This window comes from Microcebus murinus, chromosome 9 (genome assembly GCF_040939455.1).
Source record: "Microcebus murinus isolate Inina chromosome 9, M.murinus_Inina_mat1.0, whole genome shotgun sequence".
Taxonomy (NCBI): Eukaryota; Metazoa; Chordata; class Mammalia; order Primates; family Cheirogaleidae; genus Microcebus; species Microcebus murinus.
The window spans coordinates 55,995,960-56,068,048 of record NC_134112.1 but is presented as its reverse complement, the minus strand read 5'-3'; positions in this window follow the sequence as shown (position 1 = coordinate 56,068,048).

Here is a 72,089-nt window from a genome sequence, read left to right as displayed (position 1 = left end):
TTAACCAAGGGATAAAGGTGAACATAACCACTACTTAGATATATAAACATCATATACCTCCAATATGAAGTCTGAAAAGGGACATTGCATCTGTAGTATTTTTTCCCCAAATCCATATCCTCTATCTAATCATGAGGGAACATCAAAAACCCACAAATTGAAAGACATTCTGCAAAGTATCTGACCATATGCTTGAAAAGCGTTAAGGTCAGGAAAAAGATAAGGCAAGACTGATGAACTGTTACCGATTTGATATCGAGGAGATAAAACAGGAAAACTAAATATGATGTGAGATACTGGATCGGATCCCAGAATAGCAAAAGAACATTAGTGAAAAAAACTGTGAAAAACCAGCCTGTAGTGGAACTAATAATGCTGTGCCAAAGTTAATTTCTTCATTTCAATAATTGTATAGTAGTTTTGCAAGACGTTAACATTATGGGAAGCTGGATGAAAGGCATACAGAAACTCTCCATATTGTCTTTGCAACTCTTCTGTAAGTCTAAAACCATTTCAAAATATACAGTTAAAAATGCTAAATGACAGCTTAAAGCTGACAGTGGGGCTACCTAAGACCTGCAGTCCAGAGCAGGCCTTCCACCTTTCCACCCTCCCCTATTCCACAGTTTCTCCCGGGCCTCTGCCAGCGGATCTCCCCTGGCTGTGATGCAGGCCAGGAGGGTCTCTGCCCAGGATCGCAGACTGAGCTGGGAGCACGGCCCTCCCATGGGAGAAGGGTTGCCCCTCAAGCATGCTGATCTGCCCCTAAAGGCACACATACCTCAGTAGGCTCATTCATAAATATCCCTTCTGTGCCCCTAGCAATGTGATCGATACCTGGGTGTACAGAATCTGGTCTGCAGTCCTGTCCTCTGGGCCGGGAAGATCAACCCCTGACCTTTCCAGGGAACAGGGTGCTGGTCTCCAGTCACCCACAGGCTACCCAATCTGGATCTCTCCACCTCAGGATTTGCCCCGCTGTCTTGGAGTCACCAGGCAAGCAGCAGCTGGAAAGGCCAGCGTGTAGGGAGCTTACAGTCTGGGTATCCCTCAGTCCCCTGTGGGGGCCCAAAAGGACAGGTCCCATTCCCTGCAGATGCCTCCAGGTGGTGGCTAAATTGTCTCTCTGGACAGCCACGGGTAGGGAGGGGAAGAGGAGAATGAAGCAATATGGCGCCTGCCCATTAGCTCTGGTCTGCAGGCCAGAGATGCCCTGAGGGAGCTGGGAGCCCAGTGCTCTGTCTGCAAGAGGCTCACTGCTCACTAGCAGCAGCAGTCTCTGGGCTGGTGTTAGCAGGTCTCTCCAACTGCTCGGGAGCCCACCAGCAGTCCGAGATGCAAGGGAGTGGAAATTTAAATGCTTCACCTACCCTTACCGCTGGTCTCCAAGTCTCTCAGGGGCCTTTCTCCTTCCAATTCTCTTCCGCAACTTCTTCCTGTGGAGTCTCCTGTAGTTTCAGGCATCCTTCCTTCTGCACCCTTCCTTCTGACCCTCATCTGATCTATTTTTGTCTACCTGCTTAATTTTTTTCACTTTCTTCTATAATCTATCTTTCTTACAGAGACACTCTGGCTGGTGATTTTTCTCATCCGCCATCTTGCCCCTCCCCCTGAAAGCATCCTTGATATTGATAACTCTGTTCATTTATGTTAATTCCTTTAAAATTTCCTATAGGATTTGATAAGTATAGGATTTCTTTTAACACATTGAATAGCATCATAAAAATTGCATGTATAGAAGAAAATATTTTTTAAATTTTTCACAAATAATAGTAGCATTTTTTCAACATAGTAATTAAAGTTTGATTAAAGTATATGGTAACTGTTACTCTGACCAAAATTCACATATCATATTGTGATATTATAGAAGAATAATAATTCTTGATTTTTATCTTCCAAATTCAATACTCCACTTAGGAATTCAAACATTTTTATAGGAATATACTCAAATATTTTTAAAAAATCATCAAAGTATAACAAGAGTAGATGGAACAGGAAGTTCTTTCTTTCTTTATGTCTACCCTAGGATGGAAGAAGTCAAGGGGAAGATAAACAAAGTCAAACAATACAATATACTCATAAAGAGGTTCTTATGTTAATGAATAAATAAACATATGCTTAAAGGAAGAGATTTTGACATGATTTCTTTTGGAGTATTTATTTGTAAAAATGAAAGATTTCAAAAATAATTGTCCAAAGTAAAGAAAACTAATTCCAAGAAAAATCAGAGTTATGTGCAGTTGCTAAATTCCAAACTCTCCAAGTTTCCACTTGAAGGAATTTTCTGTTATCCTTTACCCACTGTAAATCTGTTGCATTTGGTTGTGAGCCTATGCATTTTGATATTCATTATTCTGATCTCTTTTTCAGTTCATTCCTCCAATTCACCAACTCTCTTTCTCATTCTGTTCTGTCTTCTATTCTTTTCCTAGTAGTCATACATTTGTTAGAGTGTCATTACCATTGTGCTCAAAGTAGAATATACAGTCTATAAATCCATTAGGTTTTAGCCAAACAGCATGAGGAAATATAAACATTTTAGCTCAACAAAGTCTTCTAGACCTCAGAAAAGAATCACAATTTACTATAGAAAGAAAAAGGTGAATGCTAGCTAAATATTAGTTTTTATAATATTCTTAAGAGTTTACCATAAAAAGTAAGGGTGTTACAAGTGTATACATATATATGTGTGTGTATACAAGGGCATGTACACATGTGTGTGCTTTGTGGAGGTTTTCATTTATATGTATGCATGTATTTGTGCAGACGTATGTGTATGTGCGTATCATATTTTCATAATATGCACACATGTGTATGGTCCAGGGTGTAACCCATGTGTGTGCACATTTGTTTTCTTATGTAAGTACATGAATAGGTATACAAGAGTATATAGACATGCATATATAAAAATGATGTGCACACATGAACAGGAAAAACTGATTTTTATAGCAGTATTCAACATAAATGATCAGTTGCAGCTATTGAACACTTAAGGAGAACTATGAAAAAATATCAAGAACAGTATTTGCCATGTTTTATGAGTCAGGAGATAACTTTCCTTCATTGGTATTGTTCCCTTGAATCTTCAAATGATATTTGCATAAATTGTTATTGAAATAAAAAGTAGTTTACTTGGAGAGCTTTTTTGTTGTACCTTGAGATGATTGCAAAAAATAAGTTACAAATCATGAACTTATTTACCTGGTAGAAAAAACTTATGTGTAGTCTCCAATAAACATTTCTAAACAAAGGTTTCTCAAACTGTAGTATACTTAAAAATAATCTGGCATAGGTATAAATGTTGATTCTTGTAATCTAACCCTTGGGATTCAATAAGCAGAAAAGTAGATTCCAGAAATCTGAATTTTTATGACATACCCTGGGTGATTTTAACGCAGCTGGCCCATGGATCACACTTAGAGGAAAAGAGTAAAGTGCTATAGTTTGAATTTTATAATTTTTCTCCAGTATGAGGAACTAAATAGAGCACAAAAATATAAATTTCTATATAGTTTCTGCCAAGTATACAAAAATCCTACAAAGTTGCTTCTTGCATTACAAATGTTAATATTTGTGGGAATGCCTGCAACTACTTAATTTTGGCTAGTGAGGGGATGTGCACATATTACGTGTTTCAGTACTAAGCAAGGAGGTAGAATATATCAGGCTCAAGCAATACACTTCATATAGGCCTATGGAGATTGAGGAGTCTTGATAAATATTAATTAAACTGCTATAATCCCATAAGGTACTAGGACGAAAGGTAAGAGTCAGGTTTAACAACACATATTCAAAGTCATTTGGGATCCCAATTGTTAACCATTCATCTCTTGATGAATATTATGGTAGCAGTCAAGTGGAACAACCTGCTGTGCTGTGCTTGAGAAAAGTCCATCCTGCTGTTGCACTGACCCCAGTGGAATGTTGATGGCAACATCAGCTAAGCAGATGTGACAGGAGAGTGGCATTGGCTGTAGCAAAGGAATCTAGAGCCACAAACTACAAGTGAATATCAAATGACATAGTAGACCAAACGAGATGCTTTGGAGCATTCAGTCTTTGAAAGGCCACATATTTATTATTCCTCAAGAAGAATATGTGTTAGTAGGGATATGGTTGTCCTTTGCTGCCAGTTTCTTTGTATCATTTGCTGTAAACACTAATTCAGACAAGCTGTTATTCAATCAAGACGGGTTTCAGCAAGATCTCAAAACCGTATTGCTCTCTTTGCTTGCCTCTTGTGAAACAGAGTAAGGAGCAGAATGATGTGCACACATGAACAGGAAAAACTGATTTTTATAGCAGTATTCAACATAAATGATCAGTTGCAGCTATTGAACACTTAAGGAGAACTATGAAAAAATATCAAGAATAGTATTTGCCATGTTTTATGAGTCAGGAGATAACTTTCCTTCATTGGTATTGTTCCCTTGAATCTTGGTACTAGTGAAATATACTGGGCACCTTTGGTCCCATATTTATGATCTGTTGATACTCTGTATGTTGACTATGAGGAAGAAAGAAAGCCCATCAGCCTTAAGTCTACTAACAACACTAACAGACACAATTTGATAATGTCAACTCATATATGTAATAGCCCAATTCACCAGTAGTTTTATTGAAAGTAATTCAATGACTTCAGATAAGTGGAAGATCATAATATAGTATCTGCATAAATTATTTATTTTGCATCTCTGTAAAATAATTTTAATAAAATGTCTTTTAATTAGAGAAAATTAGGTATCAGTAAGCCAGATTTTCAAAATAAGGGCAAGAATACCATGAATCAATCTCAGATAGTGATACTCAGAATGTTTTTTAACATGGATTTGAAGAAAACTATGATGAATAAAACTATTTCTTGGACCTCAATATGATCTATGGATTATAGAAAATAGACACATTATATAGTGGAAGGAAGACAATAAATGGTAGAAACTGGTACACAGCTGTGGTGATGTTTCATGAAATAGTAAAATAAATAACACAAATGGTATTACAAAGTAAACATTATTAAAGGTATCAAAGTACATATCCACATGGAAGGATATAGGCTAAACTGCCCTGTAATTATTTGTTCAAAGTTTTACTAACTTGTTACTTAGTTTTATGAATGTTGCATTAGTCTTCTCCATAAAAAAGAAAACAACAGGAGATATATACATATGTGTATATTATATGGTATTATATAAACATTTATATATATTATAAGAAATTGGCTCATGCAACTATGGAGCCTGAGAAGTCCCAAGATCTGCGTTTTGAAAGCTGGAGTCTCAGGAGAGCTGAAGGTGTAGATTCATTCTGAGAGCTGACAGGCTTGTAACCCATGAATAGCCATTATGTTTCGGTTCAAGTCTAAAGGCAGAAAAAGACCGATGTCCCAACTGAGTAGTCAGACAAGAAAAGTTTCAAAGGCACACCTCTAGCCCTGGATTGGGAGAGAGAAAGTCATCATTTGTAACCAAAATGTTTGTACCCCCATAATATCTTGAAATAAAAAGTAAATAAATAAATAAAAAATAAAAAGTTTTCTCTTTCTCACTACAGGGACAGCCTTTTTGTTCTGTTCCAATCATCACTTGATTGGGTGAGGCCCACACACATAAGGGAGGACAGTCTGAATCTATGGGCTGAATAGAGCAAATTAATTTCATCCAAAAACACCCTCAGAGACACACCAGAATAATGTTTGAGAAAATATCTGTTACCTCATGATCTAGTCAAGCTAACGCATATAAGTAGCCATCACAAGTGTATTTGTTTGTTTTTAACTTATTCACTCAACAAGGACAATCATGCTATACACACTAAAGAACAAAAAGAGACTGAAGCTACTGCCCTTATTGAGCTTATGTTTTAAAGTTGGGGGGGGGAATAAACAACATAAACAAGCAAAATATCATAGGTCAGAGGTTTATAATTGTTACTGAAGAAAATAAATCAGAGATATTGCGTGTATTTCTTCAAGGTTAAGTCGTAATTTTGAACAGTGGGCCATGGCATACCTCATTGAGATGCTGAGATTTAAGTAGAGATTTGAAGTGCTTGAGGAGAAAATTATATGGACATCTGCAAAAATAGCATTTCAGTCAGAGAGAAGAGTAAGAGAAAAGGCCATCATAAAAGCAATGCCTAGGGTATTTCAGAAAGGCAAGGGGGCTGCTATGGAACAAGCAAAAAAAAAAAAAAAGAATACTAGGAAAATAATCAAAAACAGTAATAACAACAGCAGCAACAGGTTAGCAATGAATGGATCAGATCACGTAGGGCTTTGCAGGTTAATATAATTTAAGAATTTGGGCTTTTAGTTTTCCTAGTAAGAACTAGAACTCAATTTTGTGAGCTTTCATATAAATCTTGATTATTTAGAAAGGTATATCAATTCTTCCCATCACTAAAAAAATAGTAGTTCTGTGACATGTTCAAAATGTCTGTAATTGTGCTAGAAGCCAGAAACATAGAGTGGAAAAATGAGACACAGTTCTTTCCCTCACTGAGCTGACATTCTGGTTGAAAGACAACCATCTATAAGAAGCCACAATTATTTAAGTAAATTCTGTGAGATGAAACATTAAGGTGCTTTGTTAGCACATAAGAGAGGCTTCTAACTGATCACAGTTTTTTTCCCAAGGGAAGTGATGTACAGGTTGAGACACAAAAGATCTGTATAAGTTAGTCATGGAGAGAGAGAGAAGGAGAGGTGTGTGTGTGTGTGTGTGTGTGTGTAAGATGTCTGTGAAGGCAGAAGTGAGTGACAGAAAAAAGGTACATCATGTTGGAAAGCTTACATTTGAGAGCATGCATATTTAAGAAAATAAAAGAGAGTGTTAAAGAGACTGAAAGGTGGGTAGGAAGAGGTAGGTTGGAATTGGAAAGCTGTGCAGGATCTAGATGTGTCTTTATTTCTTTGTTTAAGCACTGGGTAACCTGAAGTGACTAGGAAACACAAAATGTTTTATAACTAAATAGTGATTGTTTCCATTTTAATTCAGAAAGATCAACGTGGCTACAGAATGAGTTAGATGGGAAAGTAGTAATCAAACTGTTGGAGTATTTCAGGCAAAATGTGATAGATGCCTCTGCTTGGCAGTGAACAAAAGTTAGGTGAGGGAGAAAGATCTTGGGCATTAAAGAAGTAAAAAAAATGTATAATACTCAGTGAATTATTTTTTGGGCAGGACAGTAAAGAAGACGGATGATTACATGGTGTCTGCTTGAGCAACTAGCATACAATGCCATTACTGAGATAAGAAATGCTGGAGGTTGATTCCACATCTTTGCAATTGTGAATTATGCTGCAATAAACATTCGAGTGCCATTATCCTAAGTGAAGTATCTAAAGAATGGAAAAACAAACACCACATGTGTTCACTCTTAAATTGGAACTAAATGATGTGCATACATGTTCAAAGAGGGAAGTAAAAGTCAACGGAAATCAAGCAGGAAGGAGGGGGGAAGGGGGTTGATGAAAACCTACCTAATGGGTACAATGAACACTATCTGGGTGATGCACAAACTTTTAACTCTGACTCAAGCATTACAAAAATGATCCATGTAACCAAAAACATTTGTACCCCCATAATACTTAGAAATGAAAAAAAGAAAAGAAAAGAAATCCTACTGGAAAAGCAGTTCTGTGAAGAGAAATTAAGTTCAGACTTAGATCCTTAATTTACACACTTATGTGATTATGTTGCTGTTGGATAGATGAGTTTGCAGCTATGGAGAAATGTCTGGGAGAACATACACATTTGCAAAGCCACAGTAATTTAAGAAAACAGAATGGATATTATTGCTCAGAGACTATGTACAAAATTTGAACATAAGAGAAACTCTAGTGGAACTTTTAAGAATCCAAATGATTGAGGGATTAAAAGGAAGAAAAATGTAAGGAGATACCAGAGGTATAGGAAGATACGTAAGAAATTATGGTATCTCAAAAAAGGATGAAAAATATTTTTAAAAAGGAGAGAATGGCCAATGTTCATAAATACTGTCAAGAAGTCAAGTGATGTAAGAACTACAAAGTCTCCGTTGTATTTTCTGAGAAGCTATTATTAGTTGCATTGTGGAAAGTACTTTCATTGAAATGGTGTGGACTGCAGGGTTGAAGGGTGAGTGCGGGGAACAGGAGCAGAGAGAGGTATACAAGCTGCTATAAACTGGTGTGGTTCTCATATTTTAAAGGTTTAAAAAAGAGTCCTGTTTCATTCATCAGTAATCATATAAAGTCTTAATTAAGTTCACAAAAAAGGGGCATAAAGTTGTTGTTTACATCTTCTAAATGGCAGGCATCAGATCATATCCGGATGAGTTTGGCCCAGAAATAAGGACGAGGTCAGCTGGAGAGGAATGCACTGGACTCCAGCAGAACGCTTGACTGCTGTGTGTTTTGCCAGTAGCATACCTTACTACCGAGGGCAAACTCTTCAGATAATTACAAACACAAAGTCTGCAACTCCTGCCAGGGTCGTATTTCAGAAAAACCGTCTATGAAGAGCAGGAAACTCAAGTTTGCCAAGCAAAGGGGCCAAGAGTAAAGTTGATGTTGTTCCAATTGGGTTACTGCCAAGGAAGGCAAGCTATAGGGGGACTGGGAAAGTTTGAGACTCTAAAATGTCAGGGCAATAGATTACATCCAAATGGGTGAACCATGGAGCAAGACAGAATACTATCAAACACGATGCTAAGGAATAGAACAGCAGGAAACCAGGAGACAAATCATGTCTGACAGGAGAAGAGCAGAAGCCTCATCTGTGTTCTGAGTCATAGGCCAGAGCCTTAGCTCTGCCATTCTAAAATGTCAAAGGCAACATTTCCAACAATAAACTCAGATAAATAAATCTCCAAATGGCAGCTTCCCTGAGTCCCTGTGCCCTGATCTACCCTCTCTATTGTTCTTAATCTTTAGACTCCAGGGCAAAGGAGTTCTTTAAAAAAAAAAAAACCAAACAAACACAAAAAAACAAAAATGGGAAGGGGGAGGTGAGTGAGGGGGAATGTATTTATTGCATCTTATACAAGTGAGTGACAGGTGATTGTTGAAAAATACAAAATTTTTCCTGACATTTAGAAAAATCGGACAGGTGAGATTAAACAACAAAGTAGCAATTACAAGGGTAGGAGAAAATATAAAAAACAACATTTATATATTTGTAGAGGCAAAATCTGCTTCCTAACAGAAAAAAAATACTCTAAGAGGTCTCATAATTCAGTACTCTTAGTTGATTCCATTGTCATCTTGTCACAAATAAGATGATGCTGAGCAAAGTGATAAAGATGATCAAATAAAGTTCTGCTTAGAAGATTGAAAGGTTACAACTACTTTTCAGTTGTTCACACATGATATGAAATCAATTTTTAAGTCTCATCTTAGAAGCCAGCAAGTTTTAAGCATTTTTCCTCCAATGGGAGAAAAAAGTCATATTTTAAATTTAATTATATCACTGTTGGTAAATATTGAAGTTATGTTCAATTTGAAACTACTTTATTACTTATTTAAAAAATAGAAGAAATATATGTCAAAATAGATTTTAAAAGTTATTGTTTTCTACAAATGAGAACAGCAGCTCATGGAAGATGTGTAATGTATTATTTCCCAAGATGTACAAAGAGAATATGCACAAAAAATTACAAATGACAAATATTCTTAATAATAAGTGGCCTAAATTGAAACAGTAATCCTCAGGCCTTGAAAAAAGATCAAAAGCATCTATTGTATATGCTTAAATTAATTGATATAAAAGAAAATAATAATGAATAGCATGTCAGATAATAAAGTATTTGACCACTTTGTTTAGTACAATATTGATACACTTCTGTTCTAACAGATGTGTGGTCGGCAAGGATTATGGATCTTTGTGAATGTTTCAAGTAGTAAATATATATATATATATGTACATAACTATACATAAGAGTTTTGACACTCCACAAGAAAACATTTGGGTAGAAATACAGGCCTCATCTCACTGATTTAGATAAATTATAACTAAAGATCTCATTTGCTCTGTTATTAATAACAGGAAGGAAGTATCTTTCTATTGAGGTTTCCTCTCATTCCAAAGAATTCCACAGCTTTGCCATCCATATATGGTCTGACCAGACCATCACAAAACTTAATTCTTATTGCCATGCTTATGAAATGTTAAAAACAGACATCAAAAGGTTCTGTGGAGGACTCTGTTCCATTTTTGAGTACATGTCCCTGCCATTCCAGATTCGGACTAGGGTACAGAGGTGCTCCATTTTGTCCACCAAGACTACAAATGTCTGACACCACCGTGCTCTGGATTTTGTTTCTGTAAGGTCAACCCTTGACCTCTGAGCTAGGAGAAATTCTTCATGACGCTACATATCCTCCATCTTAAATCATTCCCATCAGTTTGAGGTTGATAGCTCATTCTCTTAACCTCCCAAACCTCCTATTTATGTCAACTACCAATACTCATTGTTATTTTACTCATTAATAAACTTTTGCCTTATGAGCAAGCTGCCTTGCCCCCTAGGCGTGTCATTGTTCTTGGGAATATCAGCAGCCATGTGGCTGGCCCCTCACACCTGGCCTTTCATTTCCTTTATTTCCCCATTTCAAATGACATTTTCTTCTGCTCTCTCTCACAACCACTCCCATGGTTGTTATCTTCTGAAACTTGTGGTTTTCTGATCAGTTTTTAACGTTCATCGAGATTTCTGGTTCATCAAATTCAAACCCTTTAATCTGTTCTACAAAGTTTTCTTTGATCAAAAATAGATTTCTATGCTCAGGTTAAACCCACTCCTTGCCCATTGGAACCCAGGCTATCTCACCTACTTAAGAACTTTGCTCCACTTACCCACCCTGCCTTATATCAATTTTACATATCTACCTAATTATTTCCATTAACATGTTGTCATATTTCCTTCTGAAAAAGCAACACAGAAAAACAACAAAAAACTTCCTTGATTTCACATACCCTTTGCTCCTCTGAAAAGCAAAACTCTTTAAAGGACATGTTTAATCATTAACTCTATCTCTTCTCCATCCATTTCTTTTGATCTCTTTCCAATTAAACTTTTGTCTGAACTGCTCTACAAAAAATTCTCTTGGCAATTGACCCAAAGTGAAAAAAGAATTACAGAACTTCTGTGATATTAATTCATCCTTGACTAGAAATTGCAATTGAAACCACAGATAATAGACTTCAACTAATGTAAAATTTGAAGGATCTTGAAATGCTTGGAGAAGACAATGCTATCATTTAGCCTAAATATCTGGTATTGGTGGATAAGTAAAAAAATTCTCAAATCATTGCATATATTTTTTCATAAAATTTAAGTTAAATTTATATTTTCTGTACCTAACTTCATAGAGTGAAGTTTGTGTATAAGGATATTTGCTAACAAATGCAAAACAGAAAAAACTTTCAAGTAATGTTAAAAGGGTTATTTTAACATTTCTAAAGACTGCATGTAAACTTTGAAATGGTTAAGGTTTATTATCAGAAATGACTTTTGTAATAATATGTCCTATAAAAATATTTAGCTCATTGAGAATTGGAAAAATGTTTGCTATAGGAAGTTATAATAGTTAACTTAACTCACAATCCATATTAGTGACTTTCTGTCACTTTATTAAGTGGCTTGACTTTACTTATGAATCAGCAAGCATTTAATACCCTTTCTTTTCACTTTCTCCTTAAGTCCATTAGTAATAAAACTCATGACTCTAAGAAAGCAATAGAAATTGAGTTTTCCCTATCAACAATGACTTCTACTTTACCAAATCTAATGGATAATTTTTAATTCTTACATAACTTATGTGATTTCTTAATCACTTCTATTTTCCCAAAAAGCCTTTCTTCACTTGCTTCTTGTTCTCCTGATTTTCCACTGTCCGTATTGGCTGCTCCTTCTCAGGCTTCTTTGTTGGAGCCTCTCCATCCTCCCCAACCATCCCTGGGCATCACATCTAACATCTCTTCTTTTCATCCAGTTGCACAACTTCAACACTATCTATACCTTTAGAATTTAATATCTCTGGGACTTACTTCTTTTCTGAACTCCTGGACCATTTTCCAAACATTACTCAGTATCTCCTCTTGTCATTCTAGGCAGATTTCCTATTTTTCCTATCCACATATATCCTAAATCCAAATCTCCCATTTTTCTAATCTCAATGGCACTTTCTTTCAGTTACTCAAGTCTAAAATATAGGTAATATCACCTACTCTGTCTCTCACGCTAAATAACATATCACAAAATTTTATCCCCTCTACACCTAAAATGCATGTCCAGTCTGACTACTTGTTCTAACCTTCACACTCTCACCATGGTCTAAGCTGCCATCATTTCTTGGCTGGATCATGAGCACTCTTTCATTCTACCCTCAATCATGGAACCCCAGTGATCCTTTTAGAACTTAAGTCAGATCATTGTACTATCCTGTTTAAAACCATCCAGGGGCATTTCAATGCATTGAAAATAAATCCCAATTATTGGGATTTATAGGAGCCTATAGGGGCCATGGCCGAATTGGCAGGTTAGCTCTTAAACTCTAGCCATAAGAGCCTTCTTCTGCCCCTCAAATGAGGCTGTATTTACCTTATTTCCTTTCAGCTTGTTATATTCTCTGTCCTGAAATCTCTTTTGATAATTATTTTCCTGGATAATTCTCTTAGTTTATCTCTCTTTAAATATTATCTCCTCAAAGTGGCCTGCCCCAAACAGTGTTTCTTAAGGAAAACCCCATCACTCTCTATCTTTAGAACCTGTTTTATCTCTTTAAATTCAATTCAACTTTAAAATTACAATTCATTTTAAAATTTTAGTTATTTATTTTACATCCATCTTCATCACAAGAATCTAAGGGACTTGATCTTTTGACTCATGCTGTATACCTGCACTTAGAACAGTACCTGGTACTAACTAAGAGCTTAAAAAAATACTTAATTGAATGCATGGCCTGGACCACCGTCAACTTCCATATACTCTCCCCTCTCACACTAAGTTCCAGCCACACTTGTCTCATTTTAATTCACTTACCTTGTTAGTCTTGTTATTTCAAAACCTTTGCCAATATGCCTGCATCTGCCCCAAATAATCTACCCTTCTCCCAACATATTTACTTTTCATAGTTGAGTTCTCATATTTCAAATCTTCTGCTTAAATATTACTTCTATATTTAAGGCCAGGCATGACTACCAATATCATATCTGTTGTTCACACTATTCTCTTATGTAATTATTTTGTTTTTATTCACAGTATTTGTTACTATTTGCTATTTTAGTTGCTTAATGTCTATCTCCTCCATATTAGAATAACCTCCCCTATGGTTTGAATGTCCTACTCCCTAAAACCATGTTGAAATTGAGTTGCTCTTGTGACAGTATAAAGAGATGGGACCTTTAATAGGTGATTAGGTCAGAAGGGCTCCACCTTCATGAATGGATTATTGATATTATTGTGGTAGTGAGCACCTGATAAAAGGATAAATCTGGCCCCCATTTTTCTCTCTGTCTCACCATGTGATGCCCTCTATCATGGGATGGGCCTTGCCAGATGCCAGTACCATACTCTTGAACTTTACAGCTTCCATAACTGTGAGCCAAATTAACTTCTATTCTTTATAAGTTGCCAAGTCTATGGCATTCTATTATAGCAGCAGAAAATGAACTAAGAACTTCCATACAAATAGTGATTGTATCTACATTATTCATCAATGTGAATATCAATGCAAATAGTGACAGGGCAGAAATTATGCACTCCAAAGGTACTTCTCATATCAATCACCTGTTATGCGAAGACAAGTTTATCTCATAAGCTCTTAGGCCCTTTTATTTTATTTTGTTTTGTTTTTCTTTTTCCAATCCATCTACAAGTCTCCAGTCTCTATTCTTTCTTTCTTCAATGAATTTTAGTTTTGTTTTTTACTGTGTTTCCTTATTCTTTTTTATCCCTCCTGTTGAAGTAACCCCAAATTTAGGAAATAGAATTTAGAGTTTCTGTCACATCCTACACAGAAGAATGACATGTGCAATATGACATGGGTCCTACTCCCTCTTACAGGACTGTGTATGTAAAAAGAGAGACAGAAATGAAGAGGATCTATTACTACCTAGTTCTAGGATAATGAATGCCTTTTTTTCTATTCATGCATAACTAAAGCAATCACCCAAACGCTTCCTTAGAACAATGTTTTTCGAATATTTTTAAAGGATGCCCCATAGCTTTTAATATATTTTACATCACAGCCCAGTACATACCCAGGTAAGTAATCTGCACATATGAACACAATCTGAAGAAGTTTTATAAAAATATTCCCTTATATACACCCATGTACTTATATTTTTACTTCTTTTTTCACTTTTTTTTCTAGTTTATTTTTAAAATGTAGTTTACTCACTAAGTTAATTTCATGACCCACTAATGGATTCCAAGCCTCCTCTACATTTACATTTGAAAAGCATTACTTTTGAAGATATAGAAGATCCACTCCTAAACTGCAAGGTAATCTCAGGTCTCTGCCACAGTAGGAAGCAGTTGGCTGACTCTAATTTGAACACATACACACACATTTAATTACATGAACACAAATATAAATATTTGTCTTAATACTAGTCCTTGCAAATTACCTTTAAAAAGGAAGAATAGTGGTGATTCCAATGTAGAAGCTTGTTATAGTGTTCTCAGTATCATTTAAATGAGACTGGTTTCATGGCAAAGGAGGATTTTATAGTAGCAGTAAGAATTTTGGGATTGAGCCATGTGGTCTGCCAAGCAATCTCTGCTGGAAGACACTAACCATTAAGTTGTTTAGGCTTACTTTTACCCAAAACTATTATGAAGTAGACCTATAAAATTTGGATAAATCAACTAGCGTTTATGACCTGTTCTCCAGACAAAACAATAATCAAATCTTTATGTTTTTTTCTGTAATTCTCCCAACTACTCCTAATATATTTCTCTGAAAATGTAATGTTGGGGATCAGAAAACAACACCCCAAAATAACAGCCTCAGATAGAAAAGTTTCTCTCTGACTTTCTCCTGCCCTCCCTTCTCTCAGTCCCACTCTCTTCCTAGGCTAATCAGAGAAATTAGAAACCTTCTTACCCATGGCAGGTCATAGAAACCAGAACCTCTTTTCTCCAAAGCCAGCCATAAAACCTAAAAATATTAATCTAACGTTCCCCCTACTTTGTGTCTAAAATTTTTTGTAGATCATATGACCTCCCCTCTGCCCATTTGAGAGTATCCTGCCCCATAACCCAGAAGGAAAGAATGCTACACAGAGAAGCCAAGAAGAATCTAAACAGTCAGGCCTTGTTGGTTTTTCCAACTCAGTCTATTAGCATTAGATATCCTTTTGTCCTATTATACTTCTACACAGCTGTCCATACTTTGCTGAACCTAAGCATTAAAATGGACAGTTTCTCCTGTATCTTGGGTCTTTATTTTGAAGGTTCCTGTGCCATGTACAACAATGATCAAATAAATTAGTGTGCCTTTTCTCCCATTAAACCACTTTTTGTCAGTTGGTTTTCTGGAAACCTTCAGAGAAGGAAGGGGACATTTTCCCTTGGCCCTTACAATAAAAATCAACTCTAAAAATTAAGGAAAAAATAGAATATGTTTTAAAAGTTCACTTAAAAATTATGCTTGTTTACTCAAGAACAAAGGGAAAAACATAAAAATTTTACTAGAAATAACATCATTAAACTGTGAAAAAAATTATTAACCATATTTAATTTCATATTCAAGATTTCACTTGAAAAGCATTACCACTAAAAGACATTGTTTGATATCTTTGCTCCTACTCTTTCCCAGTTTTGAAAAGTTCTATTATTTTAGGATTTACCATTCTTAGCTTAGACTATGATGTGATTGTTTAATTACAGTGATATAAAACTTCAGGATACAAAAGTCCAAGATCTGTTACTTTTTTCCTTATATTAGAATCCACAAACAATAGGTGAATGTTATCCACACTACTTTCAGCCACCTGCCCTAAAGCTGAAACATCAGGTGTATAAAGAGTCAATGGCCTGAGCAGGCATTGGTTTCTTATGTTGGGAAGTGGTTATCAAAGGAGACTGCCTAACATTTATGGCCAAAAGTCTCCAGAAAACTTCCGAGATCCCACTCTAGCAAATGGAGTTAGTGAATGACCTCTGTCCTTTTTTAAAGCGATCTTTTATAAATAAAAGCTTGCTAAATCAAGATAAAACTTACTCATAAACAATCTTACAACAAAATTGCATTTGGCCTCCTAATGTGGCAAAGTATTATCAGATCTTTTGAATTTTCTTTGGCAAATTTTGGAAAACAAAGGAACACAACTTTCCCTAAATATATAAGGGACACATACATATAAAAGGTACAAGTTGGTAGGATTTCTAAAATAAAGCTATTCAAATAGGATATTTGTTTATGTTGCTAAATTTCTCTCAGTGCTTAGAAGTAAACAGAAATTTTAAGCAAATGGCTCTTACAAATGAGATAATCACATCATCAACACTTTATTTTTTAAGAAGAAAAATTCATTAAAGGACCAGGCAGTGTAGAATTGGGGATTTTTCTGGAATGTCACGTATACCAATTTTCTCAAAATGTGTTCCTTGGAAGATTAATACGTTGGTATGTTAATAGGCATATAAATAAAAGAATTGGTCAATCTAATGCAGTGATTCTCAGAGTATGCTCCACCAACTGCTGCGGTTCCTTGGGTACAGTCAGGAGATCCATTAGATTAAAGATGATTTCATAATTATGCTAACATATTATTTGCTTGTTTGTGTTTGTTGACCTTCTGAATTGATATCAACAAACTGCAATGCCACTCAATCAACAAACTGCTGGTAGGATTTCAAGTATCTGCATATATGGATATTCAAACTGTAGTCATTATATTCATCAGATACACATTGAATGCCATGCACTTACAATAGATAAGAGCAGTTGAACTTAAAAATGTCCTTGATGAAGCATTAAAAATACTAATTTTTTAAAATCTTGCCCCAGGCATACATATCTTTTAAATATTATGAATGACAGTATGAGAAATACACACAGATCCCTTCTGCTATATATTGAAGTACAATATTCATAGTGAAGAAAAACGTTTGTGTGATTGAGTTGCCATCTAAACTAGCCATTTTTTAATTGTAATTGAACACAATTTTTACTTGAAAAGAATGACTAATAGGCATACTTGGGTGTTTGGCAGATATTTCTATAAAATTCAAAAATGAATATAGTATGCCTGCCTTTCTGGGAAAACAATTGTCATTATGGCTAAGGATAACATTTAAGATTTCAGATGAAAATTAGAATTTTGGAAAACATGTATCTGTCACTGTGTGTTCTAGAGTTTCCCAGCAACAAAAGCCTTTTCTGGAGTGATTGGTGGTAATTTAATAAGTATTATTTTTGTTACTTTTTTATATTGCATAACCATATGCTTTGACATAGGAAAGATCAGTAATACTCAGTGAATCAATATTTTCCAATTGTTCAAAGCATAGTATTGCAGAAATATGCATGGATTCAGATCTACTGGAAATATATCAGTGGATTTAATGTTTATAACTAGGAAATAATTTAGAAATCCCAACCACATTGCAGATTATGATAAGACAGTTCATAGAAGAAAAAAATCTGAAAAATAATTAACATGAAAGGTGCTCAATAAAATACTTCATGCTCATTAGATTTTCAAAAATTAAGTTATACAAAGCAAGGATGGGCAAATAAGATCTTCCTGAACTGCATGTGTCAGTACTATGGGCAACAGTTTGGCAATACCTAAAGATGCTGAAAATGTACATACTCCATTGCCCAGCAATCTTGCTCTTTGGCTTACATCCAAAAGAAGGTCTGGCATAGGTACATATGAAGACTTCTTACTGCAAGCTCCTTGCACATAATAGTGAAGAATGGGAAACATTTCAAGTGTCATCAATAAGGAAATGAATATGTAATTTATAGTATGTTTATTGGTGGAACACTTTAGAGCAATTAAAATGAATAAGTAAGATTTATATTTAACAGCATGGATAGAGCTCGAATAATATTGAGTGAAAAAGAAAAACAGATTGTAGGATGTTGCTTGGTATATGATGCCTCTAAAACACAATGCCATATATTATTTATAAATACATGCACATAAAGTAAAAGTAAAAAGAATGGTCTGAATGTGTATGAAATTTAATGACAATAGCTGTTCTGAGAGAAGAGGACCTATGTTGTACATATTAAGGATTCCAAATTTGCCTGAGTTATTTACTCATTAACAAAAGAAACTGATGTTATAATTCTTTAAGACCTATGCGTTTTGATATTCATTGCATAAAAACTGTTATAGTATTTTGGTAATATAATATTTTGTAAAAACATCTAAATGAATAGTAATAAAGGGAATATGAGTTTATAAGTTATAATTAAGCATTCTTAAACTATAAGTGAAAAACTCATTACAAGAGAAAACTAATTGCAATGGAATTAATAAATGACAAGAATCAAAAGCTACCAAACTTGTTATAATAACTGAAAGCTAGGGGTTATGGTGGAGGGTAACAAGGAGAGAGGAAAAGAAGGGAGCAGGGAGGATTCAGAATAAATTTAAAGCATTCTATCAGTATTCTTTTATTTAAATATTTTTAAAATCAACTTCAAAAAAGCAAAATATCAGGATAAACAGAAATCCAAGGAGTTAAAAGAAGCCGCAGTGCACAACATGTTCTTTTGCTTTTAGAGTATTTGAACATGGACTTTAATTTTGGCAGACCCAAGAAGGGAAGACTGAAGTTAAGACTGAGGGGGAGACGAGTAGGACATTCTCCACAGAATAAGCTGATACTTCAAAGGGTAAGAGTGAATCCATGGCTCAGTGTAGTATACCTCTGGGGACATCATTCATAGAGTATTCTATGTAAATGGTGCCTACTGGGTTATGGCAGTTTGAGGAAAGAGACGTAAAAATGTCCCCACCACCCACCTCTTGAGGAAGGTTGTAGAGACTCAGGTGACATAGGGAACTTGCAGACCCTGCTCCATAAGAAGTTATGAGACCTGAACCAGTGTCTCTGATAAAATAGGAGGCAGTACACAGAGCTGGCCAAAACCAGGCAGAAGCAAGATGGCTACAAAAAATGACCTCAAGTTACCCTCACTGCTCATTACACCCCGCCTATGATGTATTAGTATACTAACAGAAACTCCCATCAGCACCATGACAGTTTACAAATGCCATGGCAACTCCTAGAAGTTACTCTGTATGGTTTAGAAAGTGGAGGGAACCTCCGTTCCAGGAATTCCCCACCCCTTCCCCAAAATTTTATGAATAATCTTTCCTCTACTTAACATAAAATTAAATAGAAGGTATTAAATAAGATCCCAGACCTTCACAAAGTTCTACTCTCTGTTGCTCTGATATATAGCCTCTATCCTGTCCATAGAGGACCAAAGGGTAACCTCCTTTCTTGTTACTTTTCTTACTTCAATAAACTTGCTTTTGCCTTACTCTGTCAACCCACTTTTGAATTCTTTCCTGTGCAAAGTCAAGAACTCACTTGGCCCTCAGGCTGGAGGAAAAAATAAAGATTCAAGAAAGCTGTGAATATGATGAATTTAAATAAGCAATAGCTACACAAAAGAACAATATTAACATGTAATAGGAATAAACAGAGAGGAAGCAAAATGAAGTGATATTATTAATAATAGTATGGTAAGTTGTCATATTATTTGAGAGAAGAGTAAAAGTAGCAATTAACCTTTGGCTTTGATGCATTCAAAAAAGCAAAAGAAAAACTGAGAATTCTATATGATAGAAACGTAGTTTTGTTTAACCATTGTAGCTACCAACATGTACATATGAATATGCTTAACCAGCTGTTGACAGTAGTTTTCTCTAGGTGGGAAGAAATGTGGGAGCAACATGCTAGGAGGCAAAAAGTAATGTGAGCAAATATTTTTTAAAGTGACTGGTATGTGTATTTATGTGTGTATTGAGAGATGGATAAAAGAATAATCACTAAAATTAATGTTATTTATTCCTCTAACAGATATCATTGGATATCACATTCTAAGCACTATTTTAGGTGTTTATTTACAAGTGTGATAAGAAAAAGACATGCTTTCTAGGAGAAAACTTTCCAGAGTTATCATGGAAAAGGAAGGTTTCAGATGATTTTTTCCTTTTCTATTTTTAATTTATATTTCAATGAGAAAAAATTAAAAATAATTAAAAATAAAGCCACTTTCATTAGAAATAACCAGCAAGTATTTGTTTTATAAATTGTATTTAAATTTGAAATGAAAATAATCAATACTGTCAGCCCTCCATATCTATGGACTCTACATCCATGGATTCAACCAACTATGAATCAGAAATATTTTTAAAAACGTAAATAACTAAAAAACAACAATACAACAATAATTCAAGTAAAAAACAGTATAGCAACTATTTACACAGCATCTATGTTGTATTAAGTATTAGGAATAATCTAGTGATGATTTAAAGTATATGTGAGGATATGCACAGGTTGTATGCATTCACTACACCATTTTACGTAAGGGACTTCAGCATCGGCAGACTTGGGTTTATGGGAGACCTGGAACAAATCCCCTGCAGACGACTGTAGTTATTGCTTTTATTTTAAATAATGGTAATTTAGTATAACTAGAACATCTAAGACCATCACTGCAAAACAAATGTCCAGTTTAGGCCAATGTTTTAGGAAAGTGATGGTCTCAAACAGTGATGTGAGTGAATGTAATTTGGCACACACTTTCTGGATGGCAAGGCATGTGTGATGAAAGCTTTTGCATATAGCAGTTTACCTAAAGAAATAATCTGGGATAGGCACAATGGTTTGTGAAAGCAAATTTTAGGAAAAAAATCTCTATGTCCAAGAATTGAATATTACAAATTTTGTAATACTATGCAGGAAAAAACTGATGCTCTAGATCAGAGATCAATATACTGCAGCATGTGGACCAAATTTAGCCCATTGCCTGTGTTTATAAATAAAGTTTTATTGGAAAAGAGCTAAGGCAGTATGTTAAATGTTGTCAATATCTGCTTTTGTGCCATAATGGCACAGTTGAATGTCTATAATAGAGACCATGTAGCACTTAAAGCCTAAAATATTTACTATCTGGCTTTTTATAGAAAAGATTGCTGACCTTTTGTCTTGAAGAACATAAAATATATATTTTTTCAATTTAGTGTAAAAATAGAAAATATATTTTTCACTTTATCTGTATGATATGATCCTTCATTTTTCTCCAGTGAGCTATGCATACAAAATATGCACATTCATAAACACATAGATAACATCCATTGAAGTAGTATGTGCCAAATATTTGTTTAAGAAATTTATGTGTATGATTCATTTGATTCTCAAATCAATCTTATGCATTATTACTCTTCTTTAAAAATAAACTGAGGCTCTGAGAAATCATACAATTGGCACAAGATGACACAACTAGTTAAGTGACAGAAGTGGAATTTAAAAACTTCCACATACTTATTCTTCTCTATAACTGGCAGGCTATACCTCAAAATGTTAAAAGTGTTCTGTGGATTCTTAAATTGTGTTTTCTCGTCACTCTTTTAATTTATATATTTTTTCATTTCCTAAAATGGACCGTTACTATTTATTTCATTTGTTATTAGATGTATTAATACAAAAGAAAATTCCAAATATTCAGCAGCTGTTGTTAATTGACCATTTATTAATTGGTCAAATTTAACTCCTTTCATATGTTGACTATTTCTCTACCTATCTTACAGGAAAGCACAATTACATGTTTTACAGTGTGCTTGGTGGTGGAGAAATGATATAATAACCATTGAAACAAAGCATAAATTATTTTTTGTCATCAATGAGAAGGGAAGACCTGGAAAGACCCTAAGCTTTCACTTGTGCCTGACCTTAGGTTCCCTGTGAGCAGGAAGTGAAGGCTAAGGCAGAATTGCAAATGGCCTGGCTAAGAGTTGAAGGAGTGCCCCAACACAGAGCCAGTATGCAAAGACTCCAAGAATAGTTTCATTTTTCTTTCTTTTTTGTTTTGTTTTTTCTTGGTTCCAGTGTTTAGGAATGTCTCTGCCCAATCACTAGCTGACCACTGAGCTAACAGAAGAGAGACTTTGGTGGCCACACATGACAAAGAATATAGTCTTTACATGTACAGCATGCAGTGAACAGAATAGTATAGGAATCCATCCTCCCTCTGTCACGATGATCAGCATTTCCCATTATTGTTTCCTTCCTTTGTCTGCCCACTGTTCACCTTCCACCTGATTTTATTATTATCTTTTTACAGTTTCTTAAAAGGCAGCATTTATGCATATATTTTAAGGATTCAATTTTGACAAATGAATATGCTTCTGTAACCCACATCTCTATCATGATATAGAGCTTTTCCATCTTCCTGGAAAGTTTCCTCATGGCCTTCCCAGGCAACTCCCTGGAATTTTTTTATGCACTCCATTCTCTATTCTCTTACCTTACTTTTCCTTCCCATCCCCCTGAGGCTGGAAATCCCTGCTTTAAGGATCCCCCGTGATTGGTGAGAATGTGAGAGGCCTCTTATGTATCTGTCTGACCAACCAATTGTTCCATATAACAAGTAGACCATGAAATACTCAAGAAATACTCATGAAGGCTTTGGAGGGAAAGGCCAAAGATAACTAGTGCCCTGAGAGATGTGGAGGTTTCCACATTATGTCATTGTAGACTGTGGTTGGTCATAGTGGTAGTGGCGGCAGCAGCACCATTAGCAGCATGGGGCTTCTAAATGAGGAACCTTGAAGGAACATTTGGCAGGAGATTTTAGAATGGTTTAATTCCTCCAAGCCTTTGCATATGCCGGTCACTTGTCCTGTGTTGCCTTATCTGATCAGGTTGCTTCTTATGCATTTTTGAAGACTCAGCTTGGCATTCCCCCAGCCTCCTGAGTAGCCCAGATATCCTCTTTTTTGCCCCTAATGTGCTTTTCTAATAGAATACACATCATATTAAAACTGTGAATGTGTTAGTACCCTGGAATAAATGTCAGCTTTTTGAAGTCAACATGGGGGCCTTATTTATCCTTGAATTTTTAGCCTCTGGCTTGCTTGTATGGAGTAAGCAGAGAATACATGTTTGAAAAAGAGATTCGTATTACAAACATGACCATTCACCTTACACCTCAGTCAGTGGGCCATTTTGTAGACTGTCTCTCAGACAGTTGTATTGCAAGAGCGTTCCCTTTGTCATAAGGAAAGTCTGATGTGACTATGCATCTGCATCAGTTTTGACGAGGTTTAGGGTGTACGTAGGAAGGATAGCCAGTTTTTAAGCCTGGTGTTCTCTAGCGGAATGTAAACTCCTTAAAGGCAGGAATGATCTTATTCACTTTTGTATCTTCAGCAAGGCGCCAGGCATGTCAGAAACACCCACTAACTAAGGCTGGCACTGCCCCATTAAAGGCCGGCTGGGAATTGGCTCCTCAAGGCACTCCAAATTGTGGGAGACCTCATAGTTTGTCTTCTCCACTCACATAAGCCATCATCACTGCAGAACTCAGGATATCAGTGTGTGTGTGTGTGTGTGTGTGTGTGTGTGTGTGTGTATGCGCTACAAGTGGCTTTCCCGGCCTGGGACATGTGCCTCACAGAAAATGACTAGCCCAGCCCCCAAGCCAATAAGGGATCTTATTCCATTTATCCAAGAATAAACCTTTTCTCCCTTCTCTTTATCAAAAAGTCCCAAAACAATAAATGTTGACATGGATGCAGAGAGATAGGGATGCTCATACACTGCTACTGGGACTGCAAAACTAGTACAACCTCTGTGGAAGGAAATATGGAGATACCTCTAAGAGCTACAAGTAGAACTACCATTTGATCCAACAATTCCATTACTGGGCATCAATCCAAAGGGAAAAAAAAGACATTCTATAAGAAAGACATTGGCATTAGAACGTTTATAGCAGCACAATTCACAATTGCAAAGATGTGGAAACAACTCAAGTGCCCATCAATATGAGTGGATTAAGAAAATGTGGTATATGTATACCGTGGAGTTCTACTCAGGCACAAACACAAGGGTGATATGGAACCTCTTGTATTCCTGGATAGAACTGGAGCCATTTTACTAAGCGAAGTATCACAAGAATGGAAAAACAAGCACCACATGTACTCACCATCAAATTGATATTAACTGATCAATGCTTATGTGCACATTTATTAGTACATTCATCTGGCATGAGGCAGGTGGCAGGGATGGGTATATTTACACCCAATGGGTGTAGAGCACACTGTCGGGGGGATGGAGGGGGCTTGAAGCTCTGACTGGGATGGGGCAGAGCATTATATGTAACCAAAACCTTGGTAGCTTTTTAATATGCTGAAATAAAATATATATATATTTTTTTTAAAAATTGCCTCTTTAGTAAACACATACAGGCATTTTTCTTTCCATTATTCCCTAAACACTATAGTATAACAACTATTATATAACATTTGCATTGTATTAGTTAGTACAAGTAATCTACAAATGAGTTAAAGTATATGAGAGGGTGTGTATAGGTTATATGCAAATACTTCACAATTTTATATCAGGGACTTGATCATCTGTGGATTTTGGTATTAATGGAATGTCCTAAAACAAATCTCCCATGGATACTGAGCAACAACCGTACAATGTCTCGTACATTAATATATATTTTATTAAGATAAATATATTCAGGCTAACTTGACTAAAGATTAATTATAGAATAATATTCTTGTCATGTACTACATTTAAAAAATAATGTAGTATGTCACATAAATGTTAGAAGTTACCTTCTAGGCTATTTTCTTAAAATTTTTAAAAATGTTATTGCATAATTTTAATGTTGAACAATTAACACTTCATTGAGGTTTTTTTTTTTTTTTAACCCAGAGGTATATTCAGTCAATCAATAAGAAGGTAATCTATTGTGTATTGGTCTAAAATGGTGATTAAGCAATTATATTTTATAAATATTAGAGCTATATCATCTTATGCTTTGATCTTCAGTTCCTAGGTACACACATATTTCATAAGCTTAGAAGCCTTTGTGAAACCAATGAAAAAAGGGGAAAACAGATGCAATTTAGTAAAATTGCATGTTCAATGTTGAATCTTTAGGAAGAAAATGAAAGTTTAGCTACATGATATGGAAACAGAGCTAACTATAGTGAAGATCGAAGAGCTGATAATATAGGCTGGAAGAACCTCATTGCTTTTGCATTTTTGAATTAATGTTTTCTGTTCATGTTTTTACATGCAACCAGATTTAGGACATAAAGTGCCAAGATTATAAATTTGATATATTCATTATTTTAAAAACATATACCATCCTGATATGTTATATAAAGTTAGATAATAAAATCTCTCCTTAAATAAGGTTGTATTTTGTATGCTTTTTTCATAGTTTTGGTAAAAGCAATAAATCTAAAAATAAAAGGAAAACAAAATTCAGAAATATGATCATTAAATATTTTACACAGATATATTGAGGCTTTGAAAGTTCTGTTTTCAAATGTTTGCATACATTTTAAAACCCCATTTGGAGAAGTTTTATAAAACTTGTGCTAAGACCTTTAAGCTAGCAGTCCCCAAATTTTTAACACCAGGGACAAATTTCATGGAAGAAAATTTTTCCACATACCAGGGAGAGTGAAAGATGGGGCTGGTTTAGGGATGATTCAAGTACATTACATTTATCGTGCATTTTATTTCTATTATTATAACATTGTCACTTGCAACTCACTGAGAGTTTTGAAGAGAGTCTGCAAGCAATTGATTTATTATGGTCTCTGTGCAGTCAAACCTCTCTCCTAATGATAATCTGTATTTGCAGCCTCTCCCCAGTGCTAGCATCAGTGTCTCAGCTCCACCTCAGATCATTAGGCATTAGATTCTCATAAAGAGCCCGCAACCTGGATCCCTCACATGTGCAGTTTACAGTAGGGTTTGTGCTCCTATGAGAATCCAATGCTATCACTGATCTGACAGGAGGCGGAGCTTATGCGGTGATGTGAGCAATGGGGAGCACTTTAAATACAGATGAAACTTCTCTCTCACCTGCTGCTTCCCTCCTGCTGTGCAGCCTAGTTCCTGGTACCAGTCCACTGCCTAGGGGTTGTGGACCCACATATTTAAGCTGTCCTCTGCAGATATTCTTTTTTTTTTTGAGACAGAGTCCCACTTTGTCTCAAAAGCGAGGCTAGAGTGAGTGCCATGGCATCAGCCTAGCTCACAGCAACCTTAAACTCCTGGGCTCAAGCAATCCTACTGCCTCAGCCTCCCAAGTAGCTGGGACTACAGGCATGTGCCACCATGCCCGGCTAATTTTTTCTATACCTATTTTTATTTGGCCAATTAATTTGTTTCTATTTATAATAGAGACCGGTCTCGCTCTTGCTCGGGCTATTTTCCGACTCCTGACCTCCAGCAATCCGAGAGTGCTAGGATTACAGGCGTGAGACACCGCTCCTGTCCCAGATATTCTTGAATATTTTCATTACAACAATTCCTGTTTGGTGAGATTTAACACATATTTTAAAATATTGAAGTCTGCATTAGAAGATCTCGCTTTTCATAATTCATATTATCTCTTGATTTTCCTGCTTAAACAGGATTGGATTTTGTACCTTTTTTATGGGGGTACAGATTTTAAGGTTTCAATAAATGCCCTTTCCCCCCTCCCACCAAAAGTCTGAGTTTCCAGCATGACCATCCCCCAGATGGTAAGCATCTCACTCATTATGTATGTATATACCCACCCGCCTCCCCCCTCCCCACTGCCCAATACCCTATTACAGTAGTACCTATGTGTCCACTTAGGTGCTACTCAGTTAATACCAGTTTGCTGGTGAATATATGTGGTGCTTGTTTTTCCATTCTTGGGATACTTCACATAGTAGTATGGGTTCCAGCTCTAACCAGGAAAATATAAGATGTGCTATATCACCATTGTTTCTTAGAGCTGAATAGTACTCCATGGTATACATATACCACATTTTATTAATCCATTCTTGGATTGATGGGCACTTGGGCTGTTTCCACAGCCTTGCAATTATGAATTGTGCTGCAATAAACATTCGAGTGAAGGTGTCTTTTTTGTAGAATGTCATTGGATCTTTTGGGTAGATGCCCAGCAATAGGATTGCTGGATCAAATGGTAGATTCACTTGTATTGCTTTAAGGTATCTCCATATTGCTTTCCACAGAGGTTGAATTAGTTTTCAGTCCCACCAGCAGTGTAGAAGTGTTCCTCTCACTCTGCATCCACACCAGCATTTGTTGTTTGGAGCCTTTTTGATAAAGGCCATTCTCACTGGGGCTAAGTGATATCTCATTGTGGTTTTGATTTGTATTTCCCTGATGATTAGAGATGATGAGCATTTTTTCATATGTTTGTTGAACATTCTTCTGTCTTCTTTAGAAAAGTTTCTGTTCAAGTCCTTTGCCCACTTTTTAATGGGGTTATTTGATTTTTTTCTTGCTGATTTTCGTGAGTTCTAAGTATATTCTAGTTATCAGCCCTTTATCGGATATGTAGGATGCAAAAATTTTCTCCCATTCTGTAGGTTGTCTGTTTACTTTCATGACTATTTCTTTGGTTGTGCAGAAGCTTTGTAGTTTGATCATGTCCCATTTATTTATTTTTGTTGCTGCTGTGATTGCCTTTGGGGACTTTTTCATAAACTCGTTGCCTAGGCCGATGTCTAGGAGAGTTTTTCCAATTTTTTCCTCTAGAATTCTAATAGTTTCATACCTTAGGTTTAAGTCTGTTATCCAGTGTTAGTTGATTTTTGTGAGAGGTGAAAGGTGTGGGTCCTGCTTTAGCCTTCTACAAGTGGCTATCCAGTTTTCCCAGCACCATTTATTGAAAAGGGATTCTTTTCCCCAGCGTATGTTTTTGTCTGCTTTGTCAAAGATTAGATGGCTATATGAGGATGGTTTTTTATCAGGATTCTCACATCTGTTCCAATGGTCAATATTCCTATTTTTGTGCCAATACCATATTGTTTTAATTACTACAGCTTTGTAGTATACTTTGATATCTGGCATATTAATGCCTCCCATTTTGTTTTTGTTGCCTAGAATTGCTCTTGATATTCGGGGTCTTCTTTGGTTCCATACAAAGTGTAAAATTATTTTTTCAATACCTGTGAAGAATGCTACTGGGATTTTAATAGGTATTGCATTGAATCTGTAGATCAGTTTGGGTAGTATAGACATTTTGATGATGTTGAGTCTGCCGATCCACGAGCACGGAATGGATTTCCATCTGTTTACATACTCTGCTATTTCCTTCCTCAGTGTTTCATAGTTCTCCCTGTAGAGGTCTTTTACATCCTTGGTTAAGTATACTCCTAGGTACTTTAATTTCTTTGTTGCTATTGTGAAGGGTATTGAGTCTTTAATTTGGTTCTCAATTAGATTGTTGTTGGCATATATGAATGCCTCTGATTTCTGTGTATTGATTTTGTATCCTGAGACTTTACTAAATTCATTGATCAGTTCCAGGAGTTTCTTGGTTGAATCTTTGGGGTTTTCTGGATACAATATCATATCATCAGCAAGCAGTGAAAGTTTGATCTCTTCTGCCCCTATTTGGATACCTTTAATTCCACTTTCCTGTCTGATTGCTATAGCCAGGACTTCCAGCACTATGTTGAACAGAAGTGGAGATAGTGGGCAGCCTTGTCTGGTTCCAGGTCTAAGTGGGAATGATTTCAATTTTTCCCCATTCAGTATGATGTTGGCTATGGATCTGTCATATATGGCTTGTATCATTTTTAGGTATGTCCCTTCTATGCCTATTTTCTTAAGTGTTCGTATCATGAAAGGGTGTTGAATTTTGTCAAAAGCTTTTTCTGCATCTATTGAAAGAATCATGTGGTCTTTGTTTTTGCTTCTGTTTATGTGATGAATTGCATTTATAAATTTACATATGTTGAACCATCCCTGCATCCCTGGGATGAAGCCTACTTGGTCATGATGCATTATTTTTTTGATAAGCGTCTGGATTCGGTTAGCTAAGATTTTGTTGAAAATTTTTGCATCTATATTCATTAGGGATATTGGTCTGTAGTTTTCTTTTTTTGTTGCATCCTTTCCTGGTTTTGGTATCAGAGTAATATTCGCTTCATCAAAGGTGTCGGGGAGGTTTCCGTTCTTCTCGATGTTGTGGAATAGTTTCTGCAAGATAGGTACTAGTTCTTTGTAAGTGTGGTAAAATTCGGGTGTGAAGCCATCTGGATCAGGACTTTTCTTTTTAGGGAGATTTTTAATTGCTGTTTCTATTTCAGCTGTTGAGATTGGTCTGTTCAGGGAATCTATTTCTTCCTGATTGAACCTAGGGAGGCTGTGTGTTTCTAGAAATTTGTCCATTTCCTCCAAGTGTTCCAGTTTGTGTGCATAAAGATTTTTGTAGTACTCATAAATTATATCTTGTATCTCTTTGGGATCAGTTGTGATATCTCCTTTTTTGTTCCTGATGGAGCTTATTAGAGATTTCTCTTTTCTGCTTTTTGTTAGCTTAGCCAGTGGCATGTCAATTTTGTTTATTTTTTCAAAGAACCAACTTTTTGTTTTGTTAATCTCCTGAATAGCTTCCCTGTTTTCAATTTCGTTTAGTTCTGATTTGATCTTGTTGATTTCACTTCTTCTGCTGGATTTGGGGCTGGTCTGTTCTTTTTCTAGCTCTTGGAGTCGTTTCGTTAGATTATCTATTTGTGATCTTTTTGTCTTTTGGTTATAGGCATTTATGGAGATAAACTTTCCTCTCAGAACTGCTTTAGCTGTGTCCCAGAGGAGTTGATAACTTGTCTCTCCATTGTCGTTTTCTCATAGAATTTTTTTATTTCCATCTTGATTTCTTCATTTATGAAGTAATCCTTTAGTAGGAGGTTGTTTAATTTCCACGTTTTTGTGTAGAAATGTGAGTTTCTGTTACTTTTGATTTCTACTTTTATTCCACTGTGATCTGAGAAGATACATGGTATGATTTCTATTTTTTTAAATTTCTTGAGGTTTACTTTGTGTTCTAGGATATGGTCAATCTTAGAGAATGTCCCGTGTGCTGTTGAGAAGAACATATATTCAGTGGATTTGGGGTAGAATGTTCTGTAAATGTCAGTCAGACCCAATTGTTCTAGAGTTTTGTTTAAGTCTATTATTTCTTTATTAATTTTCTGTTTAGGGGATTTGTCTTGTGCTGTCAGTGGGGTGTTGAAATCTCTGGCGATTATGGAGTTGCTATTAATCCATTTGCTTAGCTCCAGTAAGGTTTGCTTTATGAATCTGGGTGCACCTAAGTTGGGTGCATATATATTTAAAATTGTTATCTCTTCTTGTTGAACTGTGCCCTTCACCATTATATAATGACCTTCTTAGTCTTTCACTACTTTTGTTGGTTTAAAAACTAAATTGTCTGAAATTAGAACTGCCATGAAAGCCTTCTTTGGGCTTCTATTTGCTTGGAGTACTGATCTCCACCCATTTATTTTTAGTCTATATGCATCCTTGCAGGTTAGATGTGTTTCCTGAAAGCAGCATATACTTGGCCTTTATTTTCTTATCCATTCAGCCAGCCTATGTCTCTTGAATGGAGAGTTTAAGCCATTCACATTTATTGAGAGAACTGATAGGTAAGGTAGATTACTGTTCATTCTGTTGGGTTGGATGTTGTTGCTATGATTTCTGTCTTGAGCCATTGTAATATCTGGCCTTTAATATCTTTGGGTTTTGGTTGTTTTTATATTCGTGGGTTATTTTTATGATGCTCTGTGCGTAATGCTGTTTTGAGTACTTCTTGTAGGGCTGGTCTTGTCTTGGTGAATTCTCTGAGCCTTTGCTTCTCTGAGAATATCTTTATTTCTCCTTCATATATGAAGCTTAGTTTTGCAGGGAATAAGATTCTAGGCTGTGCATTGTTTTGTTTCAAAGGAGTGAGAATGGGGCCCCAGTCTCTCCTTGCTTGTAAAGTCTCATTAGAGAAGTCTGGTGTTATTAAAATTGGCTTTCCCTTGTATGTCATTTGCTTCTTTCGTCTTACAGCTCATAAGGGCCTCTTTAGTTGATATTTTGGTCAGTCTGATGACTGCATGTCGTGATGTCTTCCTGTTTTCATTGAATCTCCCAGGGGTCCTCTAAGCTTCTTGAACTTGTATATCGAGATTTTGAGCAAGGCCTGGGAAATTGTCCTCTGTTATATCTCCAAATAGCTTGTCCAAACCGTGAGTGTTGTCTTCTTCCCCTTCTGGTAACCCCTTGACCCTCACATTAGGTTTCTTCACATAATCCCACATCTCTTGTAGTCTTTGCTCTTTTCTCTTGTTTCTCTGCTCTATTTCTGTGACTGTTTATTTAATTGGAGGGTGTTATCTTCAATCTCGGAGATTCTTTCTTCAGTTTGATCTACCCTGTTCTTGAGACTTTCCACTGTATTTTGTAGTTCCCTGACTTGATTCTTCATTTCCAGGAGTTCGGTTAAACTTTTCTTCATTGTGTCTATTTCTTTAGTGAACTTTTTTTCTAGATCCTGGAGGCTTTTTGTGGTTTCTTTGTGTTGGTTATTGAGTTCTTGTTGCAGTTTGGTGAATGTTCTTATGATCCACATACGAAATTCCTCTTCTGTCATTTTGGTTGTCTGATTTTGGTTGGTGCCCATTTCTAGGGGGGTAGGGCTCCTCTTTGGGGGTGTGTTTTCCATTTGGTTCTTCATATTTCCTGAGTTCCTTCGCTGATTTCTTCCCATGTGGATCAGTTGTTGTTTCTTTTCTTTAGGTTTTTGTTTGGGTATTCACACGCTTTGTTTAGTTTCTGAGCCGTTAGGTGGTGTCTGTGGGTGAGATTTGACCACTCCCTGTATAATGATTCAGTAGGTGTCGTGAAAAGGGTGTGCAGGATGCTCTCCCTGTCAGTAGGTGGCGCTTGCTTTGAGGAACAGGCTATGCTGTTGTTTTTATGTCCTGTTATCAGCTCTTGTTCCTGTCGAGAGAACTCTAGTGCCTCAGGTGGTGGGTGGGGCCCTGGGACTTCCAGGTGTGTCCTTTTCTCCCCTTCAGTGAGGGCTGGTCTAGGAGAGAGTCTGGGTAGAGCTGGGTTGGGGAAGCCTGCCCTCAGGCACCACCAATTTCAAGCAGGGGTCAAAGTTCTGTTCTCTGCTTCCAGGCAAAGCTGTCAGGGAGGGGCTGGAATGGCCCCGTTCAGTCAGAGAGTCTGTGTGTGGGGGAGGGGCTGTCTGAGACTCGCAGTCTGGAGCGGGCCTGGCTTCTTTCCACTGTCCCCAACTCCGTGGCTACTCCTGGGCCTTTGCCAGCAGGCCAGACCACATGTCACCAGGCCTCCCCTGGCTGTGCTGCCAGCGGGGAGGTTCCCTGTGCAGGAATGCCACCTCGGCTGGGCGCACAGCCTCCCATTGGGAGGAGGGTTGCCCTCTAGGACGCTGATCTGCCCCTGAAGACACACACACCTCAGTAGGCTGTTCACGTATATCTCTACTGTGCCCTAGGCAATGTGAGCCCTTGGTGCACGGGATGTGGTCTGCAGGTCTGACCTCTGGGTCCCAGAGTTCAAACTGTATCCCCACCAGGGAGAGCAGTACCAGTCCCATTTCACCCACAGGGAGCCCACCCTGGGTCTATGTCTGTCAACCTCAGGGTCTGCACTGTTCTCCTGGGATCACCATGCCAGCAGCACCTGGGAGGGCTGGTGGGTAGGGAGCTCACAGTCTGAGTTCCCCTTAGTCAGCTGTAGGGCCCCAAAAGGGAAGATCCTGTTCCCTATAGGTGCCTCCGGCTGGTGGCTATATTGTCTCTTTGTCTCTCTGGGTGGCCACGGGCAGGGTTGGGGGAGGGGAGGAGGAGGCAATATGGCGCCTGCCGCGTGGCTCGGGTCTGTGCACACGGAGGTGCCCTGAGGGAGTTGGGAGCCTGGTGCCGCGTCCGCTACTGGCTTACCGCTCACTGGCAGCGGCTGTCGCTGGGCTGGTGTTCGCAGGTCTCTCCACTGGCTGGGGAGCCCACCAGCAGTCCGGGATGCAGGGGAGGGGAAATGGCCGATCCACCTACACTTCCCGCTGGTCTCTGGGCTGCTCTGGGGGGTCTCAGCTTCCAGTTCTCCTGCGTGACCTCCTCCTGTATAGTCTCCCATGGTCTCAGGTACCCCTCCTTCCAACCCTCATCCGATGTAGGCTTGTGTTCTTGCTTCTTTGTTCTAATTTCTGCTAGAATCTGTCTTTTCTGCAGAGACACTCTGTCCGGTGGTGTTTCTCATCCGCCATCTTCCCAAAAACCTCCCTGTACCTTTTTTGTAGCTTTGATGAGGACAGTAAATTACTGCTTTGAGATGTTTAAATGAGGACCAAGTGTTCCAATATATCCATGAGAATTAATAAGGAGCTCTGCCTTCACAGCTGCTGGTAATATTCATTGGATTCAATAAGCGGTGCTGTACTCTTTATCCATTTATAAAAGATGATTTCTCAGTTAAGCTATGTTATAATAATAATTAACTTATATTCAATGATCAAATTATCAGTTTGATAATTTTTTCTTTTCTTTTTTTAGAGACTGGGGTCTTGCTGTGTTGCTTAGGCTAGGCTCAAACTCCTGACCTCAAGCAATCCTCCCACCTCAGCCACTGGAATCACTGGGATTACAGGCATGAGCCACAGTTCCCAGTTGATACTTTGAAATTACAAATTGGGCTAACTGTTGAAGTAAGACATCTGTTAAAGTGTATTTAAGTTATAAATATATTCAAACTTTCATATATAGAATTTACTTCAGTGATTATAATTTTTACAACTAAGGTTACTATATTTTTACTGGTTTGTGTGTGTGTGTGTGTAAATATACATATATAATTGATGCATATAATGATGTATTAATAGAGTAAAATATATGGGTTATTTGGTGACAGAGTGTGCCAAAAGTGGAGAGAATATTTCTATTTGGTCTTTAATCTCTTTCCTTTAATCTGTGGTTTAGCCCACTTAATCCACTTGCTTAGTGTATGTGGCAAGTAAAAATACAAAAGTTTTATATAATCAACTCTCATTTCATTCTTAAATCTACCCATCCTTTTCAGCCCATTATCCACTAAGTATTGGTGGGACCAAGTCTCAAGGACAGCTTCAAAGATGGTGGTCAAGAGAGCTACAATGTGACTGTAATGCTGTCCTTTATCACTGTGTAACTTTAGAAGTCTCACATCTCAACACACCTCAATCTTCTCAAGTTTGAAATTAGAACAATGGACCAGTGATGACCACCATTGCTTAAGTATAACATATTATTTGTAACCCAATGTAAAACCTGTATTATCACTGAAAAATCAAATGTGTACCCTCTCAGAAAATGAATGTTATCCCTATTTGAGGTCACTATATTTTCACTTCATTTTCGAACATAATATACTCTATTACCAAATTTTCCAATATTATGAAAAGTTATATGCATCTTATGAAATTAACGTTGAGAGTGGGTGCAAAAATATAGTTAGATAGATAGAATGAACAATATTTGACAGTACAACAAAGTGACTATAATCAATAATAACTTAGGGTATACTTTAAAATAACTAAAGGAGTGGAATTGGAATGTTCCTAACACAAAGAAATGTTAAATGTCTAAGGTGATGGATACTCCAATTACCCTGATTTGATTAATTCACATTATATGCCCATATCAAATCATCACATGCACCCGATAAAGATATACAACTATCATGTACTCATCATAATTAAAAATAAAAAAGTTAAGCAGAAAAAAATTAACATTGGGAGAAATTGAAACTATTATAACCAAGGAATTCTAAATATAGTCATGTTTAGTCCCCAAATTTGGATAAATAGGTTTTAAAAATTCAAAGAGAGATAACTCTGAATGAAAGCCCAAGATAAAACTATTCAAAAATAATATTATGATAATACAATCACAAATGATGCCAATAGAAAAGAAAGGACCATCCACCACGTATAACTAAATATCAGCACAACAAGTCTTTGAAATAATATTTATAAAAGACAAAAGAGTGAAATTATGGGATAGATAAAACCTTGAAAAATTGTGTTTAGTAACCAAATTTACTTTTGGTTTTGAAAACATTTGGACATCTTTGAAGGGCTTTTATAGACCCAATTTTGTAGGTGCAGAAGTCCAGGGGTACACTAGATTAATAGATGACGAAGAGGAAATGCTTACAAATTGTTCTGGGCCTTCCCATAGTTTTTTAGAAAAATATAAAAAATTCTTTCCATTACTCTTGCTATTGCTTCCACTACACTTCTTTAAGTTATTAAGTAAGTTAAACTCAATTTCTTCTCAAATCATTAACTTTTTCTGATTTCTCTGTCTGGAATACTTTTCTGTCTCCTCTTCTCTTGGCTAATCTTACTTGTCCTTCAAGACTTCTATGCACTCCTTGTGTTATAATCTTTTAATATGCAATTTAGACTATAACAAAATGTATTTGCATTTTTGCTTGAATATTTGTTTCACTGACCTGACAGAAGCAACATATATTTGGGAATAAAAACCTTCTCTTGTTGATCTCTTTTTTTAACCATCTGTCAACATACTAGGCATATAAATAAATAATAAATATTTGATTAATTTAAACAAATGAAGTAAAGATGTATGGCTACTGTGCTAGAGATTGCTTATTGTCTCCCAATATCCACTTCCTCTTAGTCTTTTAGTGTATCTTTAATTTTTGTTGTGCACATGGTTGCCAAGCTAAAGATTTGTGACTAGTTTTGCCCACATGACTAAGTTCTTGGCCAATGATTTATGAGCAGCAGAATTATAACTTCTGGATTGAACCTCTAAGATAAAAGGGCGTGATCTCCCCTCGAATGTTTTATCTTCCCAGTGTCTGGGATCTGTAGGTGGTAGTGGGAGCTGGCAAAGATTTCCTAGAACAGAACATTTTGAAGATGAAAGAGCAAAAAGGTGAAGGACAGGAGCTTCTTGATGTTGTGCAGTTAATATGAAGCATGCACTGCTTCCCTCAGATTTTGACATGAGAGAAAAATACATTTTTCTTAAGCCATTGTCTTAGTCCATTGCTTGTTGCTATAACAGAATATCTGAAACCAGGTAATTTATAATGAACAGCGATTTATTTGTCTTATGGCTCTAGAGAATTGGAAGTCCAAAATTGGCCACATCTGGCAAAGGCCTTCTTGTAACATCATCCCATGGCAGAAGGGTAGAAGTGCAATAGAGGGAGAGAGAGATCATCCTTTTGTCAGAAATCCATTCCCATGATAATGGCATTAATCCATTCATAAGGGTAGAGCCTTCATGGCCTAATCACTACATATAGGTCCATCTTAACACTGTTAAGGGGAATACGTTTCCAACCCATGAACTTTAGGAGACACATTTAAACCATAGCAACTAGTGTGATATTTGCATCTTTGTTATATAACAGTAGCTAAAACCTGTATCCTAACTAATACAGCTCCATAAAGTGTCATCTTGAATGTATCTTAGGGACATGACAATTACTTAATGATCATCAAGCACTACTCTTTGAGAACAACAAGGACAGCAACAACAACAACAAACAGAAACTTCTTTCTTATTCACTGAAGAATAATTAGAGATTTAGTTAGTTGGAAAAAAAAATTTAAGCAAGAATTGGACTGAAATTAAACCTATGTTCTTTTGAGCTCTCTTTTCCTTTATGTTGGGCAACATTTCAATAGTGCTTTCAATTCTTTCTATAAACAATTATTTTTAAACAAAGAAATGTGAGATGAGTAATAGAATTGTTAAGGACAAACTTGCCAATAGACAAAGAACTTTCTAAGACATAAAGCAAAATACATGTCCAAGGAAGTGTGTCAGACTTATAGACAATTTTGGGAATAGTCCAAAAGCTTTCTGGGTTTTGGCTCTTTTTTGTTTCTAATCTGCATAAGTGATCTAGACATGGAAGCCAGCTGCAAATATGTTTAATTTGATGATAGAGAAAGATAAAAGCTGGATAAATGCAAGGCAAAGTGATTGAGGGAGTTAGAATCTTCATGGTAGAGAAGTTATATTGCACATGTGGTAAAAGAGACTAAACAAAAGAGTGCGATGTTTAAAATAAACTCAGATTTAAAATAAAAATGAAAACAAATTTCAAAAATTACCATCTTTAAGTCATGGATATATTGAAATTATATTAGCTAATTTATCACAAAATACAATTGCCTTGGTAGAATTAACAACCTGAATTATCATTCCTGCATGTGCATATCTTTTTGAGAATTAATCATTTGACTGGCTGATGGTACACTGGGATGCAAGATAATTTCGTTAATGGATATAAAATTTTAACTATGTTTAGAAAAGGGAATGTTTTGTACAATAGTTGACACAAGACACCAAGCACAATTGGAAAATCCCAAATGAGTTATATGTATCAGGGAGAACTATTTTTCAGTGTTGGTCTTGAATGGTGAGGGGTTTAAGGGAGGAGGATTTGGATACCTCTTATGGTGATTTTGCTAAAGTCTTTTTTAATGTAGTTTACTTCAAAATGTGCTCAATATTATTTTTCCAGAAATAACATGGAATTCTTTTAATTATTTGACCATTAACAAATTATGTCAATACTTTTTATAATATCTCTAGTTTTATCTCTATCTAGGACCTCCCAAAGATCTAGTTCTTAAAATGGTTTATTTGGAACATTAATAGTTTGTATTAGTTCACTTCCTAAGTTCATATGCTGAGATTCTTTAATTCCACTTGAAAAAAATAACATTACTTGAGGAGCTGAAACATATGCTATAACTAGATCTCACTCTAATTGCTTTAACAAATTCAAGGAAGTGTTCAACTTCTGGGATGTCTAGAGGCACACTTCTCACTGAAGCAAACTTTTATCCTGCCAGTTACCATTAAGGTTGCCAGGTTTAGCACATAAAAATAAAGGACACACATTTAGACTTGAATGCACATAAACAATGAGTAATTTAAAATTGTAAATATGTCCTATACAATAATTCTCATATCTTAAAAATGTTTGTTTATATCTGAAATTCAAATTTAGCTAGACATCCTATATTTTATTTGGCAACCCTAGCCATCACTCAATCACTCATCCCAGAAAGGACTAATCATGAAGGAGTTTGTCCATGGGAAACTGTGTGAAGGAGCACTAAGGACTGAATCCCAATGGACGTGGGTGGTGTGTCAAGCTGAAATGAGAGATTAAATAGTCATTTGAAGAGCAATTCTTATTAGACTTCTGGCTCTGGCTTTGGAGTAATAAATTGCTCCAACCTTTCTGAAAATAACTTTAAGAGGTTTTCAAAGACATCAAAGTGTTAATCAGACAGCAAGGAGCTACCGAAGTGAGAAGTGAGATCAGATGCAGTTCAGTGTCACCAGAGGGCAAGACCCAGCCCCTTTTTTCCCCATGCTAGCCAGGCACTCCTTCCCCTCCACCCCCAACCTTAACGTCCCTGTTTCTGACCCATGGTGGGAAGGGACTTTGCCAATGTAGAGGTGGAACTACTCTTTCTTCAGACTCACAGGCTAGAAGAACATGACTTAGAGTCAGCTACTACCAAGGTAAGGGCTCTTGCTGAAACGGTCTTTATACTCTGAAAAGTGGGTGAACTGTGAAATTGGGGTATGGGAACCAAAGTTCAGCCTTGGTCTTAGGTTGCTAGCGCCCTCTGGTGTCTGTCAAAAGAAAACGACAAAAATCCTCTGAAGAAAAATTCATTTTATTCCTCAAAGTGCCTCAAAGTATTTTTTCAAACGCTATAGCTAGTATGCAATCAAATATAATGATCACCATAAAAAATACATAATATATGGTCCACAGAAACAATAGGCAATAGAAACATACCTTTAATAACTCCAGATATTGGAATAATTTTATTAGGCACAGATTGTTAAAAAGAAAAACTATGCTTTTTATACCTTGGCTATTTTAAATAGTGCTGCAATATAGATAATGGAATATTATTTAGCAATTAAAAACAATGAAATATTGTCATTTACAACCACATGGATGAACCTGGAGAACATTGTGTGGAGTGAAGTAAGCCAGGTGCAAAAAGATACTTCATGATTGTACTCAGAGGGGGGATCTAAAGTTGATTTCATAGAAGTAGGGAGTAAAATGGTGGATGCTGGAGACTGGGGTGGTCAGGGGGTGGAGAATGGGAGACGTTGGTCAAAGGATATGTAATTACAGTTAGACAGTAAGAATAAGTTCAATATATCTCTTGCACAAAATTGTGACAATAGTTAATGATATATGGTATTCTTGAAAAATACAGACAGTGAATTTTAAGTGTTCTCAGTGCAAAAATGATAACTATGATTATAATTTATTTGTTAATGAACTAGATTTAACTATTCCACAATGTACCTATACTTCAAAATGTCATGTTGTACAGAATGAATGCGTACAATTTTATCTGTCAATTTAAAATAAATAAATAGATTTTGTAGCACACAGAATAGTTTCAGTGCACAAAAATCCTCTGTGCCCAGCCTACCCATACATCCCATCCCCTAATTTCTAGTAACCACTGATCTTTCTACTGTCTTCATAGTTTTGCCTTTTCCAGAATGCCATATAGCTGGAATCATCCAGTATGTAGCCTTTTCAGATTGGCTTCCTTAGTAATAGGTGTGTAGTTTCCTCCATGTCTTTTAACATGATAGCTCATTTTTATCAGTGGTGATTACATTCCATTTTCTGGATGTACCATATTTATTTATCCATTCACTTAGTGAAGAAAATGTTGGTTGGTTCTAATTTTTGGCAATTATGAATAATCTACTATAAAAATTAATGTGCAGGTTTTTGTGTGGACATACATTTTCAACTGACTTTGGCAAATACCAAGGAGTATGGATGCTGGATCATGTGGTAAGAGTAGATTTAATTTCCTAAGAAACCACCAAACTGTCTACCAAAGTGGCTGTATTATTTTTCATTTGTACCAGCAATGAATGAGAATTCCTTTTACTCCACATCTTCATCAGCATTTGATGTTAGTGTTTTGGATTTTGGCCATTGAAAAAGGTGTGTAATGGTATTTCATTTTAATTTGCAATATCCTAATGACATGGGATGTTGAGTATCTTTTTTTTTTTTTTTTTTTTTTCTACTTCGTTCCACAGTAGCAGAGTATCTTTTTATATGCTTATATGCCATCTCTATCCTTTGGTGACATGTCTGTTTAGGCCTTTTGCCCATTTTTAAATTAGATTATTTGTTATCTTATTTTTGAGTTTTAAAAGTTCTTTGTATTAATATATGTTCAGTCCTTTAACAGATATGTCTTTTGCAATATTTTCTCCCATTATGTGGCTTGTCTTCTCATTCTTTTGACAGCATCTTTTGCGGAGAAGTCTTTAATTTTAAATTTAATGAAGTCCACCTAATTAATTCTTTCTTTAATGGATTATGTCTTTGGTGTCAAACCAAAAACGTCATTGTCATACTCAAAATCATCAAAGTTTTCTACAATGTTATCTTCTAGTAGTTTTACAGCCTTGCATTTTACATTTAGGTCTATGATCTATTTTGAGTTAATTTTTTAAAGGATATCAAATCTAATTCAAACCATATTGTCCATTTATCTTGTTATAAATGTTCACTCATAGATATATTTTCCAACTCTTAAAAACCTTTTTTCACTTGATTCCTTTTAGTTTTACTTCAATGTTTACTAAAACATAACCTTAGTAACCACAGGTTAACATTATTTCTGAAGGTTACATTTGCTCTTAGTGGATGAATAGAAGATAGGCATCTTTATCTAATTATGCTCATGGATGGCATGCCACATTGTAATTTATTAGACTTTACCTGGTTAATTCTAATGTTAGAGAGAGCCAGTACTCCTGGGTCGTATAATCAGAACTATGTTACACAGATGGCAACACTGTGTATATAACTGATATGTGTATATGAGCTTGTATATGTTGGAAGGAATCACAATTGGGAGATGAGAAGGAGAAAGTGGAAGATATATCTATGAGTCAATTTTAACACCCTCCTTGATCCTTTTTTCAAACATTGGGTCCTGTCACTTGATACTATTATTAAAAAGATAAAAGTGTACCTTGTAGTTAAGTATATTGCATATATTTCAAAACCATCTGGTTTAAATCTCCATAGACATCTGGAAATCTTAATTATGTTTTAGCAACTTGTTCTTAAAAGAAATTATTGTTTTACTCTGAGTTTAAAAGCATGAAATAGTATATTTTTTAGGAACCTATTGTTCTTATGTTCAGTGGCTTTAAAAAGTGGAAAAAATGATATACATAAATATAATCTAGGAAGACTATTTGCAATTAGGTTCAGATTTTTGGTGTTAAGTATATGATCTTCCTATCGTATAAAAATATGAGCAAGGGAGTGCTATGGTTAGATTGGTTTTTAGTAAAGAATACTGTAAAAAATAATGAAATATATGTTTTTGGGAGAATGAAAATCATTATGGCAAGAAAGTTTAGAAACTTATAATAAGGTCAAGAGACATAATGAGGATCAGAATTATAGTTGTGATAATGGAAATAGAGTAAATAGACGCATTGTACTTCAAGTCACATAAAGGATGAAGTGGAACCATTTGTTAAGCATGTAAATGTCCTGCATTGCACCCAAATATTTTCAAACATCATTTTACTTAATGCTGACAACAAAATGATATAAATATTATCCTCTCATTTTAGTAGATGTGACTATTTATTACAAATATGAAATGATTTGTTCACAATTCAACAGTGGTATTGCTGGAAGTCAACCCTCATCAAACTCTAAAGATACAGTGGTTTCTGCTGTTGCTATTATCCTATTTCAAGACCATATGCAGTAATGCCATTAACCCAGGCAAATGGCGCATAAGGAACAGCATGTCTGAAAGACATGATAATAAGTCTTACCCTGGGTACATTTGAGTTTAAGGAGCGTATGGAATATCCAGTTGTATATATTTTTCATAAGCAGAAATCTTATCTGTTCTGTTAAAATGGCTGTCTGTAATGCATATTGGTTTGTACTCTATTGCTTAAGTAGAATATATGCCATTATAATGCAGAATTTGCTTTGACTCATAAGAAAATTTTCTAGCATAGTAATGTTTTCCACCAAAAAGAAAATTCACCTAAATACAACGTACATTAACACAACTAAATACAGACTGTACATAATGTCTGTTCACTCTATGCTCCTTTCGGCCACATGGTCTTTCTTGGAAGTGTTTATGGTAGGATTCTCTACTACCTTTGTGCATTTCCACATGTATCCCTAACTCAGCAGGCTCAACCCTTTTTCACACTACCATAAAATTGCCTTTACTATTTTAAAGCAAAATCCCATATTTTCTAGAGTATTTCTTTACTTATTGAGAATTTTACATCCCTTTACACTGCTAGCTATTTTTATTGTTTTGTTAGTGCTCTGGTAAAAAGCAATATAGTTTTTTAGTGATCTACTCCAGCCATAGTCTTCCCTTAAGTCCTGTTATTTTTAGTGCATAATTTTGTGGAATATGAAGTGCGTTCAGTAACCCATATATTGTATTATAGCAGAAACACCTGAATGAGTTTGATGCACAAGAGAAATGTCAGGATTAATACATAAATTTTGAAGAAATAACCATATAAGAAGAAGTTGAAGTAATGGAAATAAATTAAATCCCTCTAGAAGAGAAATGTATGAGAAAAGATCTGATGATAAAACTCCAGAGATATTTACATAGAGATTGAAAGAAAGAGCCAATGAGAAAGAATTGGTTCTTATTGGCTGCTTTGTGCTTGGTATTATTTATTCATTTATTCAATAAATATTTACTAGGCTAGGTTCTCAAGGGAGGAGAGATTGTGCAAATGACCTAGTTTCTTCCTTTATGCAGTTTTAAATTTTAAAATATGCACATGTTACATAAATACTATCATTAAATCAGATTATCCTGAATTTTCCACTAGTCTCTTATGAAATTCATTTTCTACTCAAAAGAGACTAGAAGTCCCACCTTTGGCTTCCTATAGGATCTGAGAGAGGAGTATGGTGGGTTCCAAGTTGGCTTGAGTTTCATTAATTCCAAGGGCAGAAATTGGGATGCACTGCTTGCCTAATTCATTTTCCAGTCTGCATTTACCAGGTATAAACGCCTTAAAGTGAGTCATCCTGTCTTTTTGCATGAGCCAAGATACACAACAGAGCAGCAGGAACTAGTCCCCTCTTAATTTCCTTTTGGGAAGCAACTAGTTGTTAAATTAGTATTTGCATGCATTGATTTTGAGTTTGATAGGATGATGCTGTCTGGCAACCAGTATAATTATTTGCATTTATTCTTAAGTAAGTTTTTCGCAGCTCTTGCCAGAGTTTCAAAACATGATTGAAGTGGATTTATTTATTTATTTCCATGATATTATGGGGGTACAAACATTTTGGTTACATGTTATCATGTTATGATTTTGCTACACTCAAACCATGACTTGAGGCATGTCCTTTCCTCCCTACAATGCTCACCACATCCATTAGTTGTGACTTTACACACCCCCAAGCCCCCAATCCCTGAAGAATATTATTACTGTATGAGCACCTTAGTGTTGATGAGTTAGTGCCAATTTGATGGTGTGTATGTGTGGTTCCTATTCTTCCATTCTTGTGATACCTCACTTCGGAGGATGGGCTCAAGCTCTACCCAGGAAAATGTAAGAGGTGCTAGATCACCGTTGTTTCCTATAATTGAGTAGTATTCCATTGTATACATATACTATATTTTATTAATCCACTAATGGATTGATAAGCACTTGGGTTGTTTCCACATCCTTGCAATAGTGAATTGTGCTGCCATAAACATTTGGGTGTAGATGTCTTTATTATAGAATGCCTTTTGGTCCTTTGGGTAGATGCCTAATAGTGCTATTGCTGGATCAAATGGTATTTCTATTTTTAGCTCTTTGAGGCATCTCCAAATTCTTTTCCACAGAGGTTGCACTAATTTGCAGACCAGCAGTGCAAGAGTGTTCCTGTCTCTTACATCCCTGGACAGCATTTGTTGTTTTGGGATTTTTTGATAAAGGCGAATCTCATTGGGATTTGGTGATATCTCATTGTGGTTTTGATTTGCATTTCTCTAATGATTAGAGCTGTTGAGCATTTTTTTATGTTTGCTGGCCATCATTCTGTCTTCTTTAAAAAGTTTCTGTTCATGTCCTTTGCCCATTTATTGATGGTGTTGTTTAATTTTTTTCTTGTTGATTTTTTTGAGTTCTAGATAGATTCTTGTTATCAGCCCTTTATGAGATGTGTAGAGAGCAAAAAATAATCTATCTGTCCCAGTCAGGCCAATCTCTTCACATAAATTTTTCAGGATATGGTGCCTCCATTTTCAAGCTATAGGGTATCTTCTTCAAATTTTAACTAAGGATATTAGAGCATATTGAGTGATAAATCTAAGTTTATAAAGTGAATTCAATTAAAAAATTAAAATTTTTTAATTTTGATTTTGAATTTGTAGTCAATTTAGTTACTTTTAAAAACATATTCTTATCCTCAAGAGCATTCTTCTGAACACCCAACTGTTATGAATGTTCTATAATTCAGTCCCCAAATGTAACACTGAAACTGATTTATAGTCTTTTATAATAATATTATATAATTGATTATTAATAGAATGAGAGAAATAGCCAAGTCAATCTAAACGAGTTTCATTTACTTTATCCCAGAATATATAAAATCTGTACATTTATACAATATATATCCCAGAACATGTGTGTACACATGTATACATACATATAATACATACATATACATACATACATATACATACATACATATATTACATTATCCACATACATATATACAGAGAGATTTACCTATTTGAAATATTTACTTATTATCTGTACCTTATCAAATATTTCAGCTGAAAATTACATTGATTATATGCTGCCCAAAGTAGTATTTCTTGATGCCTGATACATTAAGAATAATAAACATTTGATGTATTTTAGCTACAAAGTTCAACTTTTTATTATCATTGAAATAATAGTTTTATAGTAGCATTTTATAAATATATTATGAAATATATTTACAAGAAGCCAGAAAAGTCTATGACATTTTATTTAGTTTGAAATTGTTCTACTTGTGAGTGATTTTGTGTACATTTATACATCAGTTAATATAATTCAAGTTCACTATATAGCCTTATTCAAACATACAATTCTATAAGAAATACTTGTCAATATAGTCATGCCAAGTGGATCTATAAGAAGTGAGTCATTCAAGAATGTGAAATGAGCAAAACACTAAAATATTTTTTAGATACAATCAAGTGTAAGTTTTACTTCATGTTATGCCAAATTAATGTACAAAAGACAGCTGGCCAATTTCACATTTTACTTAATAAAAACTAATGGGATCTTCCCTTAATAATTGTAATAAAGAAATAAATTTTAAAAACTCTTTTTCACATGCTATATCACAGTTACCTTCTAATAGGATTTATAAAACTCAAGTATAACTTATAAAAATATTAAAGGCTCTATGATGTGAACTCATAACATTTGGAGATTTGAAAAAAACTTGCTGATGAATTAAAAGTCTTTTTATTCAAGAGAAAAGAAGTTGGCACTGTTTATTATCTATTTTACAGAAAAGAGCAAGGCACACTTTCATGTGATTAATTCAGCTGTGTAAGCTAAACAAACCTTCACCAACAGATTTAAGACAGAAATAATTCCATTCAATTATAAGGGGAAAAAACAGAGACACTGAATAGTTTAATTAATGCAATGGGTTTAAAGTCAAATTATGTGAAAATAATGAAATAAGAATAAGCTTAATGTTATAGCTTATCAGCAAATAAAGTAAAAGCATTTAAAGTATTAGGAATAGTTATACAGAATTGGAGTGTTCTCACACATTTTTAAAAATACTTACATCATGTATGCAATTAATTAGTGTGTTTTTAAATTAATTATTTCACTAGAGATTGAATATTATGTGAAAGTATATTTGTAACCAGCTTTATATGGTAGATCAAGATATGGAGAAGTCGGGTAGAGAAATCACGTCTTTTAAATACATAAGCTCAGCGTTGCCCAACCTTTTTGGCACCAGGGACCAGTTTCATGGAAGACAATTTTTCCACGGACCTGGGGTGCTGGTGGGAAAAAGGTTTCCGGATGCTTCAAGCACATTACATTTACTGTGCAGTCAAACCTCTCTGTTAATGATAATCTGTATTTGCAGCTGTTCCCAGAAATAGCATCGCCACCTTAGCTCCACCTCAGATCATCAGCATTAGATTCTCATAAGGAGTGCACAACCTAGATCCCTCGCTTACGGTAAGGTTCACACTCCTATGAGAATCTAATGCCATCACTGATCTGACAGGAGGCGGAGCTTATTAGGTGATGCCAGCGATGGGGAGCAGCTGTAAATAGGCATGAAGCTTCCCTCATTCGCCTGCTGCTCACCTCCTGCTGTGTGGTCCAGTTCCTAACAGGCCACTGATGGGTACTGGTCCACAGCCTGGGGGTTGAGAACCACAGCATAATTTTGATCTGCTTAAATATCTTGTATGCTACTAGTTAAAAGAAAATATTAGATTTATTACAGTTGCAGAAATACATATTGGAGTGATTTGATGTGGAGCATAGAACTGTCATCATACTTCCCCATTTGCTCTTTCACCTGCTCATGTGGTGTGCACATGTGCAGTGAAAGTTACACCTTCAGATTTTATTCAAAGAGATATTTATGTCTGAACCAATATTAAATATACTATGTAACTGATTTCTTTTTTATAGTGCCACAGTTTGACATACAGGAGCTCTTTCACTACCTTTCACTGAACATTTTTTGCTGTTATATTTACCATAATATGCAGTTAATGTCAAAATAGGTTTGGATATTTCATTGTTGAATTAAATGGTTTTAAAAACATGCCATGTAAAATGTTTATCAGAAAATATAACTAAAAGTACTATAGAATTTTTTCAGCATTTAATGTATTAACATTATAAAATACAAGCTTTTCATATAAAAATATTAATATTAGTATTATCTAATGTTATTATTTATTTTTGATAAACTTTGTTTATAAGATTTTAACTAAACAGACTATTAGATAACAATTTAAAGGAAGACAATTTGAAAGACATTTTCACCTGTCACAATGCTTTTACTTTTTCTGCCTAACATATTTATATTTTTGATTTATTAATCATCAGGTTAAGTCACTCATATTCTGGATGCCATATATTTTATTAGTAAGTTTATTCTTAAGAGTATAATTATATAATAGGAGGATTATGGCTTGTAATTTTTATTAAGGATTATTATAACATTGAGTCTCTTTATTGTGTGATACTTCATATGGTATTCAGATTGTAAAAAATAAAGTTTTATAATCTTTTCTTTTTCAGTAATATTTAAATGTCCAGGTGCTCATGGCATTTGATTTAGTAAGGCAGTCCTTCTTGGTATGGTGTGCTGTTCTCCATATAGGCTCTTTAATACTTACGGAGAGGTTTTGTTGGTTACCATGAACAGGGCATTATGGCATTTAAGATTGGATGGTACAGGTTTGTTAATCTTCCTAAAATGCTTGGCCCCTGGCACTGCTCCTCATGACTTTCTTATTGCCACTGTAATATTTACTTAGGTTAATCACTTATGTGTAATCATGCTTGGAAACTTTTTTCCTCCATTAAAAAGAAAATATTTTTCCATAGTTTGAATGTATACTGAAATTTCCAGACATATAAATACTATATAAAATGAAGGAAAGATTATTCTTTTCTTGATTGGAATTTTACCAGGGTTTACTATTTTAGAAATCACATCTCTAAAGAAAATGACACTCATGATATTTGCCTGTCTACACAACTAAATAGGTTTGCATTGACAGTGTTTGTATTTATGGTGCTTATATGTAAATGTTCAGGCATATGACCACTTCATTCTCCAGTTAAATCATTCCCAAACACTAACATCTTGAAATATATTACTTTAATTTTATTTTTTAATATTAAATTAGGGTAACTTATTTGAAATTTTGTGTTTAGGTATATTAGCTAAGAATTTCATAGTAGAATAGTAAATCTGTGTTATGAAAAGTAGATGTTGCTTTTGAAAGTGTTCTGAATAGCAGTAGAAAATTATAATGTACTTCACATATAATGTCTTTTCTGTAAAACTTTTATATTGAGATATAATATGCACATAATATGCATACTTCTTCAGCATATATTTTGATGAAATTATACATATGCATACATCTATGTAATCAAGCTAGATTGCTATAGACTATTTCCTTGATCTCAGCTAGTATTCTCTCTTAAGAGATAATCTTTTATGTAAATTATTAATTATCTCAGCAATCCTTTAGTATTTCCTGTTCTTGAACTTCATAGAAACTTATTTAAATTTTATGCATGCACACACACACATCCTCATCAACACTTGGCATCACCAATCTTTTAGGTTTTATAACTTCTGTTGGGGATGTGATAGTATGTCATAATGATTTTTAATTTTTATTTTCTTGACAATAATAAATGGTGAACATATATTTATATGTTGAATAAACATTTGGTTAACCCCTTTTCTGAAGTTTCTCTTTCAGTCTTTTGCCCAATTTTTTTAAATGGGTTGTCTTTTATCATGGATTTGTTAGAGTTCCTCATGTATTCTGGATATAAGATCTTTATTGGATATTATATATACATATATATATATATATACACACACACACACACACACAATATCAGTGAATTTACCATATAATGTTCTATATTATATATGATATATTTAATTATGTCATACATGTTATATTATAGTATATAATATATATATAGATGTATGTATATGGTAAGTACCTTCTCTCATTCTCAGTTATACTTTTTCACTCTCTTAATGGAGTCTTTCCATAGATGGAAATTCTAAATTTTAATGAAGTAGATTATATCAATGATTTGTTGTTAGTTCCTTATTTTGTCCTGCTTAAGAATGGTTTTTGTAAACATAGAGATAACCTTCTATACTTTTTACTAATTTTTATTGTCTTAACAATAGCATTGCCCCGGGATGCTATTGCAAGATTTTGTGCTGATATATATCTAGGCATCTGACCTCATTTATACAACTCCATTTGACAAATGTTTATTAAATGCCTGTTGTGCAAGATGTAGGAGGAATTTTGAAAGTTAAAATTTTACTCAGGCTCTTCCTAACAACGAGGAGCATATGGCATAATATGGGAGGCTGAATTGATAAAAAAAAAATATATATATATATAATTTAAGGTAAAATAAGGTAACTTCTTAATTCAAATAATTCCTGTTGGAATATAAAAGAAGAATAAACACATATTGACTCTGAGGTCAGTGAAAGCTTCAAAGATGTGCTGATATTTGAGTTGGAAGTAAAAGGATGATAAGTAATTACAAAAAGAGCATAAGAAGCATAAGTACATTTAAAGCAAGGGGGTGCTTGGGGCACTGTAGGAAATGTAGGTTAATAAGAGGATATGGAGAAATTAGGATACAAAGATAATTTGAACAACCACAAAGACCATGTCAAAGACTCTGGAGTTTATTCTCTTGGCAGTAGATGGAATTCAAGTTTTTCATGTTTGGGAATGAAATGATTTGAACTATGTTTTTGAAAAGTAACACAAGAAGAGAATGAGGACATAAAAATTGGATATACCCACTAAAAAGGCTAATCAAGTGACCTGGACTATGATAGAATCAATGGGACTAGAAAGCAGAGAGAAAGGGGGCACCTGTTTAACTGACAAAAAATGATTAAATAAAAGTTGCATTTAACTGAATTGGCTGACTAACTGGATGTGCGGGTGGTGGCAAGAGAGATATTTAGAGATAGAGTGTTTTGCAGAGATGAGGTATGGGGTTTAAAGAAAAGAAGTAAAGATGGTTTGTTCTGATAAAATAAAGAGGGAATAAAAGCAAAAACAAGGCAAGATTTAATTGAAAATTTAAAGTTGGTCCTCTCTGCAATAATAACTATCATTTATTCATAGAAAGCAGGCACTCAGTTCTCACAAAATAACCCTGTAAGGGAGATATTAGTATTAACAATAAATAGATAAGGAAGCTGCATCTTACAGAAATTGTATAGCTTGTCCAAAGTTTCCTAGTTAGTAAGTGGCAGAATCAGGATTTAATCTCATTTTTTTTTCTATCTTTATATCCCATGCTTTTTCTACTAATATTCACTTTATAATCTGAAAGTGTATGACAACTACTAAATGAATGCTCAACTGAATTGACTCTTCGATGTGTGAATGAAAGTGGAAGGAATGAATGATAGCTTACAAAGGCACTATAACCCACCCATCTTCTTCCCTCTGGTTAAGACTGCAGATCTGTGGGAAGACTGTGTTCAAAGTTAGGAGGGTAATTTCATTATATGTCTGTGCATCCTAACTTTTACTATAATTCTATTCTTTTAAATTTCTATGCAAGTGAGCTGTTGTTATATAAATACATAATTTTGTTTCATATCAGATTAGGGTAAAAATATATTTCATTGAAAATCATTATTTCTTGCGAGTCTAAATTTTATAGGTTTTATACACTAGAATAATGAATATCAATTTGACTCCCTCAAATTCCTACATCTGGGATCACAATGAAAACCCTGACAGGCTCACTACCATCATCACTCTTCTTTCTGGGCAACGAAGGGACTCTAATTTAGTAGCTCAGGGGACCTATAATGAGATCCAGCGTGAATTGCATCCAACTCTTAGCTTACCTCATGTCTAATATCTGGCTTTGGTCATTGGTTTTTTGGTGGTCCAGTCCCTTCCTACAGTATCCGGATCTTAGTTCCCTCTTTCTGTATTGTAGTGCTATAGTTCTTGTCTTAGTACACTTTCCTTTACCCTGGTTCCTCAAATACTGACTGAGGCCTGGTCTTACTATTCCTAGAGCTCCAAGGGACTGAAATCACAATAATTCTATGCTACCTATTCTTCATAATACATACTTTCTACTTTTCTGTGTCACCACCTATGAATCTACTATTGGACTTTCTATTGCTAGTCACAGTTTACCTGTAAGTATACCCAAATCTTGCTATATTCTGAACAAGTCTGCTGCCTGACCAGAACACTGCAAATCACAGAACTTATTGTCCATTTTTTTTTTTGTTTTGAATGTCATTTTACTATCATTAAGGGCAGGGAATATATGTATTCTATGTTTCTTTAGTTTTCCATACTCTCATATACAATATTAGGTATATTTTATACAAAAACATTTGTTACTTTGAGTTATATAATTTTGTTTGATTATAGAAAAATGACAATTACAATCTCAAACTCCCATTGAAATCCTCCATAGGTTAAACTCAGTGACCTCTACTGCCTAATGTATGGTTGAAATACAATTTTGCCAATAAAACAGAAAATAAGTTCTATATAAGAGTAAATTCATTTCATTTATTTAATAAACAATTACAAAAAATTAAATATTAATTTTTATCTGTAAAATAGGAGAAAGAATCGTTTTTTCTTCATATGGCTATTACAAAAATTGCCTGAGTTAGTACATGCAGGGGTTTAGAACAATGCCTGGAAAATATTATGTGTTCAATAATGATCCATTAATTTAATTATTATTATTCAAATATGGGTAAAAGACTTGTACAATACTAGACATTTTGCAGATACATAACAAAAACCTCTTAGCGTTAACTCTTTTAAAAGTAAAATTAACTTTAGATTGTCATTTCTATTGAATATTTTAAATCACTATTTAAAAAGAATATGTCCTAATACATAACAAGTAATTATGACTCATTTTCTTTTATATTAGAATTGTATATTTGTCAAAAGATATGAGGAATAATTTAAGTCATAGAGTTTAAAGTATTAGCATATTTATAATAATTGTTATGCCTAGTGTTCTCTCTAAATCTAAAAAGGGATTATTTTCTTGTCATCTCATATAAGCATTACAATATCAACCTATATAGCTTTTTTATGAGTAAATGCTAATAAACTCAACCATAGTTTATAGTGCATAACATGAAGTTATAGCAAACTTTTGATATTCTAATGTTACCTTTATTTTCAATTTTATAGGAACAAGACTTGTTATTATTTTTCACCTAGACGGTTTAAGTAAATTAAAAGAATTTTGTTTTCCCCTGTAAAATTATTTTCAATGGTAAAAAAAGTGAAAACATACATCATAGCCTCATGAAAGTTCAATAAAGGAACTAATGCATTTGTATTTTACATATCCATGTAAAATTGGGAATAAAGGCACCACAATCTCTTAAATTTCCTCCTCAAAGATTTGTTCATATCTTAAACTTTTGATTTTAAAACAATTTTTCTACTTAATTTAGGTAGTCTGAAACTCAAAATGGATCTATAACAGTAATGATGGCATCTGGAAGACATTTTTAGCAATGTACAAAGCCAAAAGTCAATGGAATGCAACATGTGGATAAAATATTATAACTTTAGCTATGTGGTTAGGTATTTAAATACCCTTTGGCAGTTGATGCCTTTCTTTTGATATGCAACTTTAGAATGCTAATGCTATTACTGCACTGATGTTTCCAAAATACTTATGTTTAGAAATCTGTCATCAGATGTCATTATTTTTCAAGACTGTAACAAGATGATATTATATGTGATAAGAGAGGTTCCTTCATTTGATTTAATTTTTATTATATTTGTGGATTAAACCTCTTGAATATCCCCAAATTATATGGTATTAGTTAAAGAATCATGGGTAAATAATTCAGGAAATAGATTTATTCTACGTTATGAAAGTCAAATGCAGGGTATCAGAGTAAATTTAAACCACTAGACCATGAGGAAATAAAATACAGATATGCTGTCAGAATCAGCCTTTTTAATATGTGGAAGATTCTCAGACTACCCCAGAGAGGGAGTGGAGAAGAAAAGACAGATGGAATTTAATATTAAGAATGAAATTTGCCCTATACCTTTGAAAGCCTCTGTACCTAGTCTTTCATTTTATTTCCTTTTGAAATTTTAAGGTTTTATCATAGAATCTTCTTATATCGCTTTTTAACCTTTCAATTATTCTACTCTCTCTTCATAAGTGTGTGTGCATATGTATAATTTATCTATGTATTTATGCATCTTTGTACTTCTCTCTCTGTCTCTATCTGTATCTAGCTAGCTACCATTGTATCTACCATCTACTTAGGCTATATGCAGAAAGAAACTGAAATGGAATATAGAAATTACCCCAATCTAAATAATTACAAGGAAAGTTCTTTAGTTCTGACAAAAAAATAAAATACTTATAAAATACTTATTTTTAAGTGTGACCTCCTAACTAAAAATAATCAATTCAAAGCAACTGTTTAACTCTTTAATTTTTCTTATCTTAGGAAGGGTCCTAATCCTCTCTTTTACCCTTTCCATTTTTCTGTCTTTACCTCAGCAGATTAATTACCAAGACAATCTTGGAACTCTTCTTTCTTTCAGGCTTAGTGTTCTATCAGCAGAGGCCGAGCTATTCAGAAAGGGTCTTCTAGACACTACTGCAGCTTAAGAATACCATGAAGGCTAAGAGCAGCTGGACTCTATTTTTTCCATCATTATTTCTTTCTAAAATTTTGAACAATACTTTTAACCTATGGTAGATTATTGTAGCTCTTCTCTTTGGACCACTTTTCAGAACACTCAGCATATAACACAATTCTTAGTTCATGGACTGTTACCAATCCTCTGGTTTCTTACTTCTCATTGAACAGGAAAGGTAATGTTTCAAGACCATGAATATATTCTTGCTTCAGAATTTCTCTCACTTAATGGCCCTGCTCTAGCAAATTTAGATGTCGATATTTTGGCTGATCTGGTCAAGAATAAGAAAAATTTATTCTTTTTTTTTTTCATTTTAATGTGGCTTCCAATAATTTTCCTCATTTTTTGTCCCTAGGGTAATAAAAATCGGCTTAATAAAATTCAATAGTAAAAATATATATAGTCATTCAAATATCATAGACAACATTCCTATAGAGAATATATAAAAAAGTCTATGGCCATACCACCCTAATTTGGAAGCTAAGCAGGGTTGGGCCTGGTTAGTACTTAGATGGGAGAATATACATAAAACATATTTTTCATAGAAATTAGGTAAAATTAGAGCCCAGGTATTTTAATTACAGTTTCATATTTATTTACTTCTTATCAAAATGTTAATTATTCATTCTTTTCTAATTTGTCTGCAAATTGGACAAGACTCCATCAATAAATTCAGCACCTAGAAGTAATAAAATTATTAACTTACTAACATATGAAGAATATACAAATAGTACTTTTCCAAAAATTATATAGGGCGCATTGTGTTTTGACTATAGTTTTGCATTTTCATTACTAATTGTTAAAAAATATCGGCTAATTTTTAAATTGCCTACAAATTAGAGGACACCTCCCTAAAAAAAGGAGAAAAAAACTGCCACCTTGTAGGTAATAATTTAATTACTTTATCAATATTCTACAATAAGCAATAAATGCTAAGCTATACTCAAATGAATGAATGCCTTAACATAATGTATTAACAATATTGGCTATTAACATTTCTTTCATATTTCAGATTTTAAGTAATGCTTGCAGTGTGATTAAACAAACATTTCTGAAATTAAAGATAACCACAATTGCATTTGCTCATAAAGATCATATTTAAATTCAATTTCATTCTTATTAAAAATATTTTATACTTTCCCTTTTAAGATACAGCAATACCAATTTGATATGTACTATTCTACCATCTTTACATATAAGAATATCTTTAACCAATGACTAGTTTTAGTAGGGATTTTAGTGTCACTATTTTTGTCTGTGTACTTGATATAATTATTACTTTCATGTAGTGCCTAAAATATATTGCTTAGAGAAGCGGTATCATTTTACAAGGCATTGTAATAGTACAAAGTTAATATTTGGTATACATAGTTTATGAATTGCTGTAATGAAATAAAAGTCTTACAAATGATTCTCTTTTGGATTTGCTAAAACCTAGAAATATAGTGACAATATTCAAAGAAACAGTTTTATTTTTTAGAAAGCGTATCAGTGAGCAGAATGAAACTTCCATTTCTGTCAATATGATGGATTAAACATAATAACCTGTCTCTGAAAAGAACTAAAGCACTAGATAAAATATTATACTATTAAAGAATAGAAACTGAAGGAAAAGTGAGCAATCCTCAGAAGTTTGCAACTGAAGGAAAGAGAACCTTCAGTGATGAACAAAGCAATGAATCTATATTCATTCAGGGTAATTGTTTATGTTCCTGATTTTGGTTATTCTCACCCTTCCAGCTTTGTTGATACTAAGCCTGTGTTTTCATAGCCTTCAAGTTGTTCGAGTTGTTCAATCCTTATGGGACAGGGAAAATCATAGGTGAGGAATCAAATAGACCTTGTTGCATGAAGCTTGGAGTCTAAAAGGCTGTATCCTCTTTGTAAGGATGAACTAGGATTGCATCTTCATTACCTATTCCCTGTCCCTGCCATCAGGGCAGTGATAAAGACTGCCTTTCTCAAATACTTCATTGCTTGACAAGCAATAGAATCCCCTGAGAATGTATAACCATAAGCCAATCTTCATTCAAGATTCCAGTCAAGATTGACAGCACCTAGGTGGCCCTAAAATCTTTAAGGCAATAATTGTCTAATTGGCTCTCATTCTGATAATTCCCCCCTGGATACTAGACAGAAGGACAAGTTATTCTTCTCTGGAAGAACCAATCTCTAATTTAGGTCTCAACAGTTCCATAGATGAAGATGTATGTTTAAAGATAATTTTTAAAGGAATTTAAAATATCATTAAGGCGTAAAACACACATAAATTGAAATATATATGTTTGTATGTGTCTTATATACATAACTTTTGAAAAGAAAAAATATAATAATTAACATTAAGAATTCAACCTTTATGATTAAAAAAGGATTACACAAAGTTTGGGTTTCTCTCAGGTCCTAAAAGCCATATGCACATCTTGTCCCCTGGTAGTCTCTATTTTCAAAGCCAGCAACAGAGAGTCTCCCTCATGTTCAACCTCTTTTAAGCTTCTTTTCTCTTTTTCAGGAAGAACCTATTCCCTTTTAAGGATTTATCTGATTAGGTCAGTTTCACTCAGGTTAATCTCTCTTGCTAAGGTCAACTGCGTCATATAACATAACCTAATCATGAGAGTGATTATCCCATGAGATTATATAGGGTGTGTATAGTCTCTGGGGACAGGGATTTGGGGGCTGTCATAGAATTCTGCCTACCACAGATAATATGTAGAAGAAAATAAGTTACATGGAGAATAGAGTGAAAAATTTTAATATCTAATCAATGTTTCTTTCTTTCTTTCTTTTTCTTTTTTTTTTTTTGAAACAGGGTTTTCCCCTGTTGCCAGGACTGGCGTACAGTGGTACAACCTTCAAACTCCTGGGCTCAAGTGATCTTCCTGTCTCAGCCATTCAAGTAGCTGAGACTACAGGTGCATACCACCATGCCTGGCTAATTTTTGTATTGTTTGTAGAGATGTGGTCTCACTATTTTGCTCAGGCTTGTCATGAACTCCTGGCCTCAATCAATCCTCCCCTTTGACCTCCCAAAATGCTGGGATTATAGGCATGAGCCACTCCATCAGGCCAAGATTCTAATATTCTGATATAGGAAGTCAAATAATACTCAAGCAGCACAATCACACACACACATGCATATAAACAACCACAGGAAGGGAACAAACATGTCTGTACCAAATCTCAAAGGAAAACATCTTAAAACCACCAGAGAGAAAAAAGATCATCTGGAACAAAGGCACATTAATATCTCACATTTAGAAAATGTGAGGAAAAGTGAAAGAGCCATCGGTAATTGTTTTCAACTGTTGCTTCCCTTATTTTTATACCCTATTGTTTTTATGCCTTCTGGTAAATTTCCCCATAAATCTGATATTCTGGTGGGCATAATAATTAATCTGATTAACAGAAAGATGGGAAAAAAAATTCTCTTTAATCTGTCTCATAACTTAAGCTTCCGCCAACATGATGCCAAGCAGTAGTTTGAGAACAACCTGCAGTGTTGACTTCAGTCATGGCCCGCTGAGACATTGATCCAATCAGCTGAACAAATGCCATAAACACTCAGTGTCTACCTTACAAATCTAGATGGTTTCTGCTTAATTTTCTGTACTGACCTTGCTACTTCACCTAAGGCCTTAATCCAGATAATAGCAAATACTACCTTGGCCCACAAAAAAAGTCTAGGACAGTTCTATCATCAAAAACAACAACGAGTTCACACTGATCTGAATATCTGCTGTGTCTGAGTTGATATCATTAATAACATCAGAAGCTAAAATCACGGGACAAATTTTATACCACATATTCTAATTGGGTAATTCCCATGATAGGGATAACTGCCCAAAGGGTATGTAACAATAACAAGCCAACTAACGTGACAGCAAGCTCCTCCTCGTAACCAAGGGTAGCTTCAGTCATCTGAAGGCTACATATTCATGGACAGTATTTCCTTAAAGATGTTTGGTCTTTTGTGGTCTTTTATGATCATCCCTAATGTGCAAATCACCATGTTTTCAAGAGGGAGGCAAGGTTTTAAGAATCAGACTAGTATGCTTTAGGGTTCTTAGTTAAGATGAAATAATTAAGTCTAGACAATACAGAAAGCAGGACAATAAATAAATAAACCAATTTCACTTCAGAATGTCCTTAATGAAACATCAGAATTTTTAAATTTTATTAAATCTTAATTCTCCATTATCTCTTTTCAGCATTCTTTGTGATGAAATTGAAAATACACATAAATCATTTTCACTGCATAATAAACCTCAAAGGTTGTCTTGAGGAAAAGCATTGGTGTGATTAACTTGTGAGCTAAAGTAGACACTTTTTATGAAACATTATATTTTCCTGAAAAAATGAGTGACAAAACTTTGATGATTTAGACTTGAGCTTTTGACAGAGATTTTCTTGAAAATGAATGGTATGTGTCTTGTCATTTCAAGGGAATTAACTGTTGGTGTCAGTGATAGTTGCCAATAATAAAATTTTAGCTTCTAAGAAAAATTAAAATTTTGGGATACAATGTATACCTATGTCAAAACAACATGTTGTTAAGTGGTAAATATATACAATCATATTTGTCCATTAAAAATTAAAAATAAATTGACAAAAAAAGGCAAAATCTCCATTCAGTCACAATATCAAGATCAAATTCCAGGATCTCTACATAAGGGGGTAATGCTGACTAGGCAGTAATCTGAAAATCATGGTCAAGTATGGCTGCTTTAAACCAGAGAACTTTGGACTAAAAAGACAAGTTGTGCCTCCCACAGTACCCTGGCATATAATGGTGGATAGGGACAGGGAAACACAACAAATGCTCCTAGTGGGAATGGGGAAGAATCAGAGAAATAGCAGACATCAGTCCTTCAAAATTCTGAAATCTTGTTGGGCAGATACTTTAGTAGCTTGACCGCCCAGGAATGGGGAGTGTCTCTTATTCAGTTTTTGGTTCTGCCACTCCTTGGGAGTGGCATTTTTGTTCATTATTATCCTTTGGCAATTTATTTTTATTATCATCTTTGGCTACATGTGAAGTGACTATGCAGCATCACATGCTCTTTGGAGACTGACCAGCTTTCTCAGCCTGCTTCTTACTCTTAGAAGGTTGGCTGCCCAAGGGTTAGTCGCTTTTATTCTTAAATATTTTAAGTCACAGTTTATTATTGTCTCAACTGGTGGTTCTATTGGAAGTACAGTTGTCTATAAAATTTAATAAATGTATCTATTGAATTTTTCGCAGTTCCATGTGCCATAACTATACCTATTATTCTTTTTATAATATAATTCTCTAATCTGCTATATTTATTTTTCTTCTTCCTCAGACCCTTTCCATTTAGGATTGTTATCTGTCAGGTTTTGAGAACAGCACATTTAAGTTTTCATGAGCTCTACTCCCCAGCCATTTGGTCCATTCAAAGCTCCTATTAGGTTCCACCTGAATGGATTCAGAGTTTTAACAATGGGCATGGTTCTTTAGATCCCTGAGGAAATTAAGAGGTTAAGTAATTTGCCCAAAGTCACAAAGCTAATAGGCGACAGGTTTGGACAGTGAGCCTGGGCAGTGACTCCAGATACTGTATAGTTCAACATAGTGCTCCACCACTTTCTCAAGGATGGTCGTGATCATTTACTTTCCATAAGGCAAGACAGATGTGAGCTATGTGGAGGTCTTCACACTGGTACAGCACACAATCTGCCAAGGAGGTTACTCAAAAGCTTTACTTGAGGTCATTACATGTGAGTTATTCTAAATATGCTCCTGTTGGAATGTGACTGTCATTTTTCTTTTTAATTTCTTCAGCTCCCAGGAATATAAACCTATTTTTAAAATGTCAACCCCAAACACTCCAGAGTCCAAAAAAGTTAATCCTGACAGAGAAATGATTTCACTCTACCAGACTGCCATAAAGATCAGAAAATGTGCTATCTGGTCAAGAAAAAGCAGAGGTCGTATGCATATTTACAAGGTGGCATGATGATGTGTTGAAGTATTAAACTATATTTGAGGATACTTCAACCTTTACATGTGGACTTTTGTATATAAGCACTCAAGACTGCTTTTCTACCTATGCATAAATGAGTCCAATGTCATAGAAAAACTAATTTGAGAAAAGTTAAAAATCCAGGTACAATAATGGAAGCAGCTTGTATTTTGATATTCTATACTGTTCTTCCCTTGGGATCCAACATCCACACCAGTTCCCAGGCTATTCCTCCAGCAAAGAAGCCACATATTTCTTTGAATTTTTCTTTGCAGCAAAATGCACTGGTTTTATTTTACAGATTTTTTTTTTCTTCTAGAGTATAAATAGGAAATTTATGATTAATTTATCCATACTAATGGGTGAATGGATACTTATGGCTAAATATGTGTTCTCTTTCAAGTGATCCAATTGCATTTTAACAGGGTTTTCTAATTTTCTAGGGTTTCTAATGCCACAACCCAAGGTGTTGAGATAAAAGGAGTAGTAATTACAGACACTCTTCAGGTTAATTGGATAAATAACTTCAGAAATTAGACTGAGTACTATCTAAATCATCTGAGGCAGGGAGGCTTCAACTCCACCTTTCTATGGTCATTATTAATTAGTATCTCTCTTAGAAATTCATCAGATTTAGTATGTATAATAATATGCACTACCCTTTAAACAGGGTAGTGCATATATGGGTACCTTTAAACAGGGTAGTGCATATATATATACATATATAAACCATATATGTATAAAATATTGAAATTCAGAGTCATTAATGTGATTTATCTCACATGTCCTTTAAACATAAGTATATAATATAATAAATCATTTAATGATTAGCTTCTACCCTTTTCAAGAGTACATATGCAATATTTGTAACATGCAAAAAAGAGGGATGTGGAATTAAAAATAGGCATTTGGAGTGTGTGTGTGTCTCTGTGTGTTTGTGTTTATGTGAGAGAGGTGGAGAGAGATAGGGAGAAAGAGGAAGAGAGAGAGAGAGGGTGGGGGGAAGGCAAGGAGGGAGGGAGGGATTATATATTAAAGGGTAATGATCCTAAAGAAGTGACTTAGTCTTTACTACAAGTTTTGCAGTGGAAGAATGCCATTTCCTGCATAAGATCCATTGTTCTGAGATCTCATTATTTTCTTTTTTCCTCCCTTAAGTGTTATTCTCATGGAAATTGTTGCAGTAAGACTGACTAGTGATGACAACTTTGGTGAAAACTGACCTTTATTCACTTGATTCATGACATCTCAGCAAAGCTTTTTCATCATTAACAGAATTTATTCAGGCAGAGCCTCTAAAATAAGGCCCCAAAGCTTTATTTTATTGAAATGTAATAACTGATTTCTCACAGATTGATTTCATGCAGAGAGAGAGAGAAAGAGAAAAAAGGGGAAAATGAGAAAAGAGAATCTTTATAGCTCATTTTCTTGAGTCTCAATTTTATATCAGAAATAATTTTGGAAATATTTACTTTGAACATTCATTTATATAACAAATATTAAGCCTCTGTTATGCTCTAAAGAACAGACTACAGATACAGATATATAGAATGTGACCAGTACTGTGCCCTTCCGGTCATCATTCGTCCTCCCAAAGTTAATCATAAATCTCTGAATTCTGTCACTACAGACTAATTTCACCTCCTTTTGGTCTTCATATGAGTAAAATCAGAGAGTAAATACATTTTTGTTTCTAGCTTCTTTTATTCCACATTTTCTCTTTGATATTCAAATATATTGCTTAATCTTTCTCATTGCTATATTTACCTCATTAATATATCATAATTTATTGATGTATTCTACTAGGTCTCAATTAGAGAATAAATATTATAATGAATTATCTTGTATTATAAGCTTATGTATCTCAATTTCCTTTACTAAACTTTTCCCCACTTCAATCCTCCTCCTTTTCCGACTCTTCCACATCTGCCTGGTATCTTACCTTTGACTCAAAGGGACAGATTTATATAAATTTATTTCCACAAGATGTTTCATATTTAATGCTATCACCTTTAGAGGATTTGCACCCTAAAATTAAAAAGGAATCTTTAGAATATCTCCATATTTTAACAGAAGACACCTACGTGAGAGCAATTTGGTGATGGGAGGGGTGCTATCTGACAAAACACGTTGACTACAACACACTCACTCCATCTAACGGAAATATAGGCTAGATTTTTAAAATTCTTATCATATGCTAGTGATCATATGCTAGACTTTTAAAACTCTTATCATTGATCCCAGTGGATCAAACTTCTGATGAGTTCTGACCTCATGCTAAAATCTTTGTTTAGTTATGTCAGTAGTGTTCTCTGTGAGTTTTTATGTATAAGTATTTTGGTATTATAAGAAAGAGGGTTTTATATTATCTTAATTTCCTATGCTTTTATGGTACAACTGTATGTTTTTTCCTAGCTTAGATTACTTAGCATATTTGAAATTAATGAACCAGATTTTCCTTTTAAAAAAAACTCTTTTTATGAATTCTTATTATCTTCTCTACCAGTTAATACTAGTTAAGAAATAATTTATTTTATATAATACACAATGGAACTGTGATTTGAGACGATAATGTGATATCAAAACCTTAACAAAAGACTCTAAAGTCAGGTATTCATTCCCTGACTGTACTACTGTGATAGTATTGAAATATAAAAGCTGAGATGCACACATGCACTCTTGGAAACAAAATGTTATATTTAAACCACGCAGAGTGTTGAAGAGGGATATAATGGACTACAAATTCAAGAGAGTTATCTCAAACCTGTTCTAAAAATTTTAAACCCTTTATTAAATTCCTTCAAAGCTTATTAATCTTAAAAGTATTACAGGAGCTTCAAAATTATTCCCTCGAAGAATACCGTACATGTTCTAAGTTCTCCAATTTAGAATTTATAATTCTGAGTAGGCCTATTTCAACCAAAGTCAGCATTTCTCATTTATGTTTGGGGAGGCATATCCACTTTTATCTTAAAACTCAGATGTACATGTGTGCTGAAAAACAAACTGAATATTCAGTAATGGGTGTGGTAACTTTTCTGTTTACACATTTGGAATTTCCTATGTGTTGAAATCCTTGCTTTACTCTTAGCTTTGGAGAGTGATCGTATCTTCAAACTAATCTTAATCAACATGATGTGCAGGGGAGGAGTAGAGGGCACTCCCCTAAAGTTACGTGCCACGAGGAAATTTCAACACTTTCACAATCTAGCCTATTTTAAATAAACAAAAAATGGAAGTTGTTCATGCATAATAAATCCCTGCTGGGCTCTGCTGTGTTTTCATGACTAATTTCTTTCACTAACCACAGCTTCACAGCCTGTGACCTTTAAGCGGCAGGCATTCTTTGTAAAAACATGGGCTCACTGTAAGGGTTGTGCTTTTTCTTACCCACGAACTCCCTAGTGACTTGTTAACTGTCCAAACACAAATGTCTTCAAAGGACTTATGGAAAATGCACTTGTGAGATTTTTTTTTGAAACCATAAAATTAACTTTCTGATTATAAAGTAAAAAACTAAAATTATAATAAACAATAAATTATTACTCTAAAACAGGGCACAATTAATTTTTCTTCATAGAAACAACAGTTCTGGCAGAGACACTGAGGTACTATCTAGTCATTTCCTCATGATAGGGAAGAATGGCAAACATCACACCTGAGACTTCTAGGTGGCTTGCTTGAGGCTAACAGGGGAATTTGAAGCAGGTACTAGAACCTGGCACTTCTACCCTGTATCTGCTTTATGTCTACTTGCCAACCATTGACTCTAGATCTTTCTGTCAGAGACACTTTTCTAACATTTTCTACTTGCTCCACTTTCTGTTAGCGCCACCGTTTATTTTGGATGTCTCTTGAATTTGTTTCATCTTATAGGAAAAATATTTCTTGGTGTCAAGTAAAATCTACTTTTACAGATAACATTGAATTTCCTATCAAAACCAGGAATCATGGTCATTGAGCTTCTCTCACTGAGTAATTAGCTCAATAACAGAACTGACGTTGGTCTCAAGTTTCCAGCAACTTTCTTGAAATTTGTAATTTTGTTTTTCTCCTTCAACATTCTCTATGGTTCAGGCACAACGTCTTAGCATTCTCAAAAGCCAAGAATATCCTCAGGAGTGTGCTGATTTGTAAGAGTGGATAGCAGAAATGAACTAGGCTACTGACGGAATAAGCATGAATATAATTTTTAAGTGTTCAGTAGGAGAGAAAAATCAAGCAAGTGACTTGAGTTCTTTCACTTATTGATCCCTTCTCTTCAGCATTCATAGAGAATGTTCAGAAGCACTTTTTCCAGCTTCAATAGTCTTGGAGGTATTGCACACTCATCTGTCTGGAGCTTACCTCAGTTAGGATGCTACTTTGTGTTATTCTTCCTTTCCCATCCATTGCTGATTGGAGCAGAGTTGGATAGGGGTGGATACAATATGTTTGCTTTTCTTGGTGGTTTGGAATAGGATATAGGGATGATAACTATTAATATATGGTTGCTTGTACTGGGGCTAAGAGGAAGATCACATATTATTACTCTCTCATTCATAATTTTTCCCCCCACCGCATTCCTATTGTTACACCTGTCTTTCAGCACTTTAGACATTTTTAACTTGCATTTTGCATTTTATTTTGTTATTTCTTCCTCCCTGCAATGAAAAATAAACTCTTAAGGGTAGGTGCCATGGCTTACTCATTTTGAATTCTAATCTGTATCTGGGATAGTGCCTAATAAATAGTGCAGTATAGATTAAACAATTTTGCTGCTTTTGTTGAATTACATTTCTGTCCTCTTTTGCTCAGTTCTTTTTTTCCCCTAAGATGTATTACAATGACCTTGTAACTTAATTCCATTACATTTATTTATGTTCCTTTTCCAGATAGCCAAGACCAATTTGAATTTTGAACATGTTTTCTGCCATCTATTGCTCCTAGCTCTGAAACCTGAATGTGTATGATGTCTAATCTAGTTATTGAAAACATCAAACAGCCTCTATGAAATATTGTTATTTATGCCCTTAGGTTGAGGCATTGATTCATTGGTATTTACTTTTTATGTCCTCACAGATAACTGTATACCAACCTAATAATTTTATAGTTTAAATAGTGTTTATTAGTTTAAGACTATATGCAATGTTGAGATAAGAGGAAAATGCTTTCTAAAGTCCAAGTAAAACAGAAATAAAAAGGAGTTATCTACCATCTGAGGCCAGTACTGTCTTATAGAAGACAAAAATATAAACATATTCTATGTATTGAGAAAAATAATTTACTTAAAAATCATTTTTTTCCTGTCAAGACTCCTTTTAAGATCATTTTTACAAAATGCCTAATGACATGGCAGTTGTTTCATATGAAAATGTACTAGGAAAATCAACCATTATGTGTGCAAGATCTACATTATTTCATAAATTTATTTTTTCAAATGAGTTTTAAAAGAAGAATTTATTCCAAAAAATATTTATAGATCATCTACTATGCGGCAATGGCTATTCTATGCCTTGGGGATACATCAGTTAAAAAACAGACAAAAGGCCAGCATGGTCGCTCACGCCTGTAATCCTAGCACTCTGGGAGGCCCAGGCAGGAGTATTGCTCAAGGTCCAGAGTTCAAGACCAGCCTGAGCAAGAGTGAGACCCCATCTCGACCAAAAAAATAGAAAAAATTAGCCAGGCGTGGTGGCGAGCACCTGTAGTCTCAGATATTGACTGAGGCAGAGGCTGAGGCAGGAGTTTTGCTTGAGCCCAGGAGTCTGAAGTTGCTGTGAGCTAGGCTGATACCATGGCACTCTAGCCTGGGCAACAGAGGGAGACTTTGTCTAAAAAAAAATAAATAAAAAAATACATACAAAAATTCCTGACCTCACAGAACTTTACACCTTTTCAAGGAAAGAAAATAAAGTAACTATATAAATATGATACTAATAGTCTAATAGCTCTGGAGATGGGGTTACATAGATTGTTGTCAGAATGTGTGGCACAGCAATTTCAAATAGGGGGTTCAAGGAGGCCTCACAGAGAAGCACGGATCTGAAAAGGAGAGGGAAAGTACTATCTAACCACCTATGGAAGAGTAGTGTAAGATTAGGCAAAGGCAAGTCAAAAGCCTTGAAGCTCAGAGCCCAGAGATTTGATGAAGAGCAATGAGGCCAGGGCAGGTAGAGTTGAGTAGGTACCCAGAAGCCCACAGGTGGCAGAGAGGATGGTGGCTTGGATGAGGTTTTTAGACATGAAGGTGCTGAGATGGGCATGGCACTATTATGGCTACACTGTGAAGTTATTCCTGATAGAATTTGCTGACAATTAGATGGAAGTTGTGAGAAAAAGAGGAATGCAGGATGACGAAGGTTTGGGTAAAGACCTTAGATTGTTGTCTGTGTAAATCATGAGTAAACTACCATTGACATCTGGTTCCTTATGTATTTTTATTATCTCATCAAATATCTGGAAATTCTGACTGAAAGTATCAGAAAAAATTATTAATAAGATGAAATGACTTATTTGACATTGTATAATTCTCCTTTTATTTCTCAAAGTATTTTGACATTAGAGTTTTTGATTTGTCTTCTCTTTCCTGCTTTGGGATTCTGTTTTTTCTACATTAATGTTTCAAATTATCAATTTAAAATTTCCATTATTCTATATTATCCTTTTATACTTTATCTAATTGATTCACCATTTGTGTAACTGAATTAGGGCAGAGCTTTCAAAATACGCCAGTTAAGGTTAAACGGTATAATCACTATGGTGTAGTATGCATTGTATTCACTTTTAATATCTAATCTTTCTTATTATTCATATCCACATTTTGTAGTAGGTAATATGTTCTCTAATTTAAACATTAGAAAATTATGTCAAGATTAGTTAATGTATCCAAAGCTATGCAGCTATTAAATTGTGAAATGGTGTGGAAAAGGGTGGTAGAAAGATCTTTTAAGTCTGTGCAATTAATGCAGGAAATCCATAGTACCCTATTAACTATTATACTCAGGTAGACATAGCCTGTCCTCTAGAGTGGAAGAAAGAGCACAGTAACTTTAATTGATATTGTATTTTAGACTGTTGGTAAGATGAGTAACTACAAGTTTAACAAAATTAGATTTTAGACATAAATAGTGTCCTAGATCACTTTTACCAATTGATACATAAATCAAGTAATGGCTTGGCAGCCTTCCATTTTTCTGTTATGATTTATAACTTCATTCAGTGAAAACAAGGCTAGACTTATAATCATTATTGGTTTATTTTCAGTTTATAATTTCCTGAAATATTTTTTGTGATTTTGGATAAATATTTATTCTTTGTGTCTTGGTTTCTCTTTATAAAATAGAGAAAATAAAATGTTGCCTGTTTCACAGTTTTGTGATGGAGATCAAATAAGATCATTTATGTGAAAGCTCATGGAAAGTTATTATTAAACTGTAAACTATTATAAATTTATATTGAATCCTCCCGTGCGACTTAAAAAGTTTCTAAAGTTCTTCTAGCTTCTGTTGTTTCCAGCTCCTAGCACAATTGCAGCTTGTAGCTTTGGCCTGATTTTCTCCTCCAGTATAGCAATTTTTGGTAGCTACTTTATTTTTAAGGGGTAAAATTCCAGAAAATGACCTTTTTTCCTTAGTGATATTTGGCTTCCCAATGCCTTCTGAGAAAAATAATTTCCAGCCAGGAAATGACTGCTGAGCTCAGTTCATTTCCTTCAGGATTTACCTACCTGCAACTTCTGCTATCTCTGTCCTCTTGTGGAACTGGGTCTAGCCCAAGCCATTCCATTTCAGAGTGAGGTGGCTTTTGTGGGTTGTTTTATCCCTCTAAATTGCATTTTTCTAACTTTAAATGTAGTCACTAACACCAGCAATTCTCAAATTGTATCAACATATATTCGGGGTGTCATAATTAACAATGAAGTGAAAAGGAAGTAATTTATTACTAATCAGAATTTACTAATGTTTAGAAATAATTTACTTTTATTTTTCAAATAAATTAGCAAATTTGTATTTGTTCTCCTGAGTAGAATAAAAAGGTAGTTTCCAAATGTGATGTACAAATTATTTTATCTGTATATGTGCATTGTGATGGAAAATATATTGAAAATCACTGGTATAGAACAAATGATTTCCAAATGCTACTTCTAAAAATTCCATGATTTAGAATTCAAAATTTTCAGTTTCTAAAAAATGTTTCCATACTGCTTATTTCTGAGGATATCTAAGGACAGCTAGGTATATTTGAGGTCTAAAAATTAATTGTGATGAAATGAGAAATAAATCCATTGGTCAATTATCTGTCGTCATCATACTTGATCTGTAAACACCATTTTATAAAGTGCTTGAAAAGCTCTCTTCACCTGGTTTTTGGTACACAACACTAACCTGATCTCCCTCTACTGCTCTCTTATCAGACCTCTCTCTTTTTCTCCTCTTCTTCCCAATTCTGAAGACTGAAATGCCACAGGATTCAGTCTTTGAAACCCAACTCTTTTACCTCCTCATTCACTTATTAGCTCATCTCACCCAGTCTCGTGGCTTTAAATATTACCCATAGGCTTATAATAAATCTCAAATATTTTTTGATTAATCTCTCTCATGCATTCTGGACTCATACCCAACTGCCAAATTTACATTTCCCCATCTACATGTAAATGTCTGATAGGTATCTCAAACTGCCACATCCCTAAACAGAAACAAACCTCTCATTTCTCTACACTTGCTTCTCCTGAATTTCATGTTCATCTCAATAAGTAACAACTCTGTTCTTCCCTTGATTGCTTAAACCAAAAACATTTGTATCATTCTCACTTTCTCTTTCGGTGGGTCATCAGACTTCAAAAAAATAAGCAAGAGAAACACACACACATATATATAGAGAGAAAGAGACAATGAATCAATGATATCCTCGGTGTTTATAAGTCTGTCCTGGAAAAGGAAAGAATAAAAATAGCTTACAGCTTGAAGTCTTATTAAATGACAATTATTTTGCTCTCCTGGCAAAAAAAAAAAAAAAAATCCAAGGGGAATGAAAATGTTGGAAAACAAGTGGTACTCGTTCTTATTTCAATTCTGCTTAGCCTTTTCATCTTTTCACCGTTACCATAAAATGACAGCCAACAGGCCCACATACTCTAAACTTCTACCTGTCCACCTAGACTAGCTGACATGAATAGCCTGAAATAACATTTGGAAAAATATATGTCCGTTTCACTTTCAAAGGTGCTTTGAACTTGTAAGTTAATACTTTGGCCATTTGCATTTTTAAACTGTTTTCTGCTGAAATAAGTCTATTAGAATGCACTGATGCAGATTTTACACAGTCTGGTTCTTTTACTTTATAATTTTACTACACAGACCTTGTGTACAAAGTATGTAAAGACTTTATAGATATATAACCCAATCATCATGAAAGTCTAAATATTTGATTTGCTTGAAGCTCATTATTTTCAAAATGTGTGTGTATGTGTTTTCCTCACTTATTAAGACAATATGTCTTTCTTAAAGTTCTGAGCCTTTTGTGTAATCTAATGATATAATTGAAATTTCCACTTGGCTCTTGGATAAATGTGTTCTGCCTAGCAGAATGAAGTGCCAGATTAAAATGTAGGACTTAGAAAGAACACATGTTCTAGAACTGAGTCCTTAAAAATTCTAGACTACCTAGTGAAATAATGCATGTGAAACCTGACTCAGAGCATATAGAACAAAGTAAATTTCCTGAAAACAATTTTTTGTGAGCTACATTCCCTCTTCCACCCAAAGGGGTAGTTGCCAGCTTTGTCACATGAACCATAGAGGGTGATGATATGTTTAACATAGGAAATCTTAAGGATAAAGAAAGCAGACCAATGCTATGGTTTCAGGAACAGGACAGTTGCTTCAGGGTTGGAATCAGTACTCTGAGTTTGTTGGAGCAAAGGATGTTTGAGAGTTTCCTGTAAACCAGAAGAGGACCATGCACTAGAGGGTGCAGGTGGCAATATGATATGGAATCTTCTTGGTTTTTTGGCCAGTGGGGTTGCTCAATACAGGGCAAACAGACTCACACAGCTAGAAGCCAGAGATATACAAGAGCTTCCTAGGGCTTCATAAGGATTTGCAAACTACCTCCTGAAATAGAGAATTTTCTATCTGCCTTGATGGAATTACAGGTGGGAGAATCCCAGGAGAATCTGTGATTAACTTTTTAAGTGTCCCACCAGGAAAATAGATGATTTTAAACATTTTTCAGGCCCAGCGCCCATTTACAATGGGAACAACCAGTTATCAGTTTATGTAAAATCTTTCCCATTCCCGTTATCCTCTTCTTTCACATACATGGAGCAAGTAAAGCAGGAAAAGAGAAAAGCCAAGCATTTCTTCAAAATGTCAGAGGATACCAATGGCAAGGCAGAAGTCTTTCATTATAATGGAGATTAAATATTTAATATCATCTTAAACTGGATATCTTAAATTTCTGACTCAACACTCTGTTTCCTTAGAAGTGATGAAAAGACATTTGATTGCCAAAAAGTGAACAGGAAAGTAATGAGGTCAAATTTTGCCCATTGGCATAGGAAGAGATTTATCAATTGAATAAATTTTGAAGAGGAAAGGGGAGACAAAACTAAAGTTATATTTTATTGCAATTTATACCCTATACATCATGCTTCTATGAGATTTACGAACAAGCATATACTTCCTAGATATACACATATGTGTGTATAAAAGATCTCCTCCCTGACTTTCATCTTCAATATAATCTAGAATCTGACAATATAATCTAGAATAATGTAAATCCAACAGCTAAAACCTAAAAGATTATACTTTAACTTTGAACATCACCTGATTGTAATTTTTATGCTAGTTTTTAAAATCTTACAAAATTCTGGTTAAATGATGAAGACCAATTTTAGCTCCTGGTGTACTTTATTTGTATTTATCTAAATTTTTAAATTAGACCAGGGTTTTTGTTTGTTTTTGGTATCTAGAACATAAAGTGCTCTAGGAAAGAGTGCAACCATATTACTATATTCAGCAATTAGTAGTAAATACTAGTTGCATGCAAGATTTAAAGAACTGTAAATTCTGGAAGTTGCCATAATTATTGATGCTTTTTAAAAGCCTAATTTGTTGTTCATTATCTATTTTAATGTACTCCTAAAACATTCTGTCTTCTTTTATGTATATTTATTGTAATGTCATTAAAATGAGCATTATGTAGCTAGCAAATATTCGTAGTCCTATTTTTATTGAATCATTTGTAAATGTTCTCACAACCTAGTGGAAGAAAAATTTTTTAATTAAACAAATGTGGATATGAGGTGAAATTTCTTACTTAGTGGCTATGTGACTTTCAACTTCAGTTTATTTATCAGTAAAATAATAGGAAAAATAATTTCAACCTTTTAGGACTGCCAAATTACAGATTAAAATGTAATGTATAAACTTCCTTTGCTAATAATTGAATAATAAAAATATTTTTAAATTTTCTTATACTTAAACTTCTTATTCTCATATCTCCTCCCAATCTCTGCCTATTTGTTTAGGTAGAAAGCAAAGTAGCAGGAACTGATTATTTTTTAAAAAGTAGATTATAAACTGACATTGCTCCCTGAGTTGTGCAGACTTCTTTCATAGGCTTTTTGGGGGGGATTATTCTTACCCAGATTTATATTTAAGAAATTCATGCAGTCAGAACAAAGTCTTTAGCTCTCTTTCCTTATCTTCCACTATAATATTATTTTTAAACAATTCTCTCTCCTTTCTCTAATTGTAGGCATATAATGTGAAGCACCAAATTTATGAAATCATTTTAAGTTTACTCCACTACTGAAAAAAAAAGGCAGAAGATAAAGTTGTTTACTTAGTTTTTCTCATTTATGAGCCAAAATCGAGTATTCTGACATTCATACCGCACAGTTGCCTGGATAGATAATGAAACCCACTTTCACGCACTACAAATTCCCATGGGGCTGAGTCTCATCTGCTTCACATTATTGTATATGCCTGCCACGTGCACAGGTTACATCCCGTTAACTTTAACAGAGGCAGAAACGGTGCTTTGCAGATACAAAGGAGAAATAAATCGTATCAATGGTCTCCAATAAATAAGTGATTTCCTGGTATTTAACCCTGAGTTACTTTAATTTATCCGTTTAAAATTGCCTATGTACATTGGAGGTAGGTCAAAACTGAATTTTCTTCTCCCAGAATGAGGTCTTTTAGGTGAATCAATAGTCATTAACATTTCTATATTTACTTATTTAACAAATCTTATTTGCTTAATAACTCTATGAACTCTTGCATAATAGGCTCTATATGAAATTTGTCCTCCAAATTTTATAAATATTTTGATTACTAGATGTATATATCATAAATTATCATACAATGGGGAAAATGCTTACTGATTCAATAGCTTATTATTGGCAGATTTATTTGATTATTGTTCAAAATCAGCCTTGAACTTTAGGCTTATAGTACTCAAGTTATTTCTTGTGTTTGGTGGGATCGATTAGAGTGTTAGACTACTAAAAT